The sequence below is a fragment of the Microtus pennsylvanicus genome, chromosome 12, assembly GCF_037038515.1.
Source record: "Microtus pennsylvanicus isolate mMicPen1 chromosome 12, mMicPen1.hap1, whole genome shotgun sequence".
NCBI lineage: Eukaryota > Metazoa > Chordata > Mammalia > Rodentia > Cricetidae > Microtus > Microtus pennsylvanicus.
In genome coordinates, this window is record NC_134590.1 from 85022170 (window position 1) to 85094258 (window position 72089).

Genomic DNA, 72089 nt, shown 5'->3' on the forward strand with positions numbered 1-72089 from the left:
ATGTATAAACTATTTAGTCAAGCTTAGAGCCACACAGTCTTAATGAGCTTGGAATTTATCAGAAAATAAATCACAGAACCCTGTCCACAGGATGCCTACGTTCCAGCGAGGGGGAAGTGGAAAAACAATAGGAAACAAAAAATTGGGCAGTGGATTAATACTTTAATATGAAACAAAGAACCAGAGTTAGGTGGAGAAGGAACTTGAGAGGAAGTTGCACCATGAAGCTTCTACAGTAGTCAGCAGGAAACCTAGTCAATTGCCGAGTGGTTCCCAAACAGTTGAGAAACTTATTCTAGCCTAATCTGTTGCTGAGCACTGCTAAAGGCCTGGCTGACATCCGTGTTTCATCATCATCATCATCATCATCATCATCATCATCAACAACAACAATTAATTATTACACAGTATCATTTATTAAGTCAATTATGACATGCCAAATACCACGGAGCCAACAATTTCATAACCATGATTTCATTTACTTGCCGTTTATTATATATTTTCATATTTATTTTTAATTGATTCTTTCAGGTGAATTTGTTTTGCTTAAGGTAATAGTCAAGAATCGGTCCTTCCTTGGCTTGCTTTCTGCTCCTCCCAGGGGGTTGCACAATGCCAGGCCCCCAGTACAGGGCACACAATGCATAGATACTCAGAGCGTATTTGCTGACAACAGAAAAACAAATACGGATTCAAAGAAAGGCAGTGTGAGCACCAAAAGTAGGGAAGGAGAGAATCAAAGGGCAGAGAGCTGCCCGTGTGCACAAGCTCAGGAAAGCCGTGGGAAGCCAGGCAAGAGGGCCTTGGCAGGAAAACAAAAGCACAGACATCAAGGAAAACTTCACACTCCCACTTTCCTCCTGTTGCCCGGTTTCTCTTCTTCCCCTCTCTGCCGCCCCACCCCCTCGGGGGGGCCTCTTGCCAAGGATGCTGCCTGATGGGCTCCTGAGCAGCCTGTGCTCCCTCATAATTGATAATGGGGGTGTTTTCCAATCACCTTATAAATCATAGCATGCAAATGGTTACAGCCAGGGTGAGGACGCAATGGGCTAGGTTAAAGAAGCCATGAGTACCTTGAAAATAAAGACTACCCCTTGCCAAACACCTAAGATCATTTCTTTTAGCATGATTGCCTGCCTACGTATTAGCCATGAAATTACAGGAGGAAAAGAAAAAAAACCAGCACCACATAACAGATACGACTATTTCTAAGGGAACACAACGGCACGGTGTATCCCAAAGCAGTTTTGTGATCATGAAATTACATAACCTCATATGCTTTAAACGGAAATGGCTTGCTTTCTTCACTGTGTTTTAGCCTGTTTGCTGTCTCAAATTCTCTTGAACGCAGGTGAACTATGAATTGCAAACTAATTTTTATTACATAAAAGGAAACGAAGAAAAGATCACATGTCAAAGCTAAGGAGGTCAGGATAAAATCAACGGCAGCATCTGTCACTCTGAGAAACAAAGAGTTAAGGCTGACTTTATAAAATAAGAGACATCCATGGTGGCTGAATTATTTTTTTTTAATTCAACACAGTGTTCATGGGGGGAGGGCCTCTTTAATTTCATGGAAAGCATTGCTAAGTATTAAATATTTCTAACACTGTTTACAGCCAGAAACTGTGGATTTTTTTTGATACAACAGTCTATTGTTATGATTCAACCTAAAGAAAACCAAATTAAAGCTGATTTACTAAATAGGTTAAGGATAGCGTCCCCATTCACGATTTCAACCCTATTTCATGCTTAGACAGGCAGATCTTAATTATACACAAAAGAATACAAATGTTATTAGCATGATAATAATTATTTAGGAGATGTCCTTTAAAAAAATAAACTGGCATTGTCACTTCTGCAGCTACATTTTCAACAGAATGACAGCCTCCCTCGTCACAAATATGTTCAAAGTACATAGACAATATTCAAAGCCATGCAGAAGAGCCGGACCGTCTGAGCTAGATACGTGGAGCCAGCGACACACTGCTCACTAATCATTGTGTCCTACCCAGGCTACTACATGCAAATGCCATCCTTTGTGACATTTTGTCAAATATTTGGAGGAATCGGGACCCCTTATCACATCTTCATCCCGATGTCCTCAGCAACAATCAGGCACCCGGAAACCAGTGCCACCAACGGCACAGACTCCAGTTCACCATAGGCATGAAACGGTGCCAAATTAATGAAAAGAACATTAAAGACTGACAGGGATGCAGCTTCACAGGCAGGACCCAGTCAAGGCAAACTGAAGTTTACATTCACTGCCTTGTTGAGCTCCGTGTGGCAGTCCTGAGAAATCTCTGCAATTCCACCCTGGATTTCTGTATGCAGAGATGTAAACATTACATACAGTAACCCAGTCCATGGCATAAGGGATCAATAAGCGTAAAGGTTCTGCAATTGGAAAATCTACACATGAGGGGACTCTCTATTGTCAACAAGCCCACATAGGATCAGAGGGAGAAAACGTAGCCGCGTCACAGCACTAAAGAGTTGGTTACAGTACAAGCAAATGTATTTTTGAACATTAATTTGCCAGAAGTGTATCTGTTGTCTGTTGCTCCAGGCTGGCATTTTTAATTATTTCTGGGACAAATGGATCAGTGGTACACAGAAAATCTGTAGGGCTTCTTGTCAAATTAATAAAATAATAATGAAAGTAGTCATCTCCAACTGCAAACTGTCACCGTCCTTGAGAGGTCTGGAGTCGTCTACATGGTTAAGCACGCTGAAATGCTCTTGCACCCTATTTGCAATCCTAAGTGTGCAGACATGAAATAGATGGTGGAGCGTCCATTGTATACAATGACGCCCACTGTGACAAAACCCGACTAGGTTTAATGACCTTTTTAAATCCTATACCTAGAGTCCATAAAAGCATTGTAATTCAGTTGTAAAACACACTTTAATAATCAAAATGCAGCTGTTAAAATAGCATTGCTCATAATTCTAACTTGAGGCAATTTTTTTTCCTGTTGTTTTTAATGCAGAAGAGCAGACCACAGTTTAAAATTCCTATGAGGTCACTATTGGCCATTACAGTGTTTTTTTGCAACTTAATAATAGATGTTTTAAAGTTTAAGTGCGGCCTCAGGCACTCATAAGCATTTATTACAAATCGCTGGTTGCCTCCCTTATGCAGAGAGGAATAACATTTACATACAGTAGCACGGATTAATAAGATAAAAAATTTGAAAAAGCCGTCAGTCAGGGAGCGAAACTGGTGCTAATAAAGCCCACTATATTCTTCGGAAATATCAAGCCGTCTGTTCCAATATTTTGCTATTCCCCATGAGGTATACAAATCCAAATCAGATAAGTCTCAAGCCATGCCAGAGACATGCTGCGCTGCTCTCCAGTGGCTCTCGGCTGAATCTTTTATTTATCTTCAGAGCAATTGTACATTCTAGTACACTAAAGACTGAAATAAACTGAACATCACTCATCAGAAAGTTTCATAAAACGGGGGGCCCTCTCCTTCCTTGTTTGCTAAAGCATGATTAGCGAGAAAAAATGCACTGTGAAGCATGTACCATGGCGAAGCAACGTAATAGCAGGCGTGGGACCTCTGTGGGCGGGCAAGGGCTAGTTAAACAGAACAGCGTCTTGCCGGGTTGAAAATGATGCTCACGTGAAATCAGACCTAAAGGACAGCAGGCTGCTTCAGGAAGAGAAGAAGCCTACATTTGCTCCTTCGTCGTAGGCTCCAACCCAAAGGTGCCAGGGAGAGAGAATGCCAATGAGCACACGGAATTTCACATGATGATTAAACTGCAAAGATTCTTGCTATAGAAACCACCATGTCACTCTCCCAAACTGCAGCATAACCAAACTGCACGCGAAACCATCTCTGCCCCTCGGAACACTGCTAATTAAAAAGTACAGCCACCGGTGCTCTGGTTGGGGAAGGAGCTGCCCGTTGTTTCCAACCCAAGTGAACATTGATAAAAGAAATTTATTTATTTATACATAATTATTATTGTTACCCCACTGAACAGTGCTGGGGATTTAGAGAAATGAGACGCCATGGTTCTAATTTTTCTTCAAGAAGTCTGCCATATTAACTCCACTGAATAATTACTGAAAAGTAATACACTCGTGTAATATTACCTTATGCAAAATTGCATTAATCAAAAAGTGAGCCTGCTGCAATCAAGTAATTTGAGGGAGGGGGAGGCATACATGCATAGCATATTTTTCTCGGGACTTATTTTCCTTGCAGCAGGGTATTACCTAATAGTTTTGTGGCAACGATCCCAAGAAAGAAGTAAATCAGAGAGTAAAAAAATAATAATATATAACCTAGCCCCTGAAACTGGGGGGAGGAGTATTCATGGAAATAGCAAAGGAATGTCCATCTACTATCATGACACCTCCTTCACGACACCGGCTCTGTGCACAATAAAATAAATGCCGCTTGACCTCTCCAAGGAGTCAGACTATTGTTCCCCACATGAGGAAGTAAACACAGTCGCCTAATTACACCCAGGAAGCCTATAGAACCTGGGGCTTATGAAAGAAAACGAACAGTTTCTTGTGATGGGCTTTCTTCAGAAATAAAGGGGGGGAAGGAACAAATGTATAAGTGGAAAAGATCATCCCAGGTGTGCATGAAACGTGGCAAATTAGTAAGGGTTCTTGTGCATGCATAATGTCTCATAAACACCCAAGCCCTAACAGCACTAATGTGAGTGCCATTGTTTTTATAGCCTTTTGTCTTCTAAGTTTTGCAGTGGAGAGTGGAGAGGTGCCACTCAGAGTATAGACTTGTGCAACCACAAGGGACGAAAGAGCACGCATTAGAAATGTGTGTTTTCTTTCTTAATTTTGAAAAAGCTTGGTGGCAAGGTGGCAGGCAGGGCTGCTGACTATTTTGTTATTGTTGTTGTTGTGAGATCGTTATTTTTTTTTCTAGATTCATCGAAGTGGCCGTGCCTGCAGAGAGCGGTTTCTCCCACTAGCCTCTCTGGGGCTAGCTGTGAATAGTGCCCATTTTGAGATTAGGAGATTAGGTTATTCATCACTTGAGATGCTCCCTGCTGCGCTGCTCCTATCCGAGCGCAGCCAAATCAAAACATCTCTGGAAGGCATTTCAGAATAATTGAATGCATCATAATTTCCCTATTAATACATATCTCATATTACAGATTATGCATGAAATGTTCACATTATCTGTTACTTTTTGTTAACGTCTTGCTTCTCGCCAGTAAATTTAATACAGAGAGTGAATCAGCACGGTGTGATGAAGGGATAGGTTACTGAGAGCCATTTGTTTTATTTTTTTATTTTTTTAGAATTCAGTAGAAAATTAAAGTAAATCGATCATTTTATAGCCCCACTGGAATGGCTACAAGGGCATGTTGCTAAGCAAATGGTAATTTAAATGTACTGTGTAATTTTTCTATGCAATTTACTGAAGGCAGATTTTCTCAGTTAATATCAGATATTCTTTATCTCTTAGTGCATGATGTATCTGTAATGGACAAATTATTAATCTATGTTTTTATCAAATGCTACAAGCTGGCAGCTGGCCTTGTAGGCACTATAGGAGTCAAATCCTGTGCCCTACAAGAACAAAGCTACTATTAATAGCTGAATGGGGACAGGTGATCCATTCAATCTTCACTTGCATAAACGACATGCATTAAACTCTCACGGAAAAGTAATCAAAGTAAACCCAAATGAGATTTAATAAAAGTGTCCATATCTCCCAACAAAAAGTTTTATTCAGTATTTTAAAACTGAGAATTTGTCCTGACATGTGATCTAACATAAAATAGCCAGTTAAAATATTTTCTGATTTTCTTCATCTTTTCAGTATAATATGGAAGCATATAATTAAGTATTGGGAATATAAGAAACATTTGAAAACAATTACATAGAGGCATGCTGCAGACTTGTCCTCCAGGCATAGCCCAATAGTAAATAATTCTTTTTCTCCTTCTTTAAAAAAATAGGAGCCATTCTGTATACCAGAGTGGTTTCATCTTTGTGATGAATCAAAGGGTCCATATTTTAAGACAAATAAGATCCCGAAGAGAATCTCTGCTTGATGACATCCATCATCTTTATGAAATTAAACAGGAAGAAGGAGGAGGACCCATTTACCCTTCAGGTTGCTAAAGTGAAGGCAGGATCCTCCCACTGCCGGTACGCAGAATGTAGTATTGTCATTAATGAAAAAGTTAATGGGCCATTTTCTTATATATCAATTTACATTTTACAATTTGAGTATACAAATGATATGTACAGCAGAGAGCTGATTATTTTTGCTCAAGGAAATAGTTTTAATGTGTTTTTATGGACATCAAATGTTGTGAATAATGATGCATCCACAGAATGAGAGAGAAGGCAGCTCTTGGGCTGTGACCAACAGTCCTTGGATAAAAGGTCTGCTGGGACAATAATGTTCAGCGGAAGGCCTGAACAGTAAAAACGGGAAACAAGGAGGACTCTGGGATGGTTGCAGGGAGACCTGCAGCTAGGATTTGGAGTGTCACGCCCACACTCAGGTGTCACTCCCAGGTTTGTGAGAGAAAATGCCTTTCAAAGAGAAGGTGCTCATGGGACAGCAGAGAGCAGACAGAAAGACGCTGCTGATTCTGGCAGACAAAAATCAATTTCTGAAATTAGAGATGGCTGACCATATCAGAAATGAATTTTAATCACACCATTATAGTGTCGTCTCAAGTCACCTTTGCTATCCCAACTTCTCTGTTGAGGACTGCTTTCCTCCCATCACCCCGCCGAAAGTCGGGGATGGTCCCAGGAATACTACACAACAGTGCTTTGTAGGGGATGTGGAGAAGTGTTTCTTGAGGTGACACATGCAGAGTGTCTTTTCCACAGAGCACAGAAGAGTCAGACACTTACTGTGCGACCACAAATGAAGACCCTGGCCAGCCTTCCTGGTTTTAGTCACTGGGATGTTTGAGTATAGGCCATTGCCATGTGATACCCCTGACTCAATCGCTGTGCACCTGTACTTGGGAGGCTAACTGAGGGGCTCTCTTACTGAGGCAACACAAGCATGTGCGCTCACACACACACACACCAGACACACACACACACACACCAGACACACACACCAGACACACACACACACACAGGCAAACTCTTGGGTTACCTGCCAAACCCATACTTCCCCTGAAGTTGAGAACTTGATCCTATCCAATTCTACTTGCTACTGAAAGTTTATAGCACAAGTCTACACACACACACACACACACACACACACACACACACACACATAAAGCCAACAGAATGCCAAGACATCTGAATGGGAGAGAAAAGTTCAGCCAATCATATATCTCCTATTTAAATTTGCATATTGGGGAAAGAAAGTTCAATATTCTTCCATCTAAGAGAATTCTCCTGAAAAATTGTAAATAGATATAAAAGCTTTTATAATAAAGGACTGGAAGTGAGTCTGAGCAATTTGAGCGGCAGAGACTCTGGAAGGGAACTTTTTACATCTAAACGTGTCTGACACTGGAAGAAAACATACAAGGTCACACAGCCATTAACCAAAAGTCACTCCACAGATAATTCTTCGCTTGGGTTTGCAATCAGTTTAGAGGAGAAAGGGACCACAAAAGAAAGCAAGCATGAACTGAAAATAAAACTGACCACAAGCTGTGTTGGGAAATTAAATTAAGTGAGAAAAACATTAATATAGTTAACATTTTATTAAAACATGTGATTTTTCCAAAATAACAACACAACAAAATTAGGAAAGCGTATGTTTTTAGTGCAGAGAAAAGGAAGCTCATTGCAAGGAAACACCTAACCACGAGAGCCATACTAGAGACGAACAAATTGTACCTCGTGACGAGATACAAGTGACTCAAGTGGAAAAGCATAGCTCAAGGGATATAGGGTTATCACCAATTTACTTTGCTTCCTTCTTTCCTTTTGCAAAACAATTCCAAAATGGAAAAATGGTCCAAGGTTTTTATTGTAAGCTTATCGTCTTCATATGGCAGTCTCTGCTTTCTGTTCTGCCACCCAAGCCTCAGCGACAAGTGCTGCCCTTAGCCGGTGTCCAGCAAATGCACGGCCGGGAAACCTACAGCCAACGCCTGTCAAATGCCTCTGCCCCAGACAAATGCAACCGTCAGCCACTGGGAATGGGTACCCATGTGCGGTGTGGAGATGATGATGGTTGGAATGATGCGAAAACTGTCCTTTTTGAATGCCAAAATTATTAGATTTGGAAAGGGTCCTAGAAAAGCATCTTAGCTTCCATCCTTATTTAAAGAGAACGTCCTTCCCACTCAGCCCTGTGCAAAACAAAAGGACCTGTTTAACTTCCATCACACTGGCCTAGAAATCGTACTTCCACTAATATTCAAATTTATTCTCAAAGCCCAGCATCAGTACCTTTAGGCACACGCAGGAGAAGAAAGGGTTTAGATCTGCTATCTTTAGCTGTCTTCTATGCATGACTAAAAGCTGAAGAAAATTAACTGACCTCCTATGAATATGAACTAACTTACAACATGCCAGTTCTCTTGTAAAAGATAAAGGGGCAGAGATGTGTGTGCTTTTTAATTCTTTCCATGTAAGGGCGCTTGTGTGTGTGTGCACACGCACACGGACACACACACACACCAGCTAGCATTAAGTTAATAAAAGTTTGCTACAAAATTTACATACGGTAGTTCCAGTGTCTGTCTCCATACTACTTTTAAGAGTTCTTTAGAACTTGTCAATCTTTCTACCTGATCATCCAGGAAATCCAAAGTGCTGTGTATCTTGAATCTATTTTCTCCCATCTGGAGGGATGCTATCCTCAATGCATATTGTAGCAACATTTCCTTTTTATCTTTCCAGTCACTCTGGTGTTCTCTATAGATCGGGAATGGTTATTTCCAGTGGAATTATATACCACTTGGAAAAGCTCCAACAGTCAAATGATTTAATTCCAACACACCCTAGAATGTAACATATTTAGTCTCAAGCACCCAAACGCATCACGGTTACAAAAATATCCAGTGCCCTTTCCCTATAAACCATGTTATAAAATAAACAGGCCAACTGTTTATGTCACCTATCATCCCATATCCGAGAAAATGACTCATCTCTTTCATTCCAAAATATGTCCATTCCATACGCACGCATACACACATTTTATGAAGAGCGTGCACAATTCTCTTCCCACTTGGCATTGCAGATGCCGTATCCCCCTTTGTGACTGGACGACCTTTAAAAACACACCTTTAAATAAATAAAGACGTTTTTCCAGCAAAGAAGTATTACCATAATTTTGTTTTCAAAGAAGATATTTTTAATCCTCTGGTACAAAATAAAGAAGTCCAGGCCAGAGGATTATTTTTGAAGGCTAACATCTTTTGCATAAATGACAGTACCCATGATCCTCCACTTTTCGTCTAATGAGCTGTAGGTCCTACCTGGCAGACTGAAACTTTCTTTTATTCATGCTCTCAAACTACAAGAGAACCTAACCAATCAAGACAGTCCAGGGGTTATAGCTGTGTCTTTTCACATGTGAGGGGCAGGCTTCCACTGACGAAATGCTCCTCCGACAAAAGAACTATTTATAAATCCCAAACTTTTCTTTTGCGGACTGTTCTCCAGGAGGCTGAGGCAGTACAACAGGCAGCAGGACCTTTTGTAGGCAGGTTTTATAGCTAAACAAAAAATACATGGAAAACATATTACAAAAATGGATGAAGTCGATAAAGAAAACAAGCGCTTCTCTTCCGCTCTCAGCAGGCACAGACTCATTTCCCACCATTCTAAAGTAAATCAGCAATCTATCCTGAAAACTAAAAAGAATATTTTGCCACAAATTGACTGCATTTAATAAAATTCAAGCTCTCCTGCCCAGACAGAGAAAAATTGAAATCAATAGTCAAATTCTCCGTGTCCTTTTCAATGAGAGAAACTAGCACATAACTTTATTGTTGCCCCATGAATTACCCTGTGGCTCTTTGGGTTGTGGCAAGAACCCTGCCAGTTCTTTAGTGTTCAGGCAAAGAAGGAAGACAAAGCACAGGAAATAAATCAACAAATGATTGTCTCCTTTGGCAAATAGAGGGACTGAAAGATAATAATTTCTTTGTTAAGAATGCAGTCAGAATACCAATCCTTGACACATTGTTGAGAAGTCTATTATCAAATATATATATATATGTGTGTGTGTGTGTGTGTAGATTCTTCTCAAATAGATTTTTATTGTAATTTCTCTAAAAAAGCATGATGTGATATTGAATTGATTAAGAAAAATAGGAAAGAAGGAAAGAGAGAAGGGCAAAGAGGTTGGGAAGTGGGGAGAGAAGGCCATTTAACATGGTGCTTCAGCCCCCATCATGGAGTACTGTGACAGTGGAATCATGGTGGGACCTGGAGTAAACACAAGCTGTGGGTGATGTTTGCTGATTTCAACCATTCCACCATGGGGATGTGTCTGCCAACTTCTTGGGAAGATGTTCTCTTCCTGGAGGGCCAGGGCTTCCTGGCCTTTGCTGCTATTGGAAATTGTTCTTATGGAAAGGTCCCAGGGCAAAATCTGTGGCACTTCGGTGCCCCCTTGTGTCCAATTTGGCACCAGCATGAACTCCACCGAGTCTATACAGAATGTGAGAGTGGGAATTTCTTCCCAGAAGACTGCAGGGTGGAGTCCAGAAGAATTGATATGCTCTGCTTCTACAGGTGTGACAAAACCCACTGTTGCTAGGGCAAGGGAAGAGATTTCCATGCTGCTTTGTATCACAACTGTTTGGATGCTCCCACCTCAGTGTCTGGGACTCATCTTGAGATAAACCCGAGTAAACAGTCATGCAGCTTTGCACCTAGGCCCACCTCCACACAAGAAAAATCTTATAACACTGATAATGCATATTCATGTTATCAATACTTAGAATTGGAGAGAGTACTTAATATCTTTTTGATTAGTCATTGCTTGGTCTCAAATCTCTCTGAAATGTCCTTTTATGCATTTTCATGACACTATGTCATTCTGCACATCATTGTTTTTTTTTTCTACATGCAAAATGACTTTGTGGAAAATTCTGTCCCCAATGAATGAAAGAACGTATCCACATTTATCAGCTCTGTTCCCACTCGCGGACACCCACACCTCAAAGCATTAAAAGCCAATTCTACACGTACTTCAGCTTGGAAAGTTTTCAAATTTGATGCCGGGTTGAGGGCGAAGGACAATTTCCCCATAAATACAAATCTGCTTCTGATGTTTATCTCTGCAGATGCCTTGACTGAAGATCCAGAATTGGATTTCAGTTCTGTCTGCAAAAATTACCTAGAAATCATCGACTCCTTCTTAACACATTTATTCACACAGTTCCAAGGCATTCGGATGTGGAGGTTATAGGCTTTCTTTGAAGGAGGCAACTGTTAGCTCTTTCGAGCTCCATAATGTATTGAAGGATGGGAAATGAGGGAGTCGGTGAGAAACCAGAGAAAGAAAAGGCAGAGAAAACAAGTTGAGAGAACAAAATCACATGAATGAAAACTGAAGAGAGGAGAGGGAGCCAGACCCTAGGTCCCGGTGATAGTATCCTTCTGTCCTGGATGAAAAAAGGAGTTATGGCTCCTGTTCTGGCCCTTTGCTTTTGCTTTTGTTTTCTGGAAATGAGTAGCAATCCCCTTGAAGACTATGGTGCTTCATTTGCAGCTCTTTCCATGTAACATAGAACACAATGGGTCTCAGGGATAACGGCTGCTCACTGCAAAGGCCAGCCAAACCCCAGATGGACCATCATCACTGCCACTCTGACTCAATCAATTTGCTTAGCATTTTCAATAGGATGAAAAGAGAAACCCTTTGGTGGCCGTTGTGGATACTAACTACCATTGAGCAATACTTCCACAGAGCACTCTAACCAGGAGGCCATGGGCTGGACGAAAAGAAATGGGGTTTGCTTCTTTCTCAATTTCGGAAATGATCAATTTCCATCTTCATTTCCTATCAATAGTATACTTCATTGGCTCATGACCTTCTTTGATAAGAATGGACTAGACTTCTGTGCACATGCTTCAATATAACTAATGACATTTACTTAGAAAGAAAGCTCACTCTAAGAATGGAGGTCTTTGAGTCTCTGCAGGAATACAGGCTTATTACTGTCATTCCTATCGTCTTGACACTGCTCATCCAAGAGATTTCTACCTTCCACTGACAAGGCTGCGCTTACAATACTTAGAAGCTATGGTCAAAGGGAGTCATGTTTTTTTTACCATTAAAGCACAAGGTTTGCAAGTAAATTACATTCGGACACACAGAAATGAGAGGGGCTGTGCAGTTATATACAAAGTACAACAAGGGAGGTTGCAGTCCAGAGTTTTATCTGTGAAGATGAAACAGAGAGTTGCTTTCTCAGGGCCCAGGAGTCTGGCCTGGAACCTTGATCTAGACAGACACACCGAAAGATAGCCACCAAATGAATTAAACCAACGCCGTATGCAGTAGGTGCCTTCAACCTAAGGTTTCCTGGGCAATAGAGCGTGGCCCACAGAGACCTACATCCAGGTGAACTAAGACAAGAAATTCTGATAAGAAAATGTGTCTGAATTTTATCTGCCTGCATTTTGCCTTGAAATGCCCTTCCTCTGCTAGTGGTCCCGTAACTTATTCCCTATACTCGCTCTTTGATACAAAGAGGCTTTAGAAAGGCTTTTGTTGATCTACCAATTCCTACTCAAAAATTCTTAATAGCCATAGCCTACTGTGTTTTCCTCCATAGCAGGTACTGCTGTTGGTGTCATAGTATACTTGCTTATTATCTACCTGGCAATCTCTTCCGGTAGAACATGGAAGCTTTGAGCATTACAATCTGCAGAGGAATAGACGCATAACAAATGTTCAGTGACTGTTTGTAAAATGGTCAATTGCATGAACTCTGCGTACTTACAGCTTTCCTTATGGATCCTCAGACCTTTACTACAAGGCATAAACAAGGTGCGGTAGTGAGTAATTTCAGCACTCACAGATCTGAGGCAGGAAGATAGTGACTTTTAGACCAACCTGGGTTATATAGAAGGACCCTGCCAAAAGCCATCAGCACCATCAGCACCATCAGCACCATCCACAGCACCAGCACCATCAGGACCACCCCAAGCACCAACACCAGCACCATCAGTGCCAATACCACCAGCACCAACGCCAATAACATCACTGGCACCAACACCAGCACCATCAGCACCAACGTCACCAGCACCATCAACACCATCATCAGCACCATCAGCAACAGCACCAACAACAGCAAGATCAGCACCAACATCACCACAGTACCAACATCAGCACCACCACCAGCACCATCAGTACCAACACTATGAGCACTAGCACCAACGCCAACACTAGTAGCATCAGTACCAACATCAGCACCAGCACCGACACCAACACACACACACACAAAAGAGCTTGAGAACCTCTGCTTTAACTATTAGTATTTGGCATCTCAATGTATATGCATCTGAAGATTTTGACTTATGTTTCTTGTACTCTTTCCGGAATCCCAACCACCTAGGGAGCTTGTTAGAAGTCAGATCACTAGGCTCCACCCCTAGAGTCTCTGATTCAGTCAGTGAGTGTCTAAGAGTCTGCATTTCTAACAACTTCCCAGATAATGTTTTTGCTGTTGATTTGCGGACCACACTAAACATTACTTTTTCTCTAAAATCTTGCAGTCATGGTTGTTCAGCATTTTAAGCAGGGAATGGTTGTTAAGGATTTTTGAGAAATTAAAACACAGACATATTATGGAATGCAATGTAAATTTCTCATGCATTTTTAAAACAGAAAGATAGAGCGTGCTGGCTGGGGTTGATTCATTATGCACCAAGAGTTCCAGATGCCTTGAGTACAACTGGGTGAAGAGGCCTGCCATAAGCCCTGTAAGTGTTGGAGTGGATTTTTACACAAGCCACTGGTTCTACAGTGCAGTGGATATTTCCCTGGGATACTCAGAGGAAATGCAGAGGTCTGGTCTAGACTGGGGAGACCCTCTGTTTGGCCAGTGACAGCTCTGAGACGGTTGCAGGGAGCACACTTCTACTTGGTAGTTAGTGGCAGGCACCCAGGGGCTCTTCCTTGCCAGAACTCACCACAGAGTGTGACAGTAATGTTATGCCGTCTGTTATCTGGGTCAGCCATCTGGGTGGCCTATTACTTTTAAATTGTCCTCTTGGGATTTGGGTTTCGTCATTCTCCTTCACCTAAAAAAAAAAAAAAAAAATTCATCCAGGAGTTCTGGCTTAAGGAATTTTGTTACGGTTTATACTTTTAATGCTCCCAAGACTGCGGCAGGGGCAAGATTAAACTAGTATGGATTGCATAGTAAGTTCAAGGCCAGCCGGTCTTCAAGTGATCCTCTTCTAAGAGTTAATGATAGCTAAAAGGGATTTAATATATTTAAAAATACATATACTACATAGTTCATATCTGTTTTTCACACCTTACTGCTGATGACTGTGCCAGCCTGAACCACAACAAGCTATGACCAAGTCCAAGGCCGAGAGTCTTCTTCGAGTTGCAGACTACCGAGAAAGTGAAATTCAGCAGCCCTTCTTCACCTTTCTCTCTGAAGAGCCTTTTCTTTACAATCAGTGTGCTCATAAGAGTTCATCCAACAAATGCTGCTCTCACCTGCTTGACGGTTTAGGTGATGAGAGCCTTTGTGGGCTAGTTTTTACAGTTGTCAGAACCAAGGCCCTACCTCCATTCAACTAACTTCTCTCTCCCATAGAAAACCAAGGCCTGTCTCTCACAGAGAAAGACATCCACTCTTCCTACCCCTTACATGAGCGGCTCAGGGAGATTTGTTTAAGGTTTTGATAGACTGGAAGCTATCCTCACACACACGCTATTTTCTACTCCAAACCCTCCGGGCAGCAGCCCCTCCTCCAATTCTGAAACTTTATTTCTGTTTTTCCAGATGTATGTGCCAATCAGTTTAGCTCCTGCCAATTCTTGTTTATTAATAATGCTAACGAAAGAATTGAAATTCTACCAGATTTCAATCTCTTTTTCATGCCTCAATAATGAGTCCTAAAAAGAATGAATTCTGATATTGTCTCAACAACTCAAAGGACTAGGTGCAGGGAGCAATTTAACTGGCTTTTACCTACCTTGCACGAACTCGGGACTATTTGTGGTGCTAACTGCCACTGTACATGTGCAGATAATTTGCATTTTCATTGTTCTTTATTTTATGTTATTAGTTATTCATGAGATGAATATCGCATCCAACAACTAATCTATAAAGCCTTTGCTTTAAATAACCACGCACCGTTTTTGTTGGAGGAGCTAGAATGGAGAATGGATGTCCATTTAGAGATCTTGTACAAAGAATTGAAAAATGAATGACATATGTGCACTCCCCAGATTCATGCAAAATCGGAATCTCAAAGAGACTTGCAGTAGAGTTGGGAAAGTAACAGACTGTGCTACACAGGTCTATACATACAAGGGCCATATTAGCCAGCTGGACCTACTGAGAAAGGTCCCTCACCAGCCAGCCAAAAGAAAGAGAAGGTCAAGATTAACCATACCACATAACGAACCTGTAAAAGACTAATTATTCTTCTCATCAAACAGCACAATCTGCATGTGAGGTGAAAAAACCGACACAGGAAGCATCTGAACTCAATTTATTTACAATTGGAAACATTCCAAGTTTCGTACACATTGGTTTCTACTTCTCCCAATAAAGGCTCATATCTATATTAACACATATTAAAAAGAAGAAAAGACTCCACTCTCATTCTTGGTTCTCATATAAAGTATGTAATTCAATAAAAGAAAAATCATTCAAGTGTGCCTGCGAGGCCTTGGCTTGAGGGGTGAAGTTGGTCAGAGAATGGGTATCTCTATTGTTGCTGAACATTTAGCTCTTTGTCCCCTCCTATCTGGATGTGAATGTTGAACATAGATAACCCCTAGAAAGAATGAGAGCAATGACCTCATTTTTCAAGAGTAGAATAAGTGGGTCCTTTACTCTGTACTCAGAAGGGTTCCCCGTAATCCCTCTGGGGTTATATAGGGAGGGGCTCCTTCATCTTGGAGGCTGTGAACTCTTTGCTTTTGACTTGTGCAGAATGAAGGCCACTATCTCTCTTAGGGACTAAAAAAATAACTATAAGAAAACTAAATTTTTAAAAATAATATAGTTATGAAACTCAGAATTTCTCATAGAAAGATATTGATGGCTATAATAATACAACCTAAAAAATGAAAAAGGAGAAAGGAGCCATCTAAGTCTTAAGAAAACTAATTTAAAAGAAAACTTTGTTTTTCTTGCTGTTGTTGTTGTATGTTTGTATGTTCCCAACATGTGAAATTTGATAAGTGTCCCAAAATAATAAAGCAGTGATCAGTAGCATTTATGGAACTTCTTTGTGTTAGGCGCAGCAACATGAGCGTCAAGGCTCCATTCCCTATTAAAATAGGTCACATTAGCAAGGTGCCATCATTGTCACAGATGTGGAGATGGCGATTCAGAGACTTTAAGAACCTTGGCTAAGGTCACATGACAGGTAAACGGCAGAGTAAGAATCATAGTCAGGAGGTTTGTCTCCAAAGAGGGTTCTTATCGCGTATGTGTCTGATTACCTCTCACGCTACATAAAAAAAAACATGGGCCAGAACTGTTGAACTTTGCTGAGGATGAGTTGATTATGTCCGACTGGCAATGTGTGAATTGTTGAAAAACTTATATGGCATGCCCAATAAATTGTGCACATTTACTCTGCAGTTTATAGTAATTAGATATGCATGATCACACACACACACAAACACGCACACACACACACACACACACACACACACACACACGGTACCCATCTTATAATGCTATTTAGTTCTAAATGATTGATGTGCCCTGAGAAAATTTAATTCTTTTATATTATAGAATCCATTTGACTAATTCAACATTTCTAGACATTTCTTAATTGGAAATACAAGGCCAGATAAGCAAAAACAATGGAAAAATACAGTGTATCTTTTGGTCAACAATCTTTCCTTTCTTTCAATGACTGGCCCATCCCAGGCTTCATGCTATGGATGGCAGGTTTCCTTATTGTGTCCTCTGTTATCTTAGTCTTCAAATCTGGCACTTCTTCTGTAGATAGCATTTGAGCTCTGGGCCTCATATTCAGTGAGATCACCCTTAGTATCCCAAACCTCAAATGTGTGGAATTAGGTACAGAAGGGCTAATGTCTGTACAGAAGGAGAATGTCTGTTCTGGTCAGTTCTCATCCTTGGATCCCAGTCTCTGAATCACTAAGCATAGAACAAACCACTGTAAATCCAAGTGTGTGCTCTGTCAGGTAGTAAAGGCTAGGGAGGAGGATGCACCGGCACACTGGAGGCATCTCTGACACTTCAGATGGAGACTAAACCTAGAAAGTTCATCTCTGCCTTCCCGTGGTCCTCTTGACTGCTACCTACACCCGAAAGTTTACAAACCACTTACCCAGCAAGTTGCCAAAAGGGAGCAAGGGGGAATTTGCCACAAGAGGAGAATTCTTTTTATTCTTCACTCAACCTTTTGCGTCTCTATTTCTCAAGTTGAGATTTGTACCAACCTACCACAAGCTCTTCCAAGGCCACACTCAAGCTAAGAAAGTACAGTGGGCCACTGACTGATGGGCTCCAAGGCGTGGCCGTGGCCAGCTTCTGAGGCTTCACTCCAAGCCTCCCTCCTGTTGTCTTTTGTGTTCAAAACTCCTCCCACAGGGAGGGCAAGAAGCCAGCCAGAGGCTCTGACCACCAACAGTGTGAGAAGCAAATGCATTAGAGGGTAAATGCAGTCTTTGTGCAGGGTCCTAGCCATCGACAATCTATTGATGCTGCCTGGAGGATTCAATAGCTCTTATTCACCATGTGTAGCACATACCTGGAATCCCAACACTCAGATGTTCAAACTGTCTGGGACATCATGAGCTATAGGCAAAGCGAAACCACAGCCAGTACAAGGTTTTGTGTCAAGGAAAACAAAACCAAATCAAACCAGAAATAGAATGTATGTTCAATGTAGGTCAAAGAGCAAAATTCAGATAAAGAAAAACCTGAGTGATAGATAATTCCTTTGATATTTTCCCACATATATATGCTTATAGAGTGAGGCAATAGGGTTTGACAGATGTTGATTCATATAACCACCACTGCACATTCATCATATATACTTAAAGCTTCAATTTAGGGGTGTAGGATGTTCCCCCAGCTTTCAGATGACCCTCAGCTTGATACAGCACGGCAATGACTGGAATTGAAGAGCATAGGTCCCCACGTGGTCCAAACCTGCCAAGACAAAACCTGGCCCCTCTGGCTGGTTTTCTACTGTCCTCCCATGCCCCATCTCACCATACTTCCGGGGAGACAGATGATGAGAACGCATCTCATCAGGCTCTTCTGAGACTGGTGAGAAAATGTGATGAAATGAGAAGCAGTGCTCCCTTTGAACAGCCATAAAGGCTAGCTGATTGAATAACTCCTCGTGTGGTTATATAGAACGGTCACAGTGCCCAATCCTGATGCCTATCACGGTTTTCATCTACGTGGCTGTCTACCAGTTCCTTCTCCACCCATCTTTGGAGTGGGTGCAGACCTTGCTGATAAAGACAGCACGGGATACACACATGCTCAGGCCTATCCAAACCTGGCTGTTTATTTGACAACAGCCTCGTGGTCCTGAACTTGGAGTTCTCTGGCTTTTAATGACTTAATCTACCAAGGAAAGGGAAGTATGAAAGCAGGCATTCACCATAAAATGTGTGATGGCGTAGGAAATCAAATAGCCGAGGCACCCTTTTCTAGCTCTTTGTAGCTGCCTTGTTGCAGATGTGGCTCCCACCTGGGATCTGACACTACCTATTTCTGGACTTTTCCGATGGTAGACTTCTACCCAATTCAGCCCACAGCAAGCATCTAGTGTGCGTCAAGCGCTGAACAAAACATGGATGCTGGAAACGGGAGAAGCGGTCAAACAGGAACACTACAAAAGTAGCAGAAGCAAGTCTTCAGGAGGGAAGGGTGTGAATTAAATATTAAATATAATCTCAGGAAAAATGAAATTGTTTGATTTTTTTAACTTTCAGATTCCACTGAGAATATTTTTTTAACCATGTTTCCAAACTCTTCCACAAAATTTTCTGCAGAAAGGAACATGAGACCAGCAAACAATCACATCCATCACAAGAAGAGAAAGGAAAAGGGAAGAAAAAATGAAAAGAAAGAAAAAGCAGAAAGAAACGAGAGACACCACCAGGAAGGCCCTGCGTGGGCCTGAGTCTCCAAGAATACAGCCCTCAGCATTCCTGTCTGCATATACTCTAGGCCAGTGGCCTGCTGGTCCCTGGGATGCTGGGGTCGGACAGGATGGCTAATGTGAGGAAGGGTGGGTCCTTCTCCAGCATGCAGAGACCAGCCTCATCCCAAGCCGGGCCTCATTCTAATTCTCAGTTCTCGCAAGCAGGCTGCCTTTCTGTCTTAATCAGCTCTGATCTGCTTTTAGCAGACAATAATGGGAATAAAGAGCAGCATGAATTTTGGCATGTGTGTGGCTTTTTCCCCTTAATCTTCCATCCAAAAGAGAAAGACAGGGAGGGGGAAAAGTCTCCTCTCTTTTCCAGACTTCCATTGTTTTAGAACGGAAAGAAATTAAGGCAGGAAGAACGGTGACCGAAGTGGGAAATATTTCCTTCATGCTAGGCTGTGTACTGCCTTACCTGCAGGACCCATCTGAATTTACAGTGGACAGCACTGGGCATGCAAAGCTTCTCTGTGAAACACAGAATGAGAAATATAAATAGTCTACCCTTCGATGAAAAACACGGACTAATTCCACTGGTGCTGAGTAGCATGTGCCGAAGAGATGGATTATCTATAAAACACAATTTCACTAAGTACTGCTATGTAATTTGTTAAGCATTTAGTAATAAGTATGTCTAATAAAATATGAAAAAAATATTTAGAAAATGAACCATAATTTTAATATAATTTTAATTAATGGGAGTGCAATTGCAGTGGTTTAAATTACATTCCCAGTGGTAAGAAGCCTTTCAAACCTAATTTGTAAGCCAAGATGGTGGCTCTAATGACTGGCAGCAAAGTTTCTTCAACAGATTTCATGGGGCATGATCCAAAGATAATAGGTTCTCAGCCCAATGACAATCCAATTACAATGCCAATCAAAGCCAACTTCATGCACTCTAATTATCAGATTTAGCTGTCAGCTCAAATACAAACATAACACTTTTATTTAAATAAAAATTTAATTTAGAAAAAAAGATGACTTCATGTGTGATTTATTGAGACTGCCAGAGCAATCTAACTTATTTCTCTGCTAATACAATAAAATCAGTCTTGTATTTAAAAAAGAAAAAAAGAAAATAGAAAAAAACTTTTTCTCCCTCACATCTTCAAATATCTTCCACGTTGTATTATTTAGACATTAATTTAAGCAAAAAAAGCAAACCCTGGCATAGCAGTGGTAGTTGCCAACTAGAAGTAAATGGAGCATTAAGGTTTCTGTGAGACACAATTCCAGGTGAATAAATGACAAAAGCTAATTCGTTTCTACCAGTCGTCAGGAGAAAGTGTGCTTCAAGTAAAAAGCCATTTACACCACCTGAAGCTAAAATGGAGGCCTTCTCTTAGTGAAACAGGGTGGGGAAGCAAGGAAGGCAAGCATGATCCTCTCAAAGGTGAGTTGAGGGCATCTGATATTCACAAAGAAAACAGTACCAATCCATGCTGTGGTGACCTGGCTCTCATGTCCACCAGCCCAAAGGACATTGGTTCTTGGTAAGAGCCAGTTGTCCCCACCATAGATGATCTGTGAGTCATAGATGTGGCCACTGAGGCCATCTCAAAGTTCCCAGTGGCCACATTTAAAAACACTAATCAGTACCAAAAAAATCACTTATATAACCTAGTTTACTTAGGCTAGTATTTCCAAAATACCATTTCTACAAATAATCAATGATTCTCAAAAGTATTAATGAAGAAAATTTACAACCGTGTTCTAAGCTTCAAAATCAGTGCATCGTCTACACTTAAACTTTAGATTCCCACCCAGTGGTGGCAGGACAAGCCTTTAATCCCATCACTCAGGAGGAAGAGCAAGGTGGAGTTTGTGAGTTCGAGGCCAGCCTGGTTTACAAAGCAAGTTCCAGGACAGCCAGAGCAGTTATAGATCAACCCTGTCTCGAAAATTTGAAAAGAAGAAACACCACAACAACAAAAACCAAACGGACAAATTCCCTTTGGGCATTTTCTTTGCTATTGTAGGATGAATACACTATCAAAGCCACATAGTATATATTAGAAGGAAGAGTATTTTAAAAAGATTTTTCTTTTCCCATATATGTCTAGCAAACATACAATGTTTGTATAAAATAGCATTCAATCTCTTTATCATGCAGAGACACAGACGATGGCAGTCTCTGCAACCCTCCCATAGGGATGCCCATTGTTAAATTTTGGGATGTTCCAGAAACTCATGGTTAGGGACAGTGCTGTCTTTTTTGATACTCGGCAGCCTTCTGTGTCTTGCCATTTTCCACACTTCCTAGAATCTTTTCCAGGTACAGAAGCTGCTAACAAGCACCAGCCTAGTGCCTAACGTTAGATAAGAATCTCATTGGGTTAAAACAAAGAGATAATTTATTTCATCTTATATACTTGGAGTTGGGACTCACTTGAATTGAACATGCAAATGGATGCAAACATATGCAAATTGGGGTTTCTCCAGATAAATTGAATGGGGGGGGGAGCGTTATACTATTAGTAATATTCAGGGATTCTGTGGTATTGAAAAGGAAATTATTTCCTTCCTCCAATTCGAAATGTGAATAGCTTTCTCAGTCCTCGTCAATGAACCTAAAAGTTGCCAGAGTTTAGAGAATAAGATATTTTTTTGAAAGACTGAACCAGATATTAGTCACATTTGATATCTTACTATTTTTGCGCTTTCGCCATTACAACCTAAATACAATTCTCCTGGGAAGCTAAAAAGCTCTTTATTAAGGAACAATGAGTTCCCCAAATAAATCATGGCTTTAGGTTTGATAATACCATAATCAACAGTGCTTCTCAGAACCGACAAAGTAATAATCTATGGCAGGAACAAGAGAGTGAGAATGGAATACAAAGAGCCATCAGTTTTTGTTTTGAGGAAGAGTAACACGTATTATGGTACCTTTGTGTTTATTACTCTGCTTTAAACGTAAATGCCTTTTTCTAGAATCAATTAATAGCCTTGTGGTGCTTAGTTTGTTCCCATGCAATGTCATGAAGCAGATAGCTGGGATATACATCGTCTATTTGCCTATGGCATCCTGAGTTCTGGCTCCTGACCCATCTGTCCTCATAGTAAACCAGTTCTTACTAATCCTGGACCCATCTTTGAACAACTGCACCTGGATTCCAGACATCTCCTCCCAACCATGTGCAAAGTGAAGCTGTTCCCTATAAAATTTGCTCTGTGAACATGCTATCTCAGTGCCTGGCACAACCATTTCTCCAGCGGGACAAACATAAATTGAAACTTACACTCAGATTGCAACACACACACTAACTTCTGGACAGGTGTCCGTGCAAAGGTCAGCCCATAATCCCTCACAGTAATGTAAAGGGGAGAATCACAAGGGAGTAATGACGTCATGACCTCCCAGCCACACCCTGAGATATTTCTTTCCCCCAGAAGCACACACTAAGAACTGTTGGTAGGGCTGCAAAGAGTGACTTCCATTTTATGTTTTAACCCAAACATGAAAACGACTTTTTTCTTCAGTTCCTCAAGTCCAGCTCAGTCAAAATAGAAAACAAGACTATACTAAACAAGACAAGAAAGGGGAAAAAATACAGAGAAACAAAAGCAACTTTACAGTCTGACCTGAAATAGATCTCAGCCACCTTCAAATGGGATGCCTTGCTTTCCAGCTCCTTGCCAGGAAGGTGGTTCACTATGCTTGGAGGACCGAGCTCAAGGCCTTTGCGCTGAGGCCACCAACAAAGGGCTGACTTGAAAGAAAGAGATCAGAGTGGAACAGTCATCTATCCTGGACAAGGCCCTTATTTGGAACTTTATGTTCATGCATGAGCAACTCCAATTCCCCGCATGTCTATTAGAAAGACCACCTTCGCCCTTAGCAACCAGAGAAGGGGGAATGGTACAATACAGAACCCAACTGGCTAAGTCTCAAGCACAAGAAACACTTCTTTCATGTCCAGTGTTTTCAAAATGTTCCTTAGCCCTGCTCTTCTTTTTCCACTAGCATTCCAATGGCTGCTGGTGTATCTCCTAATTTCTACTTCCCTTTGTAAGATCCATGTAGTTTCTGTAATGTTGAAGGTAATTTATATTCTTTTAAGATATCTTTAAAAGCAATCTGAAATACGAAGATAAAATCATCATAATCCAATTTCAAACAACATCTAAACTTATGCAGATGGTTGTCTCGGATCGAGCTCTATTTTCAGTGTTGACCCTGTATTATATTCACATCACATAAAGTAAGCTCAGTTTAATTCAGCAAGTAATTTTCCTGCCTAGTTCTGTAGCATCAGAGACTGTGAGACACTGCTAATGAGCCAGATCCTGTCTTCACAGAGATCAAAGTCCTTCCATTCTCCTGTTTCGAAACCTGTAGATCTCCCACTGCCATTTGAAAACACGTCAACTATCCCAGAAGGACTTAGCTCCTATTCGACGCAGATCACCACTTGATTTACCGTCTGTAGCCTCCCTTGCACTTTATGCTATAGACCTGGGGTTTCACACTCAATTCCTGCAAACATGGCTGTTTTTGAAAACGCCATTTCCTCTAGCTTTATCTCATTCATGAGTTATGTCCCTCCCACATATATTATTACATCATTACCTTAGTGAAATGCTAAGCTATCTATCTGTCTATCTATCTATCTATCTATCTATCTATCTATCTATCTATCTATCTATCTATCTATCTATCTTCATCTCTATCTACATGCCTATCTACCTATCTATTGATAGATAGGTTTAGATATAGATATATATTAAATACACTGAGTAAATCACACTGTACCAAGTTTACCTGAGAGCAAAAGCCTTAGGTGTACTCAAGAACTTAAAATTTTTTTCTTCTTTTTTTTTGTATTGATTTTTTTGAGCTATATACTTTTTTCTCTGCTCCCCTCCCTTCCTCTCCTCTCCCCTTCAATCGTACCACAAGGACAGGTACTCAACTATGTTCATAGCAGCACTGTTTGTCATAGCCAGAACCTGGAAACAACCTAAATGCCCCTTGACCAAAGAATGGATAAGGAAAATGTGGTACATTTACACAATGGAGTATTGCACAGCAGAAAAATATAGTGACATCTTGAAATTTGCAGGCAAATAAATGGAGCTGGAAAACATCATATTGAGTGAGGCAACCCAGACCCAGAAAGACAGTTATCATATGTACTCACTCATATGATAAAAAAAAAAGTGGTTTTTAAACATAAAACAAAGAAAACCAGTCTACAAATCACAGTCCCAGAGAACCTAGACAACAATGAGGACCCTAAGAGAGACACACATAGATCTAACCTGACAAGATCTCCTGAGTAAATTGGGAGCATGGGACCATGGGAGAAGCACTTAAAATTTAAATAAAGGAGGACAGACTTTTAGCATCATTAATTCCTAAGGAAGAAGTGTCTATTTCAGGTTGTCTCTCTTCTTCAGTCTATAATACATCTAATATCCCTAATCTGAATCTTCACCTATTTCATTGATTCCTTTTCTTTCACCTGCAAACAAACATAGGATCACAAGAGCCTTCAAAATAAGCAAAGAAACCAGTATGTCTGCCCTTTCATGTACTACTTCCTTAGTTTTCTCTCCACCAAAAAATGAGTGGAAAGTAGTTCACAGTGGTTTTCATATATGTGAAATTTCATTCTTGTCTGCTCTCAGAACTCCATGGGGTAGAGAATCTCTATCACTTTTCTGAGGGACAGAACCATGATCCTATTTGCTTGCCAGAAAGTTCTAACTGACCATCCTCCCAAAGTCAGTACGTGAATTTAGCAGCTATAGCTTTGACCACCCCCTTTTGATTAAAAATACATTAGCAATACCCTTACCTTATAGATGGTGTCACTTGTTCCCGAAGCAGCTAATACATATCTTTATATTGACAACGTTTAAACCACAAATACCCTTCCAATATATCTACTGTGATTCCTGGAAATTATACGTTTCCAGACTTTAGCTCTTCTCCAAATCATGTCACATAAATGTCTGAGAAACTTGCCTGAATGCTTTCTGAAAAAAATGCTTCCAGTTTCCAGGAGGTGAGCTTGCCCCCTGTGTCTGTACTAGTTCTTACTAACTCTTCCTTCTTGGGAAGTAAATTATTTATGCTATGTGAATGGCTACTGACCTTTCAAAATAATATAACTTTAGGGACATTAAGCATCTCCACGAGCTGACTTTCCACATACTTCTGCTTTTGTTGCTGGAAGGAATAGCTCCATAAGTGGCCTGTTCAAGACAACATTAAAGCCTAGCTAGTTTTACTAGCTGATTGTCCATTATAACCAAGTCTTCCTTCTACTAATAGACTTCTTTTGATGATGACATCAAAGTATACTTTCAACAGCATTATCAACTTGTGCAACATACCTTGTTACTGTTTTCTTTTGACAACAAATTTCCTAATATCCCCACATCTCCTTACAAGAGACGACTCAGTCTGGAGCCATCTTCCTTATCTTCTTCAGTGACAGCACATCTCACTTGATGTTAAGTTTATAGACTTAGTCATCACATACAGATCTTCTTGTCCCATTCACACCTTCCCCAGTTCAGTTCAGGTCACTGCCTTTTAAAGCTGGAGCCTGTACTGGAAATCTGTGAAACTTTGCATGAGAATCAATGCCTAAAAAGGTTCCTGTGTTGAAGGCCGGGCCCCCTGCTGGTGTCACTATTGACAGGTGGACCTAAAGGGAGGAAGTAGATCACTCCCTTTGCTGCCAGGCCCCTATGCAATGAGCTCTACCATACAGTCTTCACTGGGATGTTCAGATATGCTTTGCATATACCGTGATGGAGCTAAGTAACCAGGAGTTTGAGCCACGAGCCAAAATAAACCTTCCTTCCTTTTTAAGTGTTCCTGTTTTTTTTTTAAATTACAGCAACAGAAAGCTGAATAAAAATCTCTCTGCAACTCCAAACCATTTCATATTCTGCTATCATATTCATCCCCTATCATCCCATGTCCTCTATATTCTATAACTTTACGTGGGAGTCAACCCCTACCAGCTTAAAGGCAAACTGATCTTTCTGTCATTCAAAGTCCTTTTCCCATAGCAGTTTCTTTTCTGATTACTACTTTTTCTCCTGTCTAACTGTCCAGCAATGTGGATTACTTCCCCACATGGCTTACTAACCCCTCTCTCTGTGTGCCATCATTTGTGCTGCTACCTCTGCAGGGAGCATCAATTCCTTGCCTTGGGAGCAAAGGTACTATCCACCCTTCAGTGACTTCTGTGTGCGACCTTTGTAGACCTTTCTACAAAAACATTTCTGTTGCCTTTTGAGTTCCTTTACCATCTCCAAGTCAGGACCTTACAGCTATTATAACTCTGCCTGCAGTCCTCTCTCTTTGCATATTTGTTTTGTCTTTCTTAAAGAAATTTAAACTTTGCTGTGGCAGTCACGATAGGCAAAATTACAAGATGGAGATCCCTGATCTCTGGTATATGTACATGCCGTTCCCAAATTGTGCAATCATGAATCTAACCCCTGCTGTGAAAAATTTTACATGTGGAATTAAGCTTGTGAATTACTTGACATTTAGACAGGGAGATTAACTGGGTGGGTCTGACCCTATTACAAGACATTGTTAAAAAAAGAACATTTTGAGTTGTGTTTGGTGATCCATACCTCGAATCCCAGTACTCAGGAGATGGAAGCAGGCAGAACATCACCAGCCTGAGCTACAGAGTGAGGCCATGTCACCCAAACCCAAGTGGCAATACACTTGTCTACCCTGTACAAGGCCCTGGGTTCAGTACCCAGCCTCCCTCCAATAACAAGCAAGTATAAAAGCCTAAGCTTTGGTCCAAAAGAATTGGCATCAGAAAATTCAAGTGCAAGGTAAGGGAGCATATGAAGAATTCTCTGTTTCTAGTAGGAGGCCACGGTACAAGTGACCAGCAACACTGGAAACTTTAGCAGCCCTGGGCAAAAAAAAAAAAAAAAAAAAAAAAACTATCAAGAAAACAGAGATCCTTGTCCTGCAACTGCAAAGCACCGATCTTTTTCAGAGAAGAATTTCAGGAGTAGGTTATTTCTCCCAAAACAAGATCATCATCCATCTACCCGATACCTCGATTTACCCAGTGAATCTCGGAGCAGAGAATCATGTGAGCCATTTTCTGACCAACCTACTGTGGTTTAACTTATGGATAGTGTTTTAAGCTAATAAACTTGTGATAGCTTCTCACTTGCCCCTATTTCCATGTGTGTAGGTGGTATGTGCTTATGTGCACCTGTTTGTGGGAATTCGTGTGAGGGTATGCGTAGACATATGAGCGCACGTTTAGGGAGGTCAGAGCTTGTGATTAGGAATCAGTCCTGTCTGTTCTTCCGCCATATTCATGGAGGCAGGTCTCCTAGTCAAGGCCGGGGTCCCGGAGCATCTCTGCCATTTGAACCTGATTACAGGCAGGCCTCTGCATCCACTCAACATTTAAGTGTCTTCCTGTGGATGCAACCTCTGGTCATCCTGCCTGGGTGGTCAAGGGTTTTAAGCCATCTCCTGCAGCCTAAAATTTGTAATAATTTCTTAGGACAATTACAAAAAGAGGGGAGGGGGAGGAAAGAAGGAAGAAAGGAAGGAAGCAGAGAAGGAAGGTGGAAATCATACAGCAGGGATAGATGTCACTCACACTCAGCAACACAAGGCTGAGTGCTATGAACAAGGAGGTGTTCTAGCACACAATTAACTTCTAACTGTACACAGAAACATTTGGGCCGTAATCTTGTCAGAGAGAATAAACAGGCAATACAAGAAGAAATTAGTATGCTGTCCTTAGGCCTCTGAATGGAAAAACTTGGGAAACTTTTAAAACTTTGGCTCAAATAAAGTCACATTCTAGCACACTTTAAAATGCTCCAAGGTTAATCCCCAGAAGAAACATTTTGAACGCTTCTTGTGGTTGGTAAACTTATTTAAAGAAATACACAATTATAGAGGCTGGTGAGGTGCCTCAGAGGGTAAAGGGACTTGCCCCCCGTACATGATGAACTGAGCTCAATCCCCAGAACCCACATGGTAGAGAGAACCACTGCCCATGAGTTATGCATATGTCATGGCATGATCATACACACACATAAGCAAACAAATAAATATAACAAGAAAACACAAGACATGGAATCGGGACGATTTGCTGAAAACTCCTAAGATACTGAACCATAACCTAGTTTTGTACCTGTGGTTTCAAGGCAAACTTACTCTATCAAGTTTCCAAAGCCAGCTTCAAATCTCAGCCCCTGATGACAATGCTCCTTCCTCTTCCCAGCCCAGTCTCCCAGTCAATTTCTCTAAATGGTTTGTTTTATCTAGGCCCAAAACATGAGCAAAATGTATATGGCTAATGTGGAACCACCATTTACTCTTTTTCTCAAATGAATACCTTTTCACTTTGTCCCTGGCCTGTAAAGTCCTGCATAAGAAAGCTGCCCAGTGTCAGAGGAGTGACCCTCACAGCCACACTCTCTGTTGGCACCCAGGCCTGATGAAACACCTCATACGACAGTGTCCTCACTGAGCAGGTGAGCTGCCGTGTGGACCACAAAGAACTACTGTCACTATTAGACTAGAGGGAAGAACAGAAGGCCCTGGATAAGGCAGCAGTCATGGTAGTGAAATTATCCAAAGGTGATTCCCAACATGCCTGCCAGCCCATACACGCTGGTAATTGTCTTCAATAAGATTATGGAAAGATTTGCAGGCAGCTGACATGTACACTGGACCGTCTATAACTTTGGCCTCTGTACAGTCAGACTATTATTTACCCAATAAACTGTAACTGCGGTGAAGGCCCAATAATTCAGCACTGGAGAGGATATACTGTATTGGTTATTATGGTCCATCAGATCAAAAATTCACTTCAAAAAAAGTATCCAAATACAGATGTGCACAATGGGCTTGAACCATTACATACTATTGTGCAAATAATACACATTTTCAAAGTTACTACAGCACCTATCGTGTGCTTCCTTGTACTCTTATTCCACACAGAAGGAACTAAAGAGGTTTTAAGAAAAGAAATAAAATAACGGGAAAAAACAGCCACTATTTCAAAATATAAAGAACCAACAGAAGTATGAAAGTCTAACAGGCAGAGATAAACGTTTTGCTCCTAATCCACATTCTGCAGGTTGTTTTTGTATTGTTTCTATTTGTTCCTCCATGTCCAATCAACCAAAAAGACACTGCTGGCCTACCCACTAAATGTTCTGCATGTCGTCTGCTTGTGTTATTGAATGGATCTGAACAAAGTTCCCATCTCCAGGCTATTCAGAAAACTACTGAAATTCCCAGAGATGCTGGACATCCTTGCTTCTTCCTATCCTGCATCACCAGCAGCAATGGCCTGTCACTCTCTGATGTCATCTGGCCAGTTTTTGTCATTACTGTGTACACAGTGCATGTGGTACACACAGGAGGATCAAGGCTCAGGTTGATGGGAAAAGCAATGAAATAAATTCACATTGTGCAAAGGTTTGAGTGTGGTAAATGACTTCAACTTCATACACAGGTGTAGAAAGCTGAGACTTATCAAAAGTTTATTTGTATTTAATAATGCTTTTGATTTAGAGGCTGGGGAGTATATATTCAATGCAAAATCACTAAAGTCACTAACTGTGTTTGAGAAAGAGTGTGCGTGTATGCATGTTTGTCTGGGCATCTGTACGTTATGTGGGTGCATCTCTTTGTCCCTTCCTTCCCTCTTTTGTCCCACCCCTTCTCTCACCTTCCTCCTAACTTGCCCTCCTACCTCTCTCCTCTTAGACACAGAGAAAACATTACATGAACATTATAGTGCCCCTAACATTAGCTTCTTATGACTGAGAAAATGAAAGGACAAATCCCTAAGCCTGCCACCTCCTCATCTATTGTAGTATTTGAAAGAGGAATTTCTTTAAATATTTGTGTACTCTTATGACATAACTTAAAAATCAGAATCCTTTTTTTTCACTTTATTTTTTCCTTTTTATCAAGATCAAGATTTCTTTTTTTCCTTCCTTGTCTAAAAATGATCCCTTCAAAAAGTCAGCAAAATATTTTGGCTTTCTTCAGCAGCACTTTGGACTTCTCTGTTACAAATTGTATAAACATTTTCCAGACAGGGGAATTTGAAGGGCTTAAATTATTTCTCCAATGATGTCTGTATCGCAGCAGCTTTGCTCTTGCAGGAGGAAGATGGAGGCGAAGAAGCAGCCACGGAGCATAATGTGTCTGGAATCAGGGGCTATTGAGCTCATGCAAATCTGGATGGGAAAATATCTTCCTTCTGCATTATCCACAGCAAGGATTTCTGAGCTTCCCAGACTGGGGAGACACATGCTCTGGATGGATGTGGTCTGTCATTCATATTGAGCTCACATATTTTACTTCCTGAAACCAAACAAATACTGATAAACTACTTCTGTGAGCCTTTAATCAAAATTTCAGCACAACGCAGTTGGCAACAGAAATATCAGTCCACGGAGCCGGAAACCCTTTCATCATCAAATATACAGAAATAATAATTATATTTATCTGTTTGGCTCAGGCTGCACACCAAGATTTACCCTTGCCCTAAGGACATAGAAATCATCAGGCATTGTCATCTCTACAGAAAAAAAAAATCCTTAATAACTTAGAGGTTAAATGGTTCTCAATAGTTGTGGGGGATGAGGGAAAGGGTATAAAAATAATACATGGCATTTAGCATTTTCTTCTGTAATGCTATAATACATTATGCTATGTGTTAACCAATTAGCAGTTCTGATAATGACCCCAAAAGCACTAATAAACATCTAGTTTGAATCATTATAAAAATTTGATAAGAGAGGAAGGGTAAGGATATACATCATTTAAATTTCCATCTTATTTGGGTCTGTGTATCTTTGTCAATATATTTCATCTCAGCATTTTCGAAGACATTTGAAAAATAAAAGAATTAACTTTGAAAAACATTTTCTGATAGAAATGGTGCATATGTATCTGTATTGCCCTAAAGCAAAAATTGAGTCAGGAATGAAGTGAGGGGTCTATGGACAGGACCCAGAAGGCCTGAGTGAAGGAACAGGGAGAATGGATTAAGGAAGAGATTAATGCAGGTTAGGATGTTTTGAGACGGTCGTTACTATAGGTATATGATACTCATTCCTTCTCGCAACTCTTAGGAACCAAGTAGATACAAATATCAAAATGGCGATCTGAAGGATAGATGGTACGCATTCTCTCTAACCCAGTTTACAAATGACAGTTAGTTTAACCTGGACAGCTTTCAGTTCCCATCCACCAAAGGTTTCCTAACCCACGACCTCAGTCTAATGAGCAGAGGAAGCTCCGGATAGAGAAGCTGAAAGAGTCCTGAGATGGGAAACCAGGAGGACCACCTGGACTGTCTCTGAGAGTCAAGGAGATTTTCTGGTCTAAAGTTTTTTTTTGTTTTATTTTCCTCATGAAAAGTGAATACTGACTGGAGAAATGGCTCGATGACTAAAGTGTCTGACTTGCAAGCCTGAAGACCTAAATTTGCATCTCCAGAACCAGATGCAGTCTGGCACCGAAGCAAGCATCTGTAATCCCAGTACCCCTATGGGGAGACAGAAGGCAGAGGCAGAAGAGCTGAAAGCTAGCAGGCCAGTGTCCCTGGCAAGCACAGCAGTAAACAAGAGAGGTGTTGTTTCAAGCAAGACAGAAGAATAGAAGGTGAGGACACAGCCCCCAAGGTTGTCCTCTAGTCTCCAAACATATTCTATGGCATAGATGTGCATGCACAGAGAAAAAGAGAGAGGAGGAAGATGGAGAGAGAGAGGCAGGGAGGGAAGAAAAAAGGAATGGAGAAAGGGAGGAAAAGAGGGAGAGAGAGAATGAATCAAGAAAAGCAAGAATGTTACATTTTTGAAGAGAAATAACCTTTCAAACACAGGGATTCAAGGCAAGACTGTATCACTCTGCACTGTTTGCCTGACATACTTAGCACCTCCTTCTGTCCACTGTTCTCACTCCCAATAACCCTCTGTCTTCTCACTTCAAAAGTTTCCTTTTCCTTTGCCAACTATTATTACCTTTCTACAACATTCTAGAGTTGTGAAACATGCCCCTCATTAAATTAAGACATAAAAGTTAACCCCCAGACTTGTATCAAAACATTTTGGGGCAGTTGATCTTTAGAATGTTAGTAATAAAACAGCAAGACTGCTCTTGCTTGTTCACTGATTATTAGTCTAAAATTCCACACTGGTCTCTAAAGTTAGGGAAGGAAAGAGACAGAAAAAGAAAAGTCGGGGAAATGAAAGGACAGAGGGAAGGAGGGAAGAAGGAAGGGAGTGAAGGAGGAAGAAATAGAAAGAAAGGGAAAAAAGAAGGCGGGAAGGATCTTTATAATTTTGGTTAAAATCTTTCCTGGTTCAGTTGAGTAGAGTAACCATTCTGAAGCCCTTTCTGGCAAAACATTCCCACAGGCTTCATGATAATTACTAAATCTATGGGTCATTAGGGTCTCTTGCTAGAACTTGCTATGTCTACAGTAGCCACACTGTTAATTTAAGAGGACACACATGTGCTTTAATTACACAGCCCTTGAGAGAAAACAAAATTTAAGTAACATGAGCAGAGGACAGCCAACTGCTGACACTCTTTCCAATAAAATGTGTTTAGCTCTAGGCTAAAGCTCACTGACTTTTCTCTCAAGGTGTCGATATGAAAACTGCTCCTGGGATTGACTGAAATGCCTCTCTCTATAGAGAAGATACAGTATACAAAGCTCACATCAGCGTCATCTTGGGCTTTTCTGTGTCATCAGAAGAGAACTTGGACCTGAGATGATTACAGTGGACAAATCCTATAGATGCTGTTCAGCATTTTTGTTTCTTCTCAGTGGACACAGCCTCGTGAGCCAAGCCACCAGCCTTGGGGTTTAGTCCTCAGAATATTTGCTTTCTTAATTTCTGTAATTTTGGTATATAATCTTGAAACAACTGAAAAAGTGTATTTAATGGTTTTCAATTTTCAGCATTCTTGGGATATTCAAGAGCTTGAAAAGAACATCACTTAAGAAAGAATGGTGAAGGAAACATTCCCAATCCTGACTATCTCATCTCACATCTAGACTTCCCTGGCATTGATCAGGACTTAGGTCACTCTCTAAGAATGAGTAGGAAAATCAGTTTAAGATAATTTGCTATGTTATGCACCCAGTGCTAGAGTCCTGAAAATGTCTTCACAGATTCTTAGGCATTCATACATCCAAGTGGCTTTTACCTGCATCTGCCTTTTCAACCACAGGACCCCAAGCCACAACAGAGAAAAAGACTTTGGAAAAAAAGACATGAAAAGTATAGTCCACAAACAAACCTGGATGCTCCCCACTCAATGAAAAAATTTATCCATGGTGCTGCTGGTTGGAAAAAGCCTCATGGAATCAAATCATTTCTCAGTTATTGAAGAAGCAGCCTTCCTCTTTGCTCTTCTCAATAATATTATTCTTTACACCTTCAACAAAAAGATCCCTAAAATATCATTTTTAGCGTGTTGCTTTCTGAGGAAAAGCTTAAGAATATTCTCCATGCTGGTGTCTTCATGTTACTTAATTTTTTTGTGATTTGTTTCTTAGTAAGCTCAGTCTTTAAGAGGTTATTAGTCAAGCTTTGTCTTAAAAAGGTAATACTGTGGTCAGCATTAAAAATCCAGATTTTCCACAATAATAGATCTCTGTAGAGGAAAACTCTGATCTTCGCCCATGTCTGCCCTCTTCACCCATCATCCCTCACAAAGGCCACATATGATAATGTCAGGAAACACGTGTAATTGATCTTCATAAATTCTCCTGACTTTTGCTTCTACTTCCTGAAGCAAATTGGAGCTGCTCTCTCCTAGCAAAGGCCTCCTGCTTCTTTCCAAACTTGCATCAATCTACACAGTTCCATGAGGAAGAACGGACAGAGCAATGAAACCTAGATTTGTCAAGTGTACGGGACTCCAACAAGTGCCATTTTCTCTGGAATCAGCTCTTCTGTAAGACGTTTAGTGTAGGCACAATTATAGTGGTTTCCCGCTGAAGAAGCTAATATCCCAGACTCTTACCTTTACTTCGGGCCTTTGCTCATCCTCATCATCCCATGCCTACATCCCTTCACCGAGGCTGGATGCAGGTCCACCACACGCCTCTGCTCTCCTCTTCACGGCCTCGTCACAGTTCTTCCCTATACTTCCTTCTGGGACGGTTCACTCTCCCACCTCCAGAGTATCTGATCTTGTGACAACACCACACAAATTGTAATTCCTCTTCCCACTTTGGTTTGACGTCTCATCTCCACCGGAATAATTATCCACATACGACCCATTTCATCTAAACAAGTCAGAAATTCTAATGAGAAGAACTCGTATTGTCCAGCCTTTTCGAGGCCCATAAGCATTCTTCAGGCCATGTGGCACATACCTTTTGCTAGCTTTCATTATTCTGTGTAGAAAGAGAAGCTTTTCTTATCACCTGTGCTTAGTGAAGGACCCAAATTCTACCTAGGCTGCCTTTACTTGACAAGCTTCGAGATCTTAGAGCTGATAGAGTTTAAAGCCAATATAAGTTTAAAGAAATCTTTAAAATGTTTTGTTATAAATCCAAGGACTTTTGGGAAGAATTACACTCCTACTTTACACACCTCAAAGGAACTAAAAATTTATGATACATGGTGTAATAGTTGTTAACAGACTTTTAATGATAACAGAAAATAGAATAAATAAGACTCAATTACTGTTGATATAATTTATTGTCCTGTTTCTCACAAACTAAGAAAGAGAAAGGGCAATATGGTCAAATGTACTGAACCCATTTCAAGATTATTGTTTTATTTTTTTTATTTTGGGTAGTAAATTCCATATAAATAGCTATCTGTTTTGCTTTTGTTTGTTTTAGTCAAGGTCCTAACACCTAGTCTGGAAAAGTAGCAGACATTTGCCCCAAACCAGAAGCAATTCTCCCGCCTCTGCTTCTGCTTCCTGAGTGCTGGGATAAGGGCATGCTTTCACTCATGTTTCTGACATTGTATGTACTTACAACACTGTCATCCATCCCTGAACTTGTCGTCGTTGCCTTGCATAGTGGAGTTATAGAAATGTTAAGGTATTTGTAACCTAGATTGTTTCCTTTTTAAAGTACATGACCTAAATATTTTTAAAGAAGTTTACTGTCTTGTATTAGATATGCCCGGACTATGAAGACATATTGGAACAGTGAGATTAAAAAGAAAATGAAATAAAGCTATAGTTCTTCAAGTTGTCAGTAGATTTTTGTGGGTGGTCAGAAAGACATAAAGTATGTAAGTGAAAGAGGGCATTTCTAATTTCTATGTTTATTATATATATCTTCAAGCCACATGCTCCCTCAGTCCAGAGGTCTCTGGTTTGCAGCCATAGTTCTTAACTGTACGGAGTGGAGAAGCTGGAGAAGGTTGAAAGTGATCAGCACATGGGTGAAGAGATCAGCACGTGGGTGAAGTTTCTACAGAGTTGAGGGAGATAAGCCCTTAGCTAAGCAGAGGCAGCATTTCATCTAAGGGTAGTGATGGGGCTTGTGCCCACTGAACCCAAAGAGATGGAAATAGCAAGACAAAGACAGTCACAGAATAGTTTAAGCTCTGGATATTTTCAAAGTATTCAGAACATTTATGCTAATTAGACTCACAATGAATCTGATTATTTTGGTCTCTTCAGGAAGACTATTAAAAGATCTGGGATGACATGAAGGAATATAAAAAAAGCAAAGCTGTATTACAGACACCAACTTTGTTAAAACAGTGACTCATGGTAGATCAATTTATCGAAGTCCATAAGTTTAATTACACTTGTTTTCAAATCTTTTCCCCTTTTAAGTCAATAAAAAAATGAAAAAGGTAAAGTTTTTTTTTCATAGGAAAGAAAACCATACTTGGAGAAAAAGGTGGCAGAATCTAATTTAACATCTACAGGGTTTTTTTTTAGTGATGTTTTAAGGGGTGGGAAAGGTCAGTTACATATGGTTGCAATTGTTGGTGCATGATTACAGCAAGCCCTTTTCGTTAAGAGGGGGGAAAAGATTTATGTTCTTTGGTAAAAGGACATGTATCATGTGAATGACAGTGAAACATACCAGAACAGAGGTAATAGGGGAGATAAGGGAGCAGACATTCAGAGTCATGCTAAGAGAGACACGCAGGGAGAGAAAGCCGGACACCCATTTGCTGCAATGACCACACGAGTCATTGAAGAGTGCTCCTCACTCCCCGTACCATGCCTCCACTAGCTTTCAAAAACCAGAGCATGAAAATATACTGGCACTACCAGAGTTAATTTTGAAAGAAAGATGCTTCATACAGGAAAGTCCATGATACTTGTGACCCTCAGAATAAATACCCAGGGTACAAATGGCACTGAGGGAGGAAACAGTCTCTAAGGCATACATAGATGACTACCCTTTTCCAGGTGAGCTCTTCAGTTTTCCCCTTGTGTTTCATGAGGAAATAATTGAAATAGAGGTAGGCAAACTTCAGTGGATAGTGTCCACTGTTAGAGAAGCCATGCTATTCATGCTTTCTAATTTTTTAAGTCAGAAGCAGTACAGCTTCCCCACCTTTCGCAGATCCTGTCCTTTTGTTTCTCACAAAACAAAAGAAATAAATTTTATTTCTTATGCACTAAGAAATAAAACAAGATTCTTTGTTAAGTTCTAACTAAATGTCCAGCCCTATGCTTATGCATTTAGAAACCCACAGTTGTAAGCTTCATTTGGGCAACTGGATTCTGTAACTTAAATCAGAGGTAAGCACAGAGACCCTGGGAGCAGCTCCACAGGGCTCATTCCTCCTCCTGGAGACCCACTTACCATGTGACCTTTGGTAGATTACCATTTGAGTCTTGGTTTTCCTGATCTGTAGAATGTGGAAATTCATACTACCTATCTCACAGTGCTATTGCTAGGATTAACTTATATAGTGTTAATAAAGATCTTAGGCAATCCCCAGAACCTGGTAGGCTTCTACTAAATGCCAGGAGCTAAGGAGGTAAGCAGGAAAGTGTGCAAGCCAGCACTGCTGGGGTTTGGCCTATTGCTCTATTTTTATTTCTCCTTGGATCATGTGTATGATCACACCAAGTATTTACAGGTACAAAAATGGATTCCTTGTGTTGTAAGATCATTGGATTCCAGCTCATCATTATTTTGATTCAATAGTATCGTAATAGTACTGTAGAGAGGCACATGTTCAGTATGACAATCATAGTGAGCTAAAATTCTGGTTCCTTTTAAGAGCTAATCTACAACGAATCACTGCATCATTAAGCTAACATGTACTGTAGTATCAAATAAGCCCTGACAGACATCACTCATCCCACATAAACACGGGATCTCTGTCTCTCTCCCCACCTCTCCTGCCCTGCCCCAACACACAACCTTTGTGATTTGGACAATTTTTTCAGGGGACTTAGGAATTGAGGTTACTTTTATCTTGTAATTTTCTATCCTTCTTATACACAAATGAAGAAAGGGAGAGAAGACTAAAGGGAAGCAAAGAAAGAGGTGTACAGGAAAATCAAAGATGGAGAACGCTAACCATTTTAAAGTGCCCTGGACTGGAAATGACATTTGATTTCTTTTTACGTCATATCAAGAAGAATTAGTCTCATAAACACCTCCGAGGAAATTCTGAGGCACGCGGATAAAACAACTACCATTCTTATCTGTGCCACATCACAGGGTGGTGTAGGTCTGTACTTCTCTCCAGAATACAGCAAGGAGCCTTGTGGGCACTGGGATCCCATTTGGGGCCTATTTATAGTGAACACACATTCCTGAAATGAGGTGGACAGAGGACATATGTTGTCATAACAAGGTCCTGGGTGCATAAGACATTTTAATAAAGATCCCCGGTCACATTCTAACATATGTTATGAGGAGCAAAAATACAGATTTCATGAAGAACCTGATAAAAAAAAAGTTGGACACATTTATTCTGTGAATATAAAAGGCTACTAGAATAGGATACATTCTGAGAAATAGTATACGACATGGATCCATGTCCACCTCAGGGTCGGGAGGGGCTGGAACAATGGTTCCACTTGTGGGTAAGGGCACATGTTTTTCTTATAGAGGACCCGAGCTCAGGTTCCAGCACTCACATCCAGCAGCTCAGAAATATCTGTAACTCCACCTCCAGGGGTTCTAACTCCTTCCTCTAGTCTACAAGGACACCTTCTCAACATAGCATACTCACACAGAAATGAATAAACAAAAAATTAAAGTGCAAAAATTTTTTGCTAAAAAGAAAAAAGATAGAGTGTGTCAGGGGAACTAGAATTTTGAGTTCTAGAACAGAGTTTGTCAACAAGCAGACACAGAGGCCATAAAGGATGGCCAAATACTTCCCTGGGAACTTAAAAACATTTCTCATTAAATCTGAACTCTGGAATGAAAGGAGTCATTAAAAATGGTTTTCCAAATATCATATTGACTGTGCTTTTTCCAAAAGGTCTTCTCATTTGAACAATTACATATGTTAAGTTATAATTCATTTTAAGTAGTTTATAAACCAAATAGATTACATGTGTATGTACACAGCTCTCTTAAAGGACCACAACCCAATGGTACATAGGCCAAAAGAAAAGACCCATTAGCCTCTGAAATACCCTCAAAGCTGAGGAAAAGAAAAGGCTAATTATCCCCTCAACGACTACCAGATTTATACAAACGCATAAACATGCGTGCAGACAGGCACACATACAACATGACTGCAGGTTTTTGTTCCCATTTTTTCAAAGAGCTACCACAGACCGTGAGTTAAATTTAAAAACTAATACCGGAGTCTTCTTTGGGGTTTATTTCCAAGATGTCTTTAATTTTCATTTCACTTTAAAGAAGCTGAAACAGACGATCACCAATACTAGATCACTTGCATACTTCATGAAGGAACACCAGGTAAATTCTCAGTCATTGGGCCTATCATTAAATTTCAATTTATTTTTATGGATTTATATCTTATTGACTTTTCCAATAACCTGAACAGCTCTTATTTCCAACTGAGTCAGGTAGGAAGACATTTACCAAGCATGTGCTCAGATTCTTCTATTCCCCGTGTAGAACAATTGTGATCAAGAATATTATGCAAGTTGATTTCCAAAAACATCCAAAAGCAAGAAACTTGTTACTGAAGTCAGCACATGCAGCCCCATCACAAAAACACTACAGTTATACTTCTTGTGTGTAGCCCTAGCAGCTGACAAACCACCATCACAGTTTTGTAGGCACTACAGAATCTCCCCAATTTAGTAAATGTATATAGTTTCGTAAAGCAAATAAAAAGGTATTTTACACACACACACACACACACACACACACACACACACACACACACACACTTTCTCTTAGCTGAATCGAACTACCATAAGAGAGTATAAGCAAGATGAATAACGATTACTTCCTGTAGTTCTATGGGCTGAAAGTAAGAAACAGGACATCTTAGGGCTTTCTTCAGGCAGAGACAGCCATCTTCTTACTGTGTCATCAGACGATAAAAAGACAGCGAGCTAGTGTTGTGATCTCCCCTTATTAGGGCACCAATCACTTTCCTCAGGGCACCAATCACCTTCTGAAGATCTCAGATCCAAATATTATCAAGTTAGGATTAGAGTTTCAACATAAAAATTGAGGATTACAAATACTCCATCCTTTGCATATACATACATACCTATAAAATATATTAAATATAGTTATAAAATATTCATACATGAAAATATTTGTCTCTCTGTGTGTTTAATGCAAGTAGGTACATTCTTCCCTTTTTATTTCCCAATTAGTTGCTCTCTTTTTTTTTCCTCTAAAGAAACTAGGAACACTTTGCATTTTGGATAAGCAGAGTCAGAATCGCACAGGTGAGTTCTGCATCTCCACACGTTTCCACATCCTTCTAGACTTCTTGGTGAGAAAGGAGAACTTAATGTTGGAGGCTCACGGACCTAAAATAAGACTCAGTTCCCAGGAACAGTGTCTCTGTTCTGTTCTTCCTTTTTGTTTATTTTCTAAATACAAGCTTGCAGATCTTACCCATTACCCATCTTATCACAAATAAGTTGATTTTGTGATAATGGTATCTAGTCTCATAATGTTTTGAGAGTGCCAGATAGTTTTTTGCAGATGATCTCCAAAAAGTGAGACTCACCGCTCCAAGAACACCTTCCCAGCCCTGGAGTTGTTGCTTTTGTCCCAGGTCCGCCCTCTATGCAGATTACACTGGCTAGGCATTTCCCCACAGGGATCTAGAACATACACAAATCAGAACTGGGTACAGACTTCAATCAAGACAATTCTAAACACAGAGCACACTGTAACAGTAAAGGGGTAGTGGCATCTCTGCAGGGCCAGAAGAATCTTCACATAAGCATTAACCTTTCTTCTGTTCTTGGCTTTGAAAGAAAATGAAACATCTTATATAAGAAGCTGGTTAGAATATTAAGAAGAACGAACAGAATTTGCTATATAGAACAGATTGGCCTAAAACTCAGAGATGGACTTGCCCCTGCTTGGTGAGTGCTGAGAATATAAACATGTGCCATTGGGCCTGGCAGCAAGTTAATTTTAAGGAGGAAGACCCTAGAAGATGATGAGATGAGAAGACGGCTCCTGGCTCTCACCTAACCCCTCCCTCCTTAGCCCTTAGCACAATTCCACAACCTGATCCCCTTCTCGGGCTTCACCCATCCTTTCTCTTATCTCTCCAGCCACAAAGAGTTCCATGTTCTACTCAGAACGTGGAGAGGATTTATTTTTCCCACCCTAGCAAATTTTTAAAGATACACACTTTCAGGACAAAAAGTAATAGAAAAGCAAAATGCAGCACAACGAAATAGCATAAAGCAAAATTTTTCTGTCTTCAACTTTTTTTCATATTCCCACTTCTAACAGAACACCTACCCTTATGATAAAGTTACAAGGCAACAGGAAAACCATCTCTATATAACCTGCAAAGTGTGGCTTGCATTAAAAGTGTCTAAATCCTAGTAATAAAGAAATGACAAACTGTAAAATGGTTATTTGGATACTTTCATTCTACCAAAAATATTGAATATAATAGCACTTATTATGCCAGTTTGAAAACACTTTAAAACCAGAGCATGTCACTGGACAGTATTACATAAACGATACTTTGGAAGATGGTGGTGGTCTATCCTCATCTAACCATCCAGACTCAACTTTTGCATCTGAAGGGACCATTCACATCATGATGAGGAAATTGCTTCGTGGGCAGAAAGCATTGAGCGTCGCTGTTGGAAAGCTGCCTTTGTGATAGATATTGTTGGATTTAATAATCCGAGTAATTATGATTATTATCAAAAAATATTACCCCAATCTGCCAAACTGAGCCATTCTCTCCTTTGTTCTTATTTTGATTCTTATACAATTGATAAAATATTTAAAAAAACAGGCTCTGATCTTAAGTGTATAAATTAGATTGAGGCAACAGAGAGACTAGGTATCAAACTGAAGCTAAAAGCAATGCACAAATCAGAGCACAATGTAACAGTATCTTTACTTTGATAAGCCCAAAACAGAGTTAACTTTTTAAAGGTGCCATTCTGCGGTGTTCAATGTGAGTGTGACAAGGCAAGAAGTCAATCACTGCTTCCTGTGAGTGCAGGATTTGTTTTCTATAATCTGGGAGTGAGTGATTGCTCTCTAGTCGCAAAGACTGATCTCTGAGAAATGGAGAGACATTCTCAGATCCCACTTCCTGAGAAGAAATCATGCTTTCACAATTCAGCAAACATCAGACTCTTCCAGTAAATACAGAGCATCATTAAAACTGAGAACAGAAGCTCTTCCTCTCCTTGAATGTTTGAATTCAGCTACAGACATGAAGCTGGTTCAAGCAACCTGTGACATGGCGACCTTCAACTTCTAATTGGCCTTGGTTAAGCAGATTCAGGAGGAAAGCACTGTCATCTGTCCTGTATGCTTCATGAGCATTTGTTCCTGAATCATCCCCATTTTCCTCCTTCAATAATAAAATCATCTTCTAGTCTTCCATGATTTTTCTATACATATCTTTTTTGATCGTCACTGATCTTTTGTTCTGCATCTGCTGTGTAATAGTAGCTTCTGTCCTACCCCCACAAAACATATTAAGCTTAATAAATATATTTATAAGAATTACTTTGTATAGTCCTTTTGCAATCAGCCATGCTGGGCATGATGGCCCAAGATGATGAAATCCCATTGACTTTTTGTAGCAAATTAGTCTACCACCTAATCGGTGAACCCTGCTAAGCTTTTGAATTATGACAAGAACCAGCAGCTCAGTTAGAACACTCAAATGAATTATATCAATTCATAAACTTGTTCATGTCCAGATTTCATTAGCCACACATTAACAGCATTTTATGTTTATTACTGTTCTGACATAATCTATAAATAACTGAAATGCTAATCATAGTGTTCTGCCGGGCATCATCATTTAATCATAAAGAGATACATTATTATAAACTATAATAGATAATAACAAGCCTGGGTCAATGGCCGCGTATTAAAAGATCACAATTATATCCTATAAGGGTATGTACCTCATACATTTGATGACACATAGGTCCATATCTAATCACTTGCAAATGTTTCCCCTCTGACACACTTGCAGTACAAGGTGACACAATTAAGAAAATATGCTTGTAAAACAGTACAATCCTTAAACATCAAAGTAAACAGAGAACAATTAATAGTGGGAGATAATATCTTCTTGCCATAGCCAATTCAATTAACTCTTTATTGTTAGGTATTTTCTTCAGTATAGAAGGAACTCATGTGCCTAATATCTGGCAGAACAAAAAAAATGAAAGAAAATATGTAGGCTAATCAACGTATATCCAAAAAAATCTATTAAAGGAAACCAAAAATCAGCTACAATCTCGCTAAAACTGTGAAACAGTGCCTAACCACTGATCAGATCTCCTCCAAGCTTTATTAATGGTTCTTGGGAAACCTGTAAAACAGCAATCTTATATTACTTTACAAAATCATGTCATGAACAAAGATGCATGCTTCCTTGAGAGAGGAAATAACTCCCAAACTCAGCAATGTCCCCAGTGTCAGATGGCCTGCTGTTAGTGCCCTTGAGATGCTCTCAGCCCTGCTGAGTGTTGACTGGCTGAGGACGGAACATTGGTCAAGTTTGGATATTGATTTAACAAGATGATGGGGTCATTACTTAGGCCAGTTACATGTTTCTCATGCTTTTGCTTCAGGAAAATAGCATGATGAAATACCATCTACTATGCAAATAATTTCTACAATAGATTATCAGCTGAAAGTCTTTTGGATGAGAAACAAAGCTGACCCAGAGTCCAAGAATTAATGACAGATTATTAAACTGAAGTATTTTATACCAAGAATTAGCCACTAATTTAAAGTCCTGCTTGAACAGGATGAGGAAACGGAGTCGGTCCCTGCCAGCACTTGCACCTCGGAGCTCAGGGTGAAAAGAGGGAGATAAAGAAAGGGATGTAGAACGCTATGGAAACCAACCTCTGGGGACTTAATATTCTGATCAGCTCACCTCCGAACATCTGGCTCTTAAATGTTCACGCACAAAAACAAGAGAGCTAATGAAAGCAGCACATATTATCTCTCCCATCAATGTACCTCACAAACACCTGCTAAAATTAAAACAAATTGAATCTTGATTGCTGATTAAGTACCCCTTCTTTAGCTAGATATTCTGTCATTATTTGCCCTGGCGCACAATGCATAAACTGATGAATGGCGAGTGGTGGGCTGCGGCAGCAAAGGTGGAAAAAAGGGGACTCAGAGTAGATGAATATAAATGGAGCAGATTAACTTTGTGTACTCTAACCCCGCGAAAAAGGGAGGTTTCACCCCCTCCCCAACCCAAGAATCGAAGAGAGAACGCTGCATTTAAAACAGGAAGGTGAGTCAGCCATTCAGTGTGGCCCACCAGCCCTGGCCACCCTAGCCATGCTTCCTGCTGCCTCTCAGGCAACCTGCGTGCTCTGCTTCATTTGCGCACCCCATCTCCGTGGCTAAGCTTAAGAAGAAACTGTTGGCCAGTATTTGTGATTGCAAATGCAAAGGCTTTGTTCTGTTCTCGTTTTATTATTTATTTGTTTATCTGTTGGATCATTTTTGGATCATTAACCTTTCCAGACATAGGCTAGTAACGTTAAAACTAGAACCTTCCAAGTCGAATTTGGTTTGTCCATATTTGAAACAAACACTGCACTGTATGGGCTTTCTAATTTTTTTTTCTTACTTACACGATTTACTGCCAATAAACCAAGAGACTATTCAGCATGCACACTTCAGCTAGAATAAAAATACCCATTTGAGTTTTCATCACACATATATAAATACCTTCCTATGTGAACATTGATGACAGATGTGTGGCTAATCTACCATGTTAACTTCATTTGAGAAATTGTGGTTTTATTCAAACTTTATTAGCTAAACTAAAATTGATCCTGATAAGTTTTAACTCAATATTTTACCTGGCTCAAGTATATTTCCAGAATTCATGCAACTCAACAGCCCCTCTGCATTTGCAACACGTTCACACAGATTTCCTGTGAAAATAATCAACTTGTATTTGCTTCAATGTCTTTTGATTAAAAAAACAAAAGTAAGGTGAGGAAGAAATAGCAGCATATAAATCCTTGTTAACACCACAACCTACACAACCTGGTTTTATTTATTTATTTATTTTGACTGACACAATAAGGTCAGAACAGCACATATGTTTGGCATATGTATTTTATCAGTGATGTTTATGTTCTGTGCAAAAAGTTGCTTCAAATGACAGGTTTCATACGGGGCTATAAACAAAAGGAATGAAATGTCCATGAATCTCTTCTTGTTCCTTGACTTTCTTTTCCTTATTGCATTCTAAATTATTTAAATATACTATTAGGCATCATATTGGAAAAAACAGATGTTTTCTAATTATGAACTGATTTTACAGTGTGATGGTGTCACATATTTAAATTACAAATACACATTTTTAGCATTCCAGCTGTGCTTTACAAGAGTTTAATTTGCTTCTTCTGATATGTCACATTGCACCTGCCTTTTTTAAACTCCTATAAATGTAAAACATTACTCAAACACAATTATTAAGACACGTTGAAGAATTCTAAAGATTCTGAACAGATTATAGAAGATGAATTTTATATAAAGATTTAATAATGAATCTACCAAATGTGTATTCGCAGTAACATTTACAAATATTTTTAGAGAGATATGAATTTTGACTGATGATTTGTATACATATATATCGCGTGTGCAGTGGTATGTAGAATTTAATTTTATTTTCATAGCACCTTCCAATTAACTATATCTTAAAGTCAATAATAAAAATGAGCTCAAAATATGCACTTTGTAGTAAAAACAAAAACAAAAAAATAGTAATCCAGCATCTATTAAGAATTTGGAATTTTACATTACAACACAATGTAAGGGAACGTTTTAATATTAATTAACAAATATTCCTTGTCCCTCTAAGAACAAATCCATGATATCAGCAATTGCTTCCAAACAAAATATTCTAAATATTGGGAATTAATTAATTTTCACTATTGTATGAAGTCCATGACCAAAGAGTCCATGGTGATGGATACATTTATGCCAGACTGTCATCTTCTCAGGTAGGATACTATTTCCAAACATCAGTTTTCCGAAGGGAAACAATTGACGCAACAAAGTTCAGTGTTCACATCATTACACTCTGAATATTAAGATAAATTGACACATAGACATGAATGAAGGTGTACACAAATGCCAAAAATACCAGCACCACACTAGGTTTTAATATGAAGCTCTGTCGGGGGAGTGGGAAAGGACAGTAGGCTTTGCTGCTACAATATTCAGAAATTATTTTCCAACTTTTAAAACAAATGAATTTAGAGAACTCTATATTTAAAATGTATATAAAGGGAACATTTACCTAGGCAGGCATATGCAAAGGGTATTTACTTTCTCATCTATGCCCTAAAATATATTTTGAGAAATGTATATTTATATTAAAAGTGACTGTGAGAACAGATCAAGAGGAAATATACCAGATATAACTTTATATCCAATCTTGTTTCAAAAACAGAGTGGCAGAAGCTTTCTCCTAACACTGCTTTGAAGAATTGACATGTTTAAACGAAAGTGAGGGGTGTTTCTCCCCCTTTCCTTATTTTCACAATAGTGGCTGAAAAGAAACCATTTATAACCCTTTCAAATCTTAATATAGCTAAATGATTTATTTCTGTAAAAACTGCCTTCACTATCCTCAGAATAAAATATTCAAGAGAAAGCCAATAAGAACGTATATACTGTAAAACTGCCCCCAACTTCAGTGTGAGTAGCTAAACATAATGGTGAATTGACTTTTTTAAAAAAAGAGAAGTCTGAAGATTAAATGAGGATGGTAAAAGTATTATGGTAATAAATTTTACTAGCAAACAAATAAAGTCACACTGTAAAACCTTTCCCAAAAAGAGGCTTTAACTGCAATGCATAATCATATATAAAAGCCTAAAATGGAAATTTTTATCCATTAAAGTGAGAACAAGCTAATTCAGGATAAATGGGACAGCATTTGGAACTATAAAGCATTCAGCTGCACTCTTGGTGAACAAAGACCTTATTTTAACCATAAGGTTGTTGATTGAAAAGCAAAGGGTTTCTCTCAAATACGGAACTTTCAAAAGGACCCATTTGTAAATCTGAATGTTCCTAAGCTTTAGTGGCCTGTCACCTGACTCCCTTCTGGATCAGACTTCATTGTGTTTCCTGACAGTCATCCCATGTGCACCTAGCTCTGGGTAAACTTGACTGTCCTTCTAACACTGCCTTCAACTTCCCGTCTCTCACTCTCTTGTCCTGAGAAATCCTCTTTCATTCTGGTGACCAAACCTTTCCTCTACATCATTCTTTCCGGTTTTTCCTCCTGGTTTTACATTGTGATATGTTTCCTGGGGAGACATGGAAGAAGAAAGAAAAAAAATAATAAACTTCACCCAAGAATGAAAAGTCCCACTAATGAAAGGATTGTGTTCAAGCCTAGTTTGGTGACCAATGAATTTATGGGAATTACTCACAAGAGCATGGGTGGCAACTTCCCCACTAAACAGTCTCATCCACAGCACAACCAACTCAAGAAAAGCTGCTATACTGTAGACTTCCTGGGCAGCTGAAGCGCAGTAACACCACCGAAAAGAGCCAGCAGAGGGTGTGCCTACTAACCTCTTTTGACACTCTTGGGAAGAAGGGGATCCTTGTTCTTAACTTTGGGAGGACTCCTGTGCCTTGCGAACTTCATGTGTCTCATGGATCATGAAAGCTCCCACTTTCCTTCCAGAGGGAGTGAGTCTACACAAATTTTACTTCACAGGGTCTTCCGCAAGTGACTACAGTTGCCTAAGTCAAGATGGCAATGGCTATCCAATTCAGAAGAAAGAGGTTTGCAACATTCCAGGTTTCTGACCATTTAAGGGAGGCTCATCTCAAGACTGGAAGACACTGAGATACTGTTGGACTGTACCATGTAGAGAGTCCAAGGAATGAAATACAGTGGCCCCAACTGCATTTTGCAAGGGAGCCCTAGACTTAAAAAGCTTCATAGCAAGCAATATTTAATTATTTCAGAAACTAATAAGTACCATTCGGTTCAGTCTGCTGTAAAATGGCAGTGACAGACCTCACTCTAAGTAGGGAAGTCTCCTGCAGCTACAGAAGCAGCTGTGCTATTCTGTACAGGGACAAGAGTGGGAATTCAAAAGCTGCATGCATGAATGGGAGATGTCTTGAAAGATTGCTCCCTCAGGATGCTCAAAACTTGAGAATAGAAAGATAGTTTTCCTGAAATATTCTTCTCAATACACAGCTGAGACTTCAATGAATAGATTATTTGATTTAGGTAATAAGAAGGTTAATAAATGGAATTGCAAAGATCTTTGAAATATTACCAGCTGATTCAAACTCCCAGATCCAGATCCCTGGCTTCTTAGCATCCTAGGGTATTCTCTCATACATCCATTTTTACTCATTGTACATGATAAATCCAATAGATGCTTAAATATGAACCACAAAAAGAATGTTTTGACATGAATAGTATTGAGATCCACACCTCTGTATCATACAGAAGCCTTGAGGTTCAGGTCTCTTTGCATACTTGCTATTGAAGGCATAGTCACTGTCACTGTCCTATATTCAGCTTATGGAATTCCTCTCTTTATAGATTATAGATTATCATACTTCTGTGTTATTACAGGGGCTACTGAAAGTGTCTTACTCATCTTTATATCATATGGGGAAAACAAGGTGGTTTTTTTCTTTTTCTTTCTTTTTTTCACCACAAGTCAGAAAAGTAGAGATACTTAACTACCCTGGTCGGCCTGGCTCTGGCAACCAGAGTTTGACCCATGGAGCCAATATAAGATGGAAGGAAATAATGGGTTTCAAAAATTTGTCCCCTGATATAATACACACACACACACATACCACACACACACACCTATCACAGACACACACACAAGAGACAATGCCTAATTATCTATTAATTGGTAATTGTACATAATGCAGGAGAAATATATAATCAATGAATGCATGGAGCGTTAAGATAAGACATGGAAATTAGAAAAAAAATATGGGAGATTCCACTAACCTCATTTCTTGCACCCCCTTTCAACAGCATGAAGACGTGGCTCACCACTAGACCACAAAATCAGCAGAAGTTTTTCTTTTTTTCTTTTCCTTTTTATTTTTTATTGAGAGAAAGAAAAAAAAGTTTCTGCCTCCTCCCAGCCTCCTATTTTCCTCCCCCTCCGCCCACCCTTCTCCTCCTACCCCCATTCTTCTCCCCCTCCCTCTCCAGTCCAAAGAGCAGTCAGGTTTCCCTGCCCTGTGGAAAGTCCAAGGTCCTCCCTCCTCCTTCCACGTCTAGGAAGGTGAACATCCAAACTAGCTAGGCTCCCACAAAGCCAGCACATGAAGTAGGATCAAAACCCCGTGCCATTGTCCTTGGCTTCTCATCAGCCCTCATTGTTCGCCACCAAGGCCAGCTGGACTGTGACTGAAAAAGCATGGGATAAAACCGGACTCACTGAACATGGCGAACAATGAGAGCAGAAGTTTTTCATAAGATAACCAGAGCTGACCCATCCTCACGGTACCACTGGAATGAGAGAATCCAAATAATGCATAAATGATTCCACATAAGATGACACACATAGAATAGGCGATCCTTCTCCAGTTATGAAGAACATGACCTTACAGGAAACTGGTCTGGTCAGTACTGAACACGTGGTCTTCAGGTAAGACTTTTGGAAGATCAACAAATGATGGGGAGTACCAATGGTTAGCTTAACAGTCCAGAAACTTGACCTGAGGGATCACACCACATTTTGGGGTAAAACACGCAATTGATGCAAGATTTATTAAAATATTCTCCTATATAACACATAAAATAAATAGCAAACAAGAAGCAGAGAAAACATACACACAAAAATATGGTTTTCTTAACTAAAGATGGAATTTAAAATTCTTTAAAGAAACACTTTCAACATTTCTCCCATAAGCCAAAGATGGGAGCCGGTCAGATGATACTTGTCTCCAAACATGACAACCTGAGATTGATCTCTAGAGCCTAAATTGAGATAGGAAAGATCTGATTCCTGCCACTATCCTCTGACTTTCATGTGCACACCAACAAACCATACATACACACACACACACACACACACACACACACACACACACACACACACACACATGCACACTAAGTGTGGTGCTTTTGTAAAGTAAGAGATGAATAAAATGATTATCAGGAAACAGACCACTTTGGGAAAAGAAGTTTATGCTGGAGAAATTAAAAGATTAAGAAAAGATGGGAAAGAAATCTTGAGTTCTATCATCAAATAATCTGGATTAATGAAATGATATGCATATTGAGATGAAGAAATTTGGTCATCTATGTAGATGTTTCAGAAGGCACAGGAAAAAGCATAAAAAGCAATTAGTCAAGGAAAAAAGACATTAGAAGACCTAGAGCAAAGAGCCAGGCTAAGGTAACTATGGGAGGATGTGGCAAGTGGGTAAAGATATACCAGCATCTTAATTGGAACTAAGCAGAAAGATAGCCTGATTACAAAGAAGCAAAACAGTCCAATGCTCTCACATCTCTGTTGGATTTTATTAAATATTACCTAGGTGCCAAAATGCAATAGGTACACAATTTTATAGGAAAAAGTTTGTGAGCCAAGAATTCTGTATACATACAATTGTGGAGTAGAGCTAAGGGATACATTTCTGTTTCTCTAGGGCTCAGCAGGCAGGGGCTGGAACATCTTGAGTATAAAGCCATCCAACATGGTCAGCAAGACACTATCTCAGAAAATGAATGAATGAATGAACAGCTGTGATTTAGCTACACAAGCCCCATCCTCACCCTAGAGATACAATTAGAGGTTTGGTATGCAGGTTTAGGTCTGTAATCCAAGCATTTGGCAGGGTCAGAGGATCAATAGATCTAGCTGTCCTCTGCTAACAGGAAACTTGAGGACCTGGATTATATGAAACCATGTCTAAAAAAAATAAAATATAGAAAACAAAAATACTAACAACCAATTTTTAAGAGATATCCTCATTTTTATAAGGGTTCAAAACTCACATTCTCTTTATGTCTCTTACTCAAAGACCTATTTAAGCTAACACAGAATATTCAGAATAGCTAAAATTTAAAAGAGCAGAGTTGAAACATAACTGAGGGAAAATGAACACAATATTATGTCATTTTAAGTGTGAATATGACAATAACTTAATAAGGTCTTGCAAAGTAAACAGCATTTAGATATAACTGCTTTTGACATTTATTACCTGGTCTTAACACACAGGGTGTGTTCTTGAAAGAAGCAAGAAGACTTGACTTTCTATCTTAGGTGACGGTGTTGGCACCAGCCTCTCCCCACACCAGTAATTAGAGTCATACGAGATGAAGCTCTATTATAATGTAGAGATAGTCAATTATAATAAAAGTAAGTATATGCCTTAAAAAAAACTTTTTGGAGGGAAAAATACTTTTTAAAAGGAAAAACGAAAAAAGAAAAAGGAAAAAAAGAAACTATAAGGCTACTAACACAAATAGAAATAAAGAAGAGTAGAAATTTATCACAATCACATAGTAAGAAATAACATTAATTATATCAGCTATAAAACAAAATGTGAAGATAAAATATTATTTTGAGAAGCAGATCAGATATTTATTAGGGTGAGTACTTTGAAATGAATGTAGCTAATAAAATCATAGCTAAGACAAGATGATGTTGATGTCCTACAATATTGTGGAATCACAACGGAAACAAAGCAGGGGTTTCAACCATAACATCAGACACAGAAGAATTTAATTTTAAAAATAAGCAGAACAACAGACTTCGCATAGTGAAAGCTTCAATGCAGTAATCTCAATAAGCCTGCTATCTGAATATGTCATCTATATTCGCAAAGGCAGCTTAACGGTAATACAGGACGTAAGGTTAAATGGATATAAAGTCATAAATGATTACAAGAATTAATGGAATGGCAAAAGGATCCTGCCATGGATTGAATGCTCAGATTGTTGCTCTCACATGACAAAAATCCCAGTCATCTGCTTAATATGATGCTCATTAAGTCTTACTAACTGCTTAAGGTGGTTGTATTATCCTCATACTCGGCTAAGAAACGGATATTGGTGAGTCATGCCTAACTTCACAGAACAGGTAGATGCCAAACTCTGCTGCAGTATCTGTCTCCAAACGAAACTAAACGCAAGAGTTAAAAATGGCCAAATACAAACTTGATATTAAAAAATGAGCAGGTTTATCCTATTAATACGATAAAAGGATGAGGGAATGAGATCTATCAATATGAAAAGACATGAAGTACCTAGGGAGGACTGTAGGAGAACATGAGCAAAGAAGTCAGGACCACAAGGGGTGCACCCACCCACGGAGACAGTGGGGCTGATCTATTGGGAGCTCACCAAGGCCAGCTGGACTGTGACTGAAAAAGCATGGGATAAAACCAGACTCTCTGAATATGGCGGACAATGAGGGCTGTTGAGAAGCCAAGGACGATGGCACTGGGTTTTGATCCTACTTCAGGTTCTGGCTTTGTGGGAGCCTAGCTAGTTTGGATGTTCACCTTCCTAGACCAGGATGGAGGGGCAGAGAACCCTGACTGCTTTTTGGACTGGAGAGGGAGGGGGAGAGGAGTGGGGGAAGAGGGAGAGGAGTGGAAGGAGGGGGAGGGAAATGGGAGGCGGGGAGGAAGCAGAAATTTTTTTTCAATAAAAAAGAAAAAAAAAAGAAAAACACAGTGGTCTGGAGTGATGGCTCAGGGGTTACAAACCCTGACTGCTCTACCTACCAGAGGACCTTGATGCCATACCCAGCACCCAGGTAACATGGCTGATCACATCCATCTGTAACTACAGTCCCCGAAGGTCTGATGCCCTCTTATGGCCTCTGCAGAAACCAGGCACACAAGTAATATAGAGATAAACATGACTAAAAAATACTCATATGCAGAAAATAAAACACACAGGGAAGAGAAAAAGAACATTGCAGATATTCACTAAAAATCATAAGAGAATATATAAATAGGCCTTTCATGTCTCTGATATAGATTAAATTTTCTGAGACTATCAGCCATCTATTTTATGAGTTTGAGGCTAAGACAATTAAAAGCTCTTCACATTTTCTAACAAAGTTATTTTAAAGTTGAGTCTAGGAAGAAATATAAGACTCTCCCAAGAATTATGCCAGTTGTCTGATGAAGACAGAGAATATATCTATCTTGCCCAGCATCCCTTGCCTAAAGGAGGAATTCCATAAATATTTATTGAGTAAAGAATAGCTAAGAAAATTGTGAAAAATAGAAAAATATTCTAATTAGTGTTTCTAAGAGAGTGTCTCTAGCATTCTCAGTGGAGATTTGCCTTGGTGAAGGTTGATAGTTTTTAGATAGAAAAGGAACCAAACTTAAGGAAAAAGGAGGAGGAGAAAGAAAAGAGGGAGAAAGAAAAGGAGAAAAGGAAAGAAGGAGGAGATTGAGAAGAAGGAAAAGATGTTTCCAAAGAAACATTTAGAAATTAAAACAATTGTAGGTGGGAATATTCATTCTTTGGCTATTAATGGTTTAAAAATTATTTTTACCTAAGGATAGTAAAGCATATAATTAATTATATCATGTTCACATAAAGAATAACACAGTCTTTTAACTTACCAGTGTATATGTAATGTCTTCTATTCAGCTTATTCATTCAACAAATGCTCATAATATAACGATAATAAGAAAAGAAAAATGCATGAATACCAACTCTTCATGGCATAGTTCTTAAAAATGTAGATGTAAGAAGCATGGAAAAATACCAGAAGCAAGTATATTAAAATATCAGAAGTAGTTATATCTGGATAGAGTGCTCATTGTATTTTATTTTCTTATTTATATATTTCAGAATTTTCTGTTTTCTATAATGAATGTATTTAACTCATACTATAAGAAAAATCACTCCCTAAAGACTAGTTTATTCAAGGTAATAGAACCAGATTACTGAATGTGAAAATAAATCTGGCCTCACTTTCTATTTTGGTGCCTCCAAATTTCAGAGTATGTCAATTTCCATATGCTGCAAAATCCCAGGGAAAAAACCTCATTTTCAATCTGTGGATCCAAAATAGGAGCTTTCCCTACAAGGGTTGTTTTCTGCAGTCTCTCTCACGCTCCTCACCTGAGACTCAAAACACCAACTTGAAAATATTTGTGTATAAAAAAAGTGAGCAATTTAAGATAATTTTTAAATCATATTTCTCTACTTCAGAATGCTTATGCAGTACATGTACGGAATGTTTCCCTGAGATGAAAAGGAAGAAAAATGTCCCTGAAGCACACGCTAAGACTTTTAAAATAAGTAGTAACCAGAGCAAACTATTTCTCTACGTGGCAATTATCAAAACGATAAAAACTAATTGTCACACGATGCTTGAAAAAGATCGTATATTTTAATGTCTTTCAAGTTCCCTAATTTTAAAATCCAGAATGACAGCTTAGCCTTCTCATGAGAATTTTGCTACCATACCATATCTGGCCACTGAGAATTAAACAAAAGATTGTTTCACCAGATTAAATTGAGTCACCTTGCAGAATATTGGAGTATGTGAAAAATAACAAAATAAGTTTCTACTTGCGTCTGCAGATTGGGGCAAGAAAATGAATTATTTTGATTACATATTCTAAATTTGGAGAAAAAATGAAAAACATACAAATAGTTTCAGTGGGGGACCAGTAACCTTTTAATAAGATTTTGTTAATCTATGTATAACTAGATCTTCATTTCAACGCTTGTAGACAAGTTTTGATGCCAATGACTTAATTTTAGGGATATGTAACTTAACAAGTTGTCAGGTTTAAAATAGGAACATGTATCTTACTCACGAGTCTTTTATTTTTAATGGATAAAGAGATGTGGAGCTTTTGACGTTTCCAGATAAGCAACGTGAGACCAAGCTGTTGGGGACTGACTCTCGGAGTGCACTCAAGTGCATAGGAGTCACCCTGGCAACAGCCCCAGTGGGATGGCCCATGATGACAAATCTAATTTCTCTGTAGCTATGACAGTTTGATGTGGCATTATTAAATAATGTAAAGCCAATATTAGCAATACTTAATATACTTAATATGTTAAGATACATGGTGTACTCTTCAACAGGATGTAATTCTCACACCAGTTCGGAGACATACTGGAAAATCATTATTCTCACTTCACGTATGAGCTCATGAAGCCAATGAAAATCCACAGTTTATGAGATCCTACGTCGAAGCCACCAGTGAGGCTAGAACCGCGTCTTGGAAAGACTTTTCTAGTGTTCTTACCACTAAATCCTGCTGGTTTTCAAGAAAACAAGCTTCCAAATGAGGCCCTTCCTCCTCTCCCTTGGGTAACTTTAATAAAGTCAGTGTAAAACAAACAACAAACTGGCTGTTCCCAAGCAGATGGCGCTGCTCATCTGCGGGTAAGCAGGGAGGCCTCCAACATGCCAAACTCACAAACGTTCCTTCCTGAGGACTCCATCAGGCTGGCGAGACAGACAACTCTCATTCCACATTCTCTTCAGACCAAGAGCCACAGTCCCTGTAAATGCTTGGGTAGAACTGTCCAGTTCTTGTGTAGGAGAGCCGGAGCTAGATTACTAGCAGGGATGAAGATGACCAGATGCCATCAAGTCCTACCCAAAGGCAAACTGTCAACTACAAACAGAACGGGGGGGGGAAAAGCAATAGGGAGTCTCCACCCACTGATTTGCCGCCAACAGGTTACAGCTGGGACCAAAGGCAAGATGACTTTAAGATTTTTACAAAATTGTGTTTGTGAAGATTTATAAAAATTCAATACATAATATGTTACCTAATGTTTTTATTTTCTTTGTCCAGCTATAATTAAATTGTATGTGTATAATACACATACATTCATATATAATCTATTTTTAAGTGAGTACCATATAGATGTCTACAAGTCCCCTCCAGCTTGTCATAATATCAAGCAAATATTCTATTTTCTGTGTTCTGGAGTGATAAAATTTAGTCACTACTGGAATAGAAACTGCTCACAGGTTCTAATGAGGGTAGACTATTTCAGCATGAATTGGGGCGATGTGACATTCATTTATTGAGTAGCTTATGAAATATTTGCATTAAAGACCACTACACACCAGGCATAGACCTAAGTGGTAAGACACAACAGAGAGTCAGCACTTAATCTTAGGGGTTTACATTGTGACTAGAGGGAACAGATCATAAAACCAGATAAGTCACTTAAGATGGCAGTAAGGATCAAGACGGAAATAAATAAGGGCCATCAGGGCCAGGAAAGCTGAGAAACAGTTCATGGGAAAGAACCCTGTGTAGAGATTGGGAGGGGAGATGTTCAGGAAGAGGGAGCAGAAAGGACGGCATTCTGCAAATCAGATTTTCTTCAAGGTTCCAAAACTGCTGAGGAGACCTAGAGTGCCAAAGCTGGGAGAAAAAGGAGAAATAATTGTGTAGGGAATAAAATCCACTTGTGGGAGATTCGAGCTGTCAGCATCAGAAAACAACAACCTAAGGAGCAGGCTGAGACATGCTTCTGTTAAAGACCCAGGAATGCTGGCCAGACGGATGTGTTCTAGCACCACGACAACACACAGGCCGAAACACTGAACTGGGTCTGTGACACTGCAACCCAGATCTTACCCACATGGGTGACAGCCATCCACCAGTAGCTCCCCGATGTTCTTAGGAAAACGGCGTCCCCACACCAACAAACCTGTCGTAACATGAGATCACACATATTCAAACCTGTACAAACCCCATCTCCATGCCGGCTGTAAGGATGCTAACTGATTTGCAGTTTCCAATCAGGCTGTGTCCTATGTGGCCTTCCTGTGCACATCATCTCTGTTTATGTGCGCGTGTTCCCACTAGTGTAATTCTTTCAAGACACCTTGCTTTATGGTTTCTTTAAATAGAAGCCACAGAAGTAAATTTAATTTTTTTCTCAGAAGAACAGAATTCGTGCACATTCCCTGCAGAACACCCAGGCAGCACAGTGAAAGAAAATGACATCAAGGCTTTGTGAGCAAGATGAACCAGAAAATAACTCTGACGCTGCCACATTCTGCAGCTCAGTGTGAACTTGCATATATACATATATATGTAGTGATACTTGTAGAATTAGGTTAATTCGATGGACTGGGTGTTCCATGGACTAGATACAGTGATTGCAGTTCCACGTTTCATCTCGTGTTATCCTTTGGGTTTTCTGACCTTCATCTCACAGATTCCTTCTCTCTCTAATTCCCCAAAAATAAGCACTATCTAATATTAAATTATTAGATAAGATAGATCTTCCTTAAGAAGCATAGGTAAAGCATAAGTTTCTGAAGAAGGCAAGCCCCCATTAGACAGAGGTGTGAATGAACACATCTTGTCCAGCTCATCTGTGTTCTACCTTCTCAACTCCAGAGCCCTGACCCTTGGGGGCATTTGAGGAGTGACTGTGGAGAAAGTCAAGGTCATGAGGGCAGACTGTCTTTAGGAAATGGTTTGTTAGTAAGTGACCAAAAAGGTTGAGCGTCCCCACCCAAATAATTCAATAACGATTTGAACTGAAAATTAATTGTTTAGCTTAAAAAGGGCAAAGGAGACTAGAGAGGGGAGCTGAGCTCCTAGAGTAAAATAAAAGACTTCAGTCACTGGGTAGCTGAGGGGAAAGCAGAGTTCATTGGAAGTAATTTAGTGACTACTTACAGAATTACAATAAAGGTGACAAAAATCTCAGAATCTGTAAGGCAAATGTAAATATAAATATAAATCAATTACTGGCTTATTATTTCATTAAATTGAAGATGGAAAGGACCAATTCTTGAGTCACAGTGTTTGCCTCCTGGGGTCCTAGATAGCTTTCGCTGTCAAATTAAAATAAAAAAGATAAATAAACATGAGAAATTAAGAATGTCGAAGTGTATGAAGGGAAAAGGGAAGAAAGGGAAATGATGTTTCACAGCTATTATCCAGGCTAAGAGCAACAAAATTACTTGATCATAAATTCAAGATAATCTGGTTTTCTTTATGAGTTCCCATTTTATTAATGAAAGGAAGGCAACACCTTATTGTCCCCGGGTGAATTAAAATGCCTATTTGAAGAAGCAATCCTCCATAGGGGTCTTTAATAGAATCTGTGAATGGTTCTAGAGCCAGATAATTTAGCTGTAAAAAGGCAATATTAATATTAACCTCTCCATGTGCACAGACCTACCTTGAGGGGCACAGGGACAGGAAAATGTTAACAGAAGGAGCTAGGCATGGTTTCTCGTTTTAAAACAACCCCCCCCCCCAAAGCACTATTTCAGGGCAAAAACTGGATAAACTTCTCTACAAAATTGCTTAGGATACACACTGGCATCCTTCGTGCCTCTTGCTCCTGACAACACTGACAATTCAGCACTTTCAGCGCCTCTCGGATTATTTTTTGACTTCATATTTAGGGGGTATGGTTTGTAAAAAGGCTAATAGCCAAGCATTTAATCGAAAGAAACAGAATGGAAAATGAACTTCCAAACAGAGAGCAGGAGCCACGACAACACATCTCTAAATGAGATGCAGGTGCGGAAGGGACCCTGGAGAGTGTGACTTAATAAAGTTACCCCCAAAAAAGCATAATTTGAGAATAGAGGAAAATGTACTTTAATTGAGCAACTGGTCCTGGTCAGTTGGTGGGAAACATGAATATAACAATGAATGGTTTGCCTCTTTGCTCCAGACTTGGAGTCAGTTTTATTTTTTCTTTTCTTCTTCTTCCTTTTTTCTTTTTAAGAAATGTCAACACATTTCACTCTCTCTCTACAGGGCCTGTCACTCGTCCTATCTTTGCCATCATCATCATCTTCTAGATTACAAGCTTCCTAGCATATTTCTGTCCCGTCCCCTCAATTTCATCCTGGAAAACTTAGTTACACTCCTTTTTCCATTGTCACATCTGTCCACACTCCAGCCCTACCACTTAATCACCTTTAACTGATCCACTATATCTTTGTGATAAAGTATGTTGTTTCGCTTTCATTGTCTTACTAAGGGTGGATTTGTGGACATGTCTATTCAGGATTGTCTGGGTTGCTAACTGATGTAGGATGATGATGCAGGTCACTACAGGCAGTATTGTTCCCTAGCTTGGACCCTGAAATATCTAAAAGTTAAGAAACCACACTGAAAAGCAAGCAAACAGCAAGGGTGCATTCCTTCCCTTTGCTCTTGGCTCTGGGTGTGGTGCAACAAGCTGCTTGAGTTCCTACCTTAACGTCCCTGCGATGAACGACAATCACAAGTTGTTGGCCAAATAAACCCTTTCTTCTCCATGTTGCTTTGGGTGGTGATATTTTATTACAGAAAAAAAAATGTCACTAGAACATGAGGATTCAATCAGTATTTTTTGCCTTCTGGTCCATTAATTTCCTACATAGAATTCTCTACTGAGTGGCATGCATAGTTCCCCAAAGGTTCCCTTGATCTTCCCTCTGCAGTTATTTCCCAACCTCTGGGTTTTGTTTGTTACTTTCGCTTCTCCATATTAAAATTCTACTAGTTCTTTTAGTCCCAGCTCAAAGATTACCACTTCTATGATGTTCTCCCCTAATTATACAAAAAGTACTATATGAAAGTCCACCAGACTTTTCAAAAATACTCATCAAATTTCATTCTACACTAAAGTTATTTTTTAAAAGGTGGCTCTGCTAAGATTAATTTTGTATTCTCTTGTTGGTTTTTGCTTCTGTTTTTTGGCCTTCTGAGATAGTGTCTTTGCACATAATCCTGGCTGTCCTGGAACTCACTATGTAGAACCTGCTGGATTTGAACTATTAGATATCCACCTGCTTCTGCCTCCCGAGTGCTGGAACCAAAGAGATGTACCACAAACAGCCTTAAGACTAATACTTAAAAAAAATAAATGTAGTCTTTCAGTAAAAACAAAGTTTTAGTCTAATAAAGCAAAACATGATGCCAAGATCTTTTTTATACATGTACCTGTATAGGCTTCAACTTTCCAGGGTCTTACACTTATATTATATTATTAGTTTTAGTTTTTCAAAATTTTTTTTCTTTATGTACCCTGGCTGTCAAAGAACTAACTCTGGAGACCAGACTGACCTAGAACTCAGGGAACTTCCCAGTACTCCCCAGTGCTGGGATTAAAGGCATGTACCACTACACCCAGTTCAATTTATTATTAATCTTCATTAGTTATAACAAATAAAAACAGTAAGCCCTTTGCATGGTAGGAATGAAAAAATATGTGTTAGATAATGGCATGACTGAATCCAAAGAATATTTTGGTCTGATTAAATAGTCTCAAGAGTTGTCACATAGTGAGAGGCTGGGGTGCGGGAAGAATAAAATGTGGCACACATCTTTTTCTTGTTTCCACTACCACTATCATCTTTAATTCTGGGGAACTAGAAGAACAATTAACAAATAAAATATCCAATTTGTCAGAGTAACCCAGAAGTCATAAATATAATCGAGAAAAATAATCCATTCAAAATCTCCCCAATCTCATTTTTACAAAGCAATGTCATTCTTTTTACTTTATTGAAGCGCTATATATTTTTCTCCACTCCCCTCCCTTCCTCTCCCCTTGCCTTCTACCCTCTGACCAAGGGTTTTGTTGTTGTTGTTGCCATTTTTTTTCAAATTATTACAGATGGCTCTCTACTTGTAATTGTTTCTTCTTTTCTTCCCTCCACAAATAGAAGTGAGACACCTGCTGAATATGGGCAGGTTTGTTTTGAATATTTACTTATCTATACATCCTTTTCACAAGATTTCAATGTTGCTATAATGGTAATTATAATAAATGTCATTTTTCAGAAATTACTACAGAGATATCTGCTGCCCTGTGTGCTCTTTCAGAATCTTCTCATTTTCTGTTAAGAGATGGAGTCTATTTTCCCTTCCTTGAACCGTGGAGGCTTCTAATAGCTCAGACAATCCAGCTAAGTGTCCTGAGTGATATTATTGACTAAGTCAAAAGATACAGCTTCTTCCCTGTGCTCTTGTGCCCACCCCCACCCCATAAAAATACACGGAGATGTCACATGTAGGTTTTTGGGTCAACAGCCCCAGTATGGTTTCAACTTATAGTCAACATTAACTTCCGTAAATCTTGGCAAACCATCTTCAAATGACTCCAGCTCCCAACTTTCAACTCTCCCAGCTAAGGCCCCAGACAATGCATTGGAGACATGCTGTTCCTACCCTGTCTTTCGTGAGTTCCCAACCCACAAAATCAATGCACCTAATAAATGTTTTATGCCAATGAATTAGGGATAATTTGTTACGCAGCCTCAGTAAGTGGAACAGTAATTAGGTAGCTGGTTGTTTTCTAGGTGTCCAGCTGAGTTGCAGGGGGAAGAATGCAGGGAGACAACAGAGGAGTTGAAGTTCCTCTAAAACCTTAATCTAGACGATTAGTATATCAAACATGTGGCAAAGTCCATTGTAGGTAGGCAGAAGTTAGCTGCAATAAGGTCCCAAATAAATGAGAATCCATCCTGCAGACGACCTACCAAGAAGCAAAAAAGCAAGAAAGAGCAAGGTGGAAGTAGTAACCCACACAGAACTGGCAGCATAAAAATTTACACAGGACCTATATTCATTTAGCAATTGTCAAAAAGGTTAATTTTTCTCTTTATCTTTGTGACTGTCTCCCCCTAACCCCTTTTGTCTTTTTCTTTTTTAGGAGATTTTAAGAACTTTTTTTCTTTTTCTTCTTTTTTTAAAAAATTATTCTCTCATGTATTACATCAGTGAACTTTTCCTCCTGTTGAGCTTCAAGGAATGCAACTTCTAATGCACAAATTTGCAATAGGGGATGAAGAGGAGACTTTTGGTTCTAAAAAAAAAAAAAAAAAGACTGGGAGAAGCTGACTCTCTGCTTCCACCTACCAGAGAACCAATGGAGCACAGCCCATCTCTAACTGGTTCCTAAGTAGAAGGTTTGTGGAGGGGGACGATCCATGTCATTCTCTCCCTCCCTTGTTCTACTGAGGCTCTGTAAGGGGCTGATCAGGATGGTGGTACTTACATGCTCTTGTTTTCCAAACTTCATAGAATTCATTAATCCCTTGCTGACATTTCATTTTTCTTTAGACAATATACTTCATGTCTGGGTAGAAGAAAACTTTCAGACCCACTACAGGTTGAATATAAACAGAAACCATGTAAATCACACAGCATCTAAATAATATTATAGGTAGGTTTTCAGTGCTTTAGACTTGAATAGAGACACCGCTTTAATGGAAAGAAGGAAAAAAAGACACCATTTCAAGTAAATTAGAATCAACCTCCAGGCAAAAGGACTATACCTGCAAAATCACTTTCCTCCCTACATGAAATTTAGAGCTGAGAACAGAAGGAGCCCGTTTCCAAAAGCGACAGTTTCCAATCCGTTCATTTACTGCTCACTAAAACTCAAAAGTCAGTTCATTGTCGAATCTAGTCATTACACACATAATATCAGGCTTGAGCAAATTGAGATTTCTTTTATGAATTTGTTCCTCTGTGCGGGATAAAAATAGCACTGGGTGAAAAAGCCACTTAGAAACTTAAGAGATGACAGAGTTGCCCAGGAAAGGAGGCTGGGATTCTGATGATGCAAATGTATTTCAGGAAACTTCATCTCCACACAAAACGTCCTTAACAATTCAGCAATTACCAAAGCCCCAATATTCTTTGAATGTGCACCAAGGGAATAAATGTTGATTACGCTGAAATTAGTAGCAGCTCTTCCAGTATGAAGAGAGAAGGACATGATGACCTTCTTAGATGACCCACACAGTACAGTGCCAAAGATATGTCCTTTGACCCTACCCAGTTCATAAGCCCAAATAATACTCAGAGAACTTGAGTGGCAGCTCCCTGCTCATCAGTGGTGAACCGTGAGACCTAGCCTGCAGGTCCAGTTTGAAACCTCAAATCCTACAAAGCTCTGGGGTAGTGGGTGGAAATTGGGCAGGGCTGGAATTTCTCAGTTGCTAGATAGTTGTGGTCTCTAAGTGGCTCACCATAGCAACAGCCTCTTGGTTACTTTAATGGGCATGTTTTCAAAATTCTCCAACTCCAACATGAATTTGCTAACTAAAGAAGTCAGAGGCACTCTCCCGGCTTCTCTGCACAATGTTGCAACATACTGAAAACACTCAGGTGATGTTTGGAAAGGTGATGGGAAAATCTAGCTTCCTGTGCATGTAGCCTGTCAGCCTTGACCCAGGCATGGTGTGCATCAGTTGGCTGACTCACTGAAATGGAATAGCCAAAGTTTTGTTTTCTCTTGAAATGAAGCATGCAGCTTAAGAAGAGTTCGGTAGGGAGACACAAGATCATTTAATCCCGTGGTTGAAAGACCCCATCCTCTAAATATAGGGACCTTATTTATCTTCTCAGAAAACAAGGAGCTAAGACACTTTCAAAGACCTTCTTCAAGTAAAAATCCCCAAATGAACCTTCTGGTAAGAAAAGGAGTCAGTATGGAGCCATTCTGCACTCACAGGCTACAGCCACCAGGATGGCAAGGATGGACAAGTTCTATAGTAGAGTCCTCCACACACTGCTGAAGAGAAGGGGGCACGGGTTTTGCTTCCCCTTGGAGAGGAGGTATATGAGGACCTTTAATGAGCTTTTTATACTAAAGCAAGATAGCTTTAGTATAAAAAGACTTTCTCCATTAAATAGGCACAGTGGATTAAGACAAGCTCAGTTTAAAATGTCAGCGGAGATAGTCCCTTCTCTTTCCTGCCTAGTGACTAAGGACGAGAGCAATGACATCATTCCCAATCCACAGATGAGAACTAAGGACTGTAGACACCACCTCACTACACCACACACATGCTACACATGGTGGGCTGCAACAGAAATCTGGGATCTCTTGATTTCTGATCGATACTTCTCGTACATATCTCCTATTACAGAGATGATAGACTATCTTCTATTTTAAACTTTTTCTTTGTTTTTAACAACTTTTCTAGCAACCAACAGAAACTTGCTGAAATTATCATGGGTCATCAATACTTGGTAGGAGAAATGGTGAATAAAACCATTAAAGTTGAGGATACTGAGCTTTCTTGGTTTTTATCCAGAGTCATAAGTAGCATAGGCTGGCTATATTTCTATACTGATTTAATTTACTTTGACTGAAAAAGGTTGTGGGACCCAAGAAGCTTCTAGTTCAATAAAATAGGACTGCTTTGTTATGAAGTAATCTTTTTGTACACTGTGAAGATTTAAATTTGGCAAGGCATCCCTTGATTAATTTGCTAGAAGAGCTGACTGGCCAGCAGCTAGGCCGGAGGTATAGGTGGGCGGTAAGATACAAAGGATGCTGGGAAGAAGGATGGAGTCTGGGGAATTGCAGAGAGAAGCAAGATGAAATGTGCCATCTTGAAAGAAGGTACTACCCACATGACAGAATGTAGATAAGAAATGTGGGTTAATTTAAAATGCAAGAGTTAGTTAGCAACAAGCCTGAGCTATCAGCTGAGCATGTATAATTAATATTAACACTCTGAGTGGTTATTTTGAAACAGCTGCCAGGACTCCAAGAAACTCCACCCACCCTGCATAAACTACCATATCCCTTTCTAGGCTAATGATTTTTTAAATAAACAAGTCAGGTATTTAAAATAAAGTAGCAAATATCCCATCAGAAAATATAAAAAGAAACATTGTGCATATAAGAGTCACAAAAACTAAAAGTAAAAAAAAAATAAAAAAAAGATCTCATCTTTGTGTGCTTTAAGCAAGCATCTTCAATACCCTGAACAACAATACACAAGTCAGGGAGACATAGTTCAATCCACCTTCACCTACCACATGGCCAAACTCTTAGGTTCTTTATGAAGGGTTCCCTCCTCAGAAGTGTTCTCAGGACTCTGGTCACAAGAGCCTAGCTCCTTAATGCTCAGTCCTGACTGCAGCACTGCAATTAGCACTCCCAGAGCGCCCAACTTTTGCATGCCATTTGCATGTATATGTCGATCTGTTCATGACCAAATGTGGCCGGCAGAACAAAGCAGAAAGAAACCTTAGTTACGTTTCCTGATTTCTCTGTGACCTGGTCCCTTTAATTGAATACTGAGAATCCATCTCCCTCTCCAGCCTGTGTGGACATTAGAACACATTATAGATGCCTGGAGTACTGACCTAGGGTACTGACATAGAGGAGACTGGTAATGAGCATCAGATTCCTCCTCAAGAGGAGAAATTCCCAGGGTGAGATATCACATTTCAGCACAGCCTGAAAAAAGACAATCACCTCAAATATTGTGGGGCTCAATTATAGTGAGAGAAATGGAAAATTATAGTGGGAGAACTAGAAAGAGGTATAAAACCCAATCTTCAAGAGAAATGGAATGAAGTTTTTATGTGGGCATATGACAGTATTGTTTACCTCAGAAAATGTGGGTGAATTATTCCTGGTGGCTGCTGGAGAGGAGGGGACTGAGTGCCATGTCAACAGATTGCAGTGCTAGCATTTGACATCAAGGCTGGGTGGAGTGGGAGGATGAGAGAGAAAGTGCCAGGATTCCAGAGCCTGAAGAAAGACAAGGTGGGGAGTCAATAGGGACTCCTGTTTGACTGTAAGGAGAAGTTAAGGTAACTATACCTCTGCCTTTGAATAAGTAGTTCTGGTTTGTTATTAAAACCATGTATAACAACAAGAGGTAAAAAAAATAAAACAATTAGCAACTTATCACCTTTGAAAACCGATGGTGTCCTATAGAATTAAATAACTTTCATGCAACACTATAATTTGTCTATCACAGGTCCTTAGCTTTTAAAAATTATAAATACTCATACTTACACGTATGCACATACTCACGAGTGACCATGCATGCTTGCAAGCACACACACAAGCACACACATATAATGTCTCTATCTATCTATCTATCTATCTATCTATCTATCTATCTATCTATCTATCTATATCATATGTAGCTCTCATGTCAGATTGTTGGCATTAAATCAAGAATTTTTCCAGTTCAATGGTTGAACGAGTACAAACTTGAAAGATAATGTGTTCTTATAATCCTAAGTAAAGTTGAATACATTAAGAAGAGCCGGAGACCTTGGAGAGACTTAAACTCAGTTAATGACATCACCCAATAAAGATAGCATCTTCATGTAAGGGTGCCCTAAGAAATGTGCATTAGGAACACTATAGTATTTTACTGGATACTATAATAATAAGAGCCTTGACCCCCACCTCCTCCCTTCAAGACACCTCACTGACAAAAACCTCACTGACAAATTCCCTCTAATTTTCAACAACACAAATTTAAGTATCCCAACATTATTTTCCTGTTATGTGAGTCCCTCCATATCAACAAGATGGGGATTCGTTGTCATGACAACAGAGTGTGACTTTGATCAGCTCCAATGATCATTGGCAGTCACATGCATTTGATAGATACCAAATTGTGAGTAAGGTTTGATTATCCAATTTTTCAGTCTCTCATTCTGTAAGAAGTGGCTCCAAGAGGCTATTCCTATCGGGAGGGTGCCGAGAAAAAGAAAAGAAACAAGATAAACCCTGGAGGGTGGCTGCAGCTCTGAGACAGAGTCAAGTGCTGGTGAAAGAAGTGGCGGTGGGGTAGTGAGAACCTTGCAAGTGACTTTGGTCCACCTTCTGGATAATTCATGGCCTGTGCCCTTGCACAGCACCGGGAAGGAGAGGCTGCTTCCCTCTTCCTTCCATGGCAGATGTAGGTGATATTTAAGGTTGTGTATGCAGGTGTTGAGGTTGATTTGTGTGGGAAGAGGAGAGGCGGTAGCCTGTAGCTTGACAGAAGAAGGAGAAAAAAAAAATCTGAACAATGTGTTGAAAAGACTACAGTCTGAGCTGCACAGGACCAGCTGTTTTTGCTAATTAGAATAACAAAAATAGCACATGCTAAAATGTTTTTCTTTTTTTCCCCCCTCTCAAAAGCAATGAATGCTCTAGGAACTCTAAGGAATGAGCTTTAAAATCCATTGAAATGGAGGCACATTTCAGGAACCATATGGGGAAGGAACTGCAAGGGAGATGGGGAGGACGGGAATAATATTTGATTTGGGGCGAATTGCTTTTGACAGATAATGCACTGAGGCTGTCCCCCATGTTCCTAATATTAAAAGGCAATGCTGTCATCACGTCTGAGTTTCACAGAAACGCCGTTGTTTTTGTGGTTTGCAGCGATGCAATGTATAAGCACCATTCCCGCTCCAAACTAAGGGACAGACCCTGCAGAAAGCTGCTAGTGTTCTGTCGTGCATGCTGTGTCTCGTCTCCTTTGTCACGTTTCCACTGAGGGAGTAAGGAGCAATTCAAAAACTTCGAATCCAGGAATAACATTTGTGAAAATGACAACATTCTGGACATCTGCACTGTTAGAGTACTTATAATAAAGTCACATGGCCATGGGGAAATTTCACAGAATTACAATCACAGTAATTTGCCAAGGTGTATAACTAGTTTGTTTTCAGCTGTTCCTCTCATGAATAATTATCAAGCAGGAATATCCTAAAGCTACCACAAGCTGTCACTTAACCAAAATATTCAATATTTAACATTGGATTTAGAATTTCATAAATGAAAATAATTACTGTAAAAGCAAAATAATATACAGTGTGTATATTTGCATGTATAAATGCACACAGCTTACATGATAAAAATTCAGCTTCTAAAGTGCCCTTCCCACAGGAAAGCATGTCTTGGGCTCTGATAAGAAACATGACATGAGGAAATCTCAGCCATTTTCTAGTAGAGCAAGGTTTGCAGTCCTTTAAGAACTGCCTCTCAGCACGGAGTGGAGATAGAAAAGCGGCCTCTGCATAGTGATTGTAGCTGATTACAATCATGTTGGAATCTTTATTAGAGTTCTTTCAATGTTTGGAAACAAATACTATATAACAGTTAATAAGTTATGTTGTTAAATTAATACAAGTGCATCACTAAACATTTCAACACGAATATCTAGACTAAATATCTCAGATTACTCTTAAGTATCATAAAAATTTTTATCCCTGCAGTGAGAATGTGAGGATATAGTTTCTTATAATACTACCAAGTTACTATACATGCGTGTGCATATAGTTTTTATATTTCTAGTACCTCTTTAAAAATTATCTGGCTGAAGCAAATGGAGACACCATTCTCAGAAGCTGATTAGTTATCGTGAGTGCACACGGTGGGTACTTTAACTTGTTTCTGCAATTCTAGTGTGTGGTAAGGATTTCTGTATTTTATTGCTTACTCTCCCATTAGTAAAAAGCTCCTCAGTAATAAGTATATGTATATATATTTCAGTTGAATAAAAGATAAATGATTTGAGAGAAGAAATTCAAACATGAGCAGAAAATCTATCTAACTGAATTGTGGGTAATAGGTAGAAATTCCTTTGGGGGATAAATAATTTTTTCACTTGGATAACACCATTTGGCTCCCTGAATAGATTATTAGTTTCTTAGAAACTTTAGGGAAATAATCTTACTTTGTCTTTCTTATGATATATTTTAATCATACCCAAATGAAATATAGAAAAGAAATATATTCATAGGAAATAGGACTTATTATAAGCATAAAAAGTTACAAAATCATCATGAGTTTTCAGAGAGTTACATGACTTTTATTGAGCAATTCTAGTGAAAGAATGTTTGATTGGAAAGTACAAAAGCAGGATTTATTGCCAAACAAGATCCAATATGGATTCTTCCAGATCTGCATCAATTTAAGCTTAGTCTTCTGTTCACCAAAAAAGGAACTATTTGTTACAATGAAAAGATATGACGATAAATAAGAAGAGTGTAAAAATGGATTATTACAATAATATCATTGCCAGCAGAATTTATTGGATTACAATCCAAACAATTAGGTATGAAGTGAATACTCCGAGCAGGCCAACAGCTGACATGCAGCAGCTGAGAACAGGATGAGTTGGTGTTCACAGATTGCCCACTTTGACCTTGTACCCTACAAAAGTAGAACATGAACAGTGGCTCAGAAAAATGACACAGACTTCAAACTGATTTCTTCCTCCCTTACCTTCCAGTTTTCCACCTCGGACTATAAACCCAGCATGACACATCCATTCCTCCTGCCGTTGTTTGATGTCACCCCTCCATTTCACTGGCCCAAGGATCTTCCCTTCTGGCCATCTATCATTCCCCACCTTTGTTCATCAAACATAGAGATGACGGCTCCCACACTCTTCAGCCACACACCATCTCCATGTCTAACCTAACGCTATGCTGGCTCTCTCCCTGTGCTCTTCCTTCTGCCAAGGATGGAGGGAATCTACACTTCTCAGCTTTGCATCTGAAAATCTATTGCTGATTCTCAGATCACTCATCTTACAGTCTCTGTAGAGCTATGTTAGTTTCCAAAGGAGAAATGCAACCTTGACTCTGGTATATAATAGGCCCTACAACTTCACTCTGTTACAGTCTTAATCAAAGTATTCCGGAGCAAAGAGGGCATTTCTTATTTTACTAAATACAGAGTAAGTTTTTTTAAATATCTGGCACATAGTAGGGATTGAATGCAAATAAATTCCTAAGAAAACTTAACCTGGTTTATTGAAGTAAGTAAGAGCATTCCCAGAAAATGTATTTCTTATTTATAATTATAAAATCCGAAAATTTCTTAGATGTGCTGGTACCTGCCACCAATTCCAGGCTCCAAATTTCCCAGTATACTACATACACACAAGAAAAAAAATTAAAACTTTAACACAGAAAACCAAAATTGTCAGGAAACCCAGAGTCAGAAATTATTAGGGAAAGGTTAGACTGATTGTAAAACCATGAGTCCAGATTGAGAAAATAAAAGGGGGGAGATAGTCCTTAGAGGGTCACCTTATAAAACATGCCCCTGTAGAAGTATTTCCCCTAGGCTGTTGCCTGCCTTGTAGCTCAGTTCAGAGATTTGAACCTTTTTCTTCACAGGAAACTTAGTGGCAATTCTGTCCAAAATGATCATTGGTTTTCAAAGACAATATATACTTCTTTCCTTTCCAACTATATTCCTATGCGCTTCAGACACAGAAACTCAGAAAGATGGCATGTCAGGGAGTGGGAGGGTGAGATACACTGCCTTCGGGAATGAAGCATGAAAGGGATGAACCAGTACAGGGATAAACAGATCCCAAATGCTCCAGACACTCTACCACTGGCTTGATACAGGAGGAAGGGCAGAAGAAACTATCTCAGTACTGGAAGAGCACATGACTGCCAACGAGCAACAGGAAGTTGGCAAGCAGAATGGACAGTCAACCCGCAGTGCAGTGTATACATGAAGGTCCAAGAAGAAAATATGAAAAATAGTGACTTTAGAGTCAGCTCTTATTTGTGTGAATGTAAGCAAAACAAGAGAACTATAGATAAAGGTGTCAAAACCAGCACAAAGAATATCATTTGCATCTATAGAAACAAGGGAAAATATCAGAAAACACGATTCCACAACTTGAGGTAAAAAGAAAATAGCCCAGGAAGAAAAGGCTACTAAAATCCAGCATGAAAACCAAAATTTCATATAGACAATTAGATAAGGTGGACTAGAAAACCTGGGGGCAAGTTCCAAAGTGACTGATCAAAAGTGCGGCAACTTTAAATATATTTTCAACTCTAAATGACAACATCAAAAGTAACTCCTATAACAAATAAATCTGAAGCTAAAAAGGTAATTGTGGAATTATATTATTGAATATATATCTGAATCGGAGGAGGCAGCCCTTTGGCTGGGAGTCAGTGAAGTCGGCTGGGGAACTGCAGCCCAGTCCTTAAGGGTAAACAAAGGATCTTTCTTTCTGGACTTTAATATCAGAAAAGGAAAGCTGGATGCTTGGGAAAACAAGGGAAAATATGCAGAAAGATTATGAAAATATGCTGCTTTCTAGGCTGTGGTGATGGCTCAGTGGATAATATAGTTGTCATGCAAACCTGACAACCTGAGTTCAGATCCCCCAAACAAATCAAAGACATGAACTGTACTGCGCACATCTGTGCTCCCAGCATCCCTACTAGGAGATGGCAGGCAGTGAGAGCAGAGTCTGAAGAGGCACAGGTGAGCACGCGTGGCCTACACAGCACTGAAGAGCCAGAGACAGTCATGCTATGTGTGCAATGACACAGACATGGCATGTGACTTAACACAAAACAAAGTCAGCATAAATTTAAAAACAGGCGAAAGAAATTCAAAACTGAAAAAAGGCAAGAGATATGGTTCAGGAGAGAATGAACTTGACAAACTGTTCTCTGATCTTCACACATTTACATATACACACCGACACACACACAGAGACACACATAGAGAGAGAGAGCGTAAAAATTAAAATATTGAAGGAAATAAAGAAATAACAGAATTAGCCACAACTAATAAAAATAATTGGATTAAACTAAATTTACAGCTTTGAAAAATTTGCAAATAGGCCGAGTTCTAGATTGAGAGGCATCTGCTGCTATGCCAGTTTTATTTAGAAGCAAAGGCAAGCGTTTAAATAAGTTAATGAAAAGAGATATTCCAAGCAAAAACAAATAACTAACTAGAGTAGCAAGGCTAACTATGAACAATGTTAAAATTTCAGGTATAAAAACAAAGGCTGGAATAAAATAAAGCAACTGTATATTGATAAACGTTATGGCAGTGAGCCTACAGGGCCAAACCATGGGTTTATGGGTCAAATTATGCAGCGTTCAAATATACCATGCCCAAATCAGCAGGGAGGTAAAAGGAAAAAACTGGTGAGAAACCAGCTTGTCGTGATAGATGTTAGATGAATTTCTTTCAGCCTTGGACTGATCATGAAGTTGAGAACACGGAGAATTGGATTATTGTAATTTAAATAATGGTAACATGAATTTGACTAGTATAGTGAATAATACGGATTGAGCTGTCTGTTCTAAGTGGATTTTTCTTCCATTTGAAGAATCATGTATGATATATTTTAAAATTGATAAGGTTTTAACTCATGAGCGGAAGTGCAATATATTATCAGAAGCAGAAATAATATAGATTGGATGATCTGACTACAGGACCTATAACTGCAAATATTTTAATCAAACTGAAATGATTGCATAATCGCTTGAAAATGTGTGCGCACATATGCAACTATACATATATACATCTATATGCATATAAACTATACATATACACATCTATATGCATATAAACAAAACACATATATAAAACTCACATCTATAACTAAATACACAGACATAAAGACATAC